The sequence below is a fragment of the Anser cygnoides genome, chromosome 1 (genome assembly GCF_040182565.1).
Source record: "Anser cygnoides isolate HZ-2024a breed goose chromosome 1, Taihu_goose_T2T_genome, whole genome shotgun sequence".
NCBI classification, from domain to species: domain Eukaryota; kingdom Metazoa; phylum Chordata; class Aves; order Anseriformes; family Anatidae; genus Anser; species Anser cygnoides.
Genome location: NC_089873.1, coordinates 35,614,302 through 35,686,390, shown reverse-complemented (window position 1 = coordinate 35,686,390; position 72,089 = coordinate 35,614,302).

The following is a 72,089-nucleotide window of genomic DNA, read 5'->3' as shown; positions in this document are numbered from 1 at the left end:
GTGCAGAGATGCTAGAAGAGGCAAATCTCTTCAAGCTACTGTGATCTTTAGATAAAAGGCACTTCCATAAATTAAAAAGTATTATTATGATGATGGTGATAATTTAAGTGTACATTTTATTTGAAATTTACCAATTTACTCGTAGTTTTGTGTTCTCCATGAGTTTTTTATTCTACAAATGTCAACTTCTTCCAAATCACAGTCCCTTCCATGACTACAAACTATTAAAAACAGAGAGGGGTACAGTTTCAAAGTAGCGCGTAGGAGGTATTAGCAAAAATCCTGTTATACATGAACAGATTCTAGCACATACCTCCCTTGCAGTGCTTTGAAAATGTATCCCTTCATATAAAAATACCTGCATGGATGGTAATATCGAGAACAGACTTTCTTTTGCTTTGCTTTCTATTTGCTTTGTTAGAAGAGCTTTGCATTCTTTGAAGTCCCTAAATTTATTCAAATTAACCCTTTTTGTAGCAAACAGGGGAGAAGTCTGTGATTATACAGAAGTTCTCCAGAGATTTATTCAAAAGCCCACACAGTTTAGGGTGATTTTTTTCCAGCTTGTTCCACTAATCCGACAAGCATTAGAAAAGCAACATTAAAACTGACAAAGAAAATACAGCAAATCAACCAAAACTCAATCAAAACATAGCAAAACGTAAAGTGAAAGATCAACAGAGATGTGAAATAGACACTTTAAGCTTATTTCACCAGGGATTTTTAGAATTTATTTATTTATTTTTTTTTTACTTAAAGCAGATGTACAAAAGCATGACTTGCAGCTTTTGATGATATCTTTCCAGAATGTGATAAGAATATATAGATGCACAGGCACAATAATTGGCATTTTTTTTTCAAACTGGCAGAACACTGTATACTAAATACCAACTTAAGGTACTGTAGAAACAAAGATTTTTCTGTTTCTTACGGTTAAAGAATGTACAATAGCCATCTCTCCAAGGCATGAAACTTCTAGAAATTATCTTGTTGCATTAAGGAGTAAAAACTCTCAACTTATTCCCTCAGCTGCTGCATAATTCCATCATCTGTAGTGAGTTCTTATATTTTTTTTAAAAATTATTTATTTATTTTTATTTTTTTCCAAAATAATACTTGGCACCAATAAATTATACAGACTTTTTATATCCATTAGCTATAAAATTATTTTTTTATTTCATCCATTTTACATAGCTGATCTTTCATTTGTATTAAATCTTGAATCTTGCATTCTAAGAACAGGAAAGTCAGAAAAGCAAATTTACTTCTTTATTATTTTCTATAATTTTATAATACTTTTTCTTTCTCAAATGGACCTACAGCCAAAACAAGACTTTAGACAGGCCACTCTTATTTGCAGTTTCAATGGAAAGAAGTAGAATTCAGACTCTCAGATAAAAAAGAAATAAATTGTTTTAACACTCTAGTGTTACCTCTCATAGTACTCCCATTAAATAAACAAACAAGCACACATTTTTTTGTTAAAAACAAACAAATAAACAACAACAAAAACAATCAAAACCACCAAAATCCCCCCAAAAAACATCCATATAGAGTGGACACATCTTTTCCTGAATAGCAAGACACCTGTTTCCTGCATCAGCTCTGCCACAATTCAGAGATGCTCCAACTCTATTTCTAAGAACCAGATATCCGTCTTTCATGTAATAGAGTTGGTTATCAAACTCATCATGCAGCATGAGGAAAACAAAACAAAACAAAACAAAACAAAATCCTGTCTTTTATATGTCTGGGTCTTAAGTTAGAATTTAGCTAGAAACATTGCAATTCCAGACTGGTATACGTTTAAGAACAAGGTAGAACATACATGGTTTTATTTGTTTGTTTGTTTTTTCTTCTTGGGGGGTGGGGAGAACACATTTTTAACATCTGTACACTGTTGTTTTTCTTCCTGCTTTAAGAAACTTTGGTACAACATCAGATCATGAGTATGGAGCAAAATGGAGGAAAATTGCCACCAGCACAAGCTCAGCTACTGTCCAAATCTGACATTACTTTTTCTGCGAGGGCTAGAAAAATGTCTTTCCAAGTGGCTAGGGACATATTGATGCTTCTAATTGGGCATGCCTGAGGGAAAAAGAGCACTTGAGGACTGAACAGTAAATGTTCAGAGGCACTCTATACATATTTAACTGCATCTTAACAATCTCATGTGCATCGTTTGTGATGAAATAAAACAAGAATATTTTCTGCTTCTTAAACAATAATGTGACACATGTCAAAGAAAAATCAACATTAGTAACAGTACATTTGGTATCCAAGCATTTTTTAATTTACTATGTCTTTGAGAAGCTTTATTCATACAATGAAGTAATGCACAATTATATTGTAGGGTGGGTCTATCTAAAAGTTGAACAGCTAGTTTAAGCTAGTTTTTGTACTAATTTAGGAACTTGTCTGAAGATGTCTGAAAGAAAGATCCTATGTAATTTACCTTTTTTTTTTTTTTTTCATCATTTTTAAAAAGCTATAGTCAGATGAAGTGAATCTAACCTGAAAAGGCTCATAACATGCTCAACTGTAAGTATGTGAGGAAGAAGACTCCTGTTCATTAGAGCACTTAGGGCCCTTGAGCAGGAGCTTAAGTACATACCTAACTACCATGCTTAATAGAAAGGCGATTTATGCTTGTACTTGCAATCTTTATAGGGATTATTCTGAACTCTTTTGTAGCAATATAATCAGGTTGCATAGAAATTAACCAGGAAATACATGAAGATTTAATAGATTGCCTTTTTAACTAAGCAATGGAATACTAGAGAATGGATATACTTTTCTATTAATATATTTCAGCTGATGCAACACTAAGTGAGACTAATATTTCACATTCTTTTCTTTCACAGTTCTATTGAAAAGCAAGACACAGGGGTTTATTCCATTTCTCTCCTCCCTCCCTCCTCCCTCTAAGAAGCTTGCAGTCTCATCAAATTCAGATATGCAAACAGACAAAAGCGATCCTCCCGGCTACCTAATTCTAATTCAAGCTGCTTTGCACAGCTACACTATTAGGAGGCCACATTCTGCCAGAATGATTGCCTTTTCTGCATACTTATTAGCTAACTCGGTGCCTAGAAATGTTTTGTCTTGTACTGTGCAATCATTTTTGGATGCCCTTCTTGAAAAGAAACTGCAGCTCAGCTGCATTACAGGCGTTGCTCTTGTACAATCTAGCAGATCACCTAGGTCAGGCACACCTGATTACTGTGTGGTGAATTATGCAGATTCTCCTGGCCCTTTATGGGATAAATCTCATAATTTAAGTGAACACTACCTTCCTACAGAAATTATAAATTAACTTTCAAGTGTTTCTGTAGCTGGATAACAATTAGATGTCATAAACTGCTCAAAATAAAATGGAAGAGGGAAGGAAGGAAGGAAGGAAGGAAGGAAGGAAGGAAGGAAGGAAGGAAGGAAGGAAGGAAGGAAGGAAGGAAGGAAGGAAGGAAGGAAGGAAGGAAGGAAGGAAGGAAGGAAGGAAGGAAGGAAGGAACCTCTATTAAAACCTACAACTTACTTAAGCTATTTCTATAAGAATATTCCTGACTTCTATTTCTGTGTAATTTTATCAGATTTCCGTTAGGATCACATAATGCTAGTCCATATAGAAAACTACAGAAGTGCCCATATATAAGTATTGTTTAAACATAAAAATAATTCAATTGTATACTGAACAAATTTAGTCTCCTTGGCTTGTGAAATGTCAGTGGAATGATGTAGACCCAGTAGACTTTTTTTTTTTGGGGGGGGGGGGGGAGCGGTGAGGGGTGGTGGCAGTGGTGGTTATATTTAATGTATTATGTTTATTTCCTGGACTGAAATAATGGAAGGGGGAAAACTACTGTTTGTTCATATGACATAACTCAAAGACAAACATTGCTTTACCTGGTGTACACATCCCCCACGGGCATGTGTTAGGACTGAACCAGCAGAAGCTCTGGAGTGTGATTAGAAAGATAACACCTAACACCAAGTTAGATACTTATTGAAAGTTATTCATATAAGTTCTTTTTATGCTTTAGGAAAACAATAACTTCCAGAGGCTGCTTCATACTATATGTCTTAAAGGTTTATTTCCTGTTCCTTCAGAGTGTATTAGTTACTAGCTTACCATAGGCCGCTGAAGTTAGGTGAAATTATTTTCTTTCACTGCCTATTATTTTCCATATCACCTTCTACGTTATTCTTTGTCTCTTTCAGCTGCAGCATGTTTCTGCTAGAAAATGGATGATAAACCTAGGTGGATCCAGATCCACTCAATACAATGTTGTTATCACAACCATACTTAATGGGAAATTTTTGTATGAGTTTAGCAAGAACATAGTTAAAATATCCCTAGTCAACCTGAGAAGATTTCTTATGAATGGAAACCATATAAAAGCTTACATTATGAAATTTAAGACATTTTTGTTGTTGTTGTTGTTCCATTGTTTCTTGAAGTCCTCACAGTGCTGGGTGGAATTCTGAATGTATGCAAGACTGAGCCTCTTATGAGCTAAACAGAAAACATTTTCAATACAAAAGAGAGATTTCTACCGTATCTCTCTTACATGGAGTTATCTATAGATTGTCATCAGGTAATGGAAAAATGGGAATTCATCACAGTGATGGATTTGTGAGATCTATGGGAATCTGAATTTACAGACAGCAGTGAGGTTTTCTGTTTTAAAATCTGAAAAATAATACCACAGAACAGATAGTACATTGGAATAGCAATGATACAGTTTCTCTACATGACATTTCATTTCTATATGGCAGCAAAGATCAATATACTTTCCTATACATCTTGAATTAATATCCCTTGCTACTAAAGAATAAAATATTGTAACAAAACTGCCCGCTCTATGTTGCAAACCTCTCACCATAATAAAGTAATAATGCATACATTTCAAAGTAGGAGATTCTTTCAGGTTAACGTCAACATAAAAAATAATTTGATATTATGATATACTGAGTTGGTCTGCATTACTATTTCAAGAAGGAATTTTACTTTTAAAAAGCTCATATGTCAATAAATACCACAAGCATTGCTGCAGTGGATTTTTCCTTTAGTGGGTGCTGTGTACAAATTAAGGGCTATGCATAGCTCTTTTATTAACTCATTTGAAATCTCTTACAATAAAGGTCAGACTTTTTTTTTTTGACAAAAGTTTTCTTGAAGGAAGGTAAAGATACTACAAAACAGCTCCGCTTTTCCATAGCATTCACTTAAGAAATTGAAAAACCTCTTTTGAAAATGTTCCATATTATGAACTTTTTACTCTTTTTCATTATAATTTTTTTCTTTCACATTCTGATTTTTAATTCAGATATTAATAACTAAAATATGCTTTTCTAAATATTTTAAATGAAAATATATATATTTAAAAATATTTTTCTCAAGTAAGACTTTTTTAAAAAGGCTTTTGGCTTCCTGAGTATAAAAAGACTATATCATTGGATCTTCATTATTCTATATGTTTTTTTTGTGTGTAAAGACTTTCAGAACTCTTGATGTACTGTGTTACACTAAGCTGTATGAGCATACAGATCTATATGAGACATAACATTAAGAGATTTGATTGTTAGTGTATTTTATTTTATTTTTTAATGGAAATTTGGATGTGCTAAACACCTCCTCCAAAGTGGGCAAGCAAAAGAGTGTGTTGCAGACTATAACGGTAAACTATTCTGGTTCTCTATTAATTAATTATTTAATTATTTTATTGTTGTGATGATCAAGGGAATGCTAGTGTATTTAAATACAGTAGGAGGAAAAGTTACAGAACAAATCCTGTGGTTATAATTGAGCATCTTGTTGCACACCCACATCATATGAACTCCTCCTTCTCAAGCTGCAATTAAGCAGCCTGAATCGCCAGGGAGAAATAGGTACTCAGAATCAGCTCCCCCACCTCCTTTAACAAAAGATTAGACTGTTTTTTGTTTGTGTATTCATCTTTAATGCTTGTGTTAGACAGCTAGTCAGGCAGCATGGACCAGGGCTGTTCATTTGCCTTTTCTAAAAGCTGTGATACAATCAAGGGCGGAGCCTCTGGAGAGATGAGTTTGCCCAGAGGAGCAGGATGGGCCAAAGAGAGACTGGGACCGGGAAAAGGTGCCTGAGGTATGAATAGCATCTGGGAACTCAAAGGGGAGCAGACAAGTTTCTGAAATAAAAGATAGAAGGAAATTTCCCTACAGTCTTTAGGAATGGCTATGAGATAGTGTGTTGCAACCCAAGAAGCCACTGAAAATTATTAGAGTAAAACTGCAGCAAAGGGAGTGGTCTTCCTAAGACAAGGTGGATGGGGAAGAAATTTGTTTTGAACCCTTTAATCTTTCTTAAACAGAAAAATTGTGTTTCCTCTTTAAAGAATTAGCTTATTCTAGTACAGTATTTTATGACCCAAGGAACCCTTCCTTTAGAGACAGTAAGCAGATCATACAAAAGAAATGTCCAGGCAGTCCAACATACTCAGCTTTTGCAAATAGAAGGTCTTTTCACGTCTCTTTGATTCAGTGCTGGAGCTCAAGGACTGAGAAGTCCATGTTTCTTATTTCCATTTCCTCCTTGTGCTTCTCAGATTGGAAAGGGAGCCTGTCCCAGCTGAAGACCTTAGACCCATCTGAGTCTCCTTCCTCCCCTTCTCTCTGATTTCTTTGAGCTGTTTTCAATGTTACCATTTATTCCTAAAAACCAAACAAACAAAACAAAAACGAAGCAACAACAACAACAAAAACAAGTCAGCTTTATCTGGGGTATCGTTGTATAGTTTTGCTGTTCTCATTGGATAACTATCATGTTATAATTTTTCCTTCATAATCCATTGAAGTCTGGAGATTCCATCCACAGACTTCAATGATGGTTACATCCAAGCTTCTGGTGATAGCAAATTCTCTGTGTTTTAACATGTGCAAATTATGGCACGGTTTATCTGGTTAATGATTTTCCAGTGTTGAGGAGCACATAGCTAAACTGCTGAACTTTCATCTGTTAATAGTGCTTATATAATATGAATCAATGTAATCTAATAGGATCTGACCTGAAACCACAGCTTCCTAATATTACATCACAAATTTAAAGCAGCAGCAAGTATTTAGAAGACAGTGAAAGGTTTGTGCTCTGTAAAAACTCACTGTGTCCTTAGCCAGTGAAGTTAATAACTTAGGTGTATTAAATTACCCTGAGCATGATATATATTTTTTTCAAATTCACTTTTCTGTGAAATGATTTAAAATGGCATCAAAGACCTCTACTATAAAGGGATCAATTTAGATGACTTCAAAAACAGTAAAGCCTGATTTAGACTTTAATTGAAAGTTTAGTTCTTTCCCTTCCTCTCACTGATATTATTTCTTGTTAAAAAGGCTTTTTGTAAAGACATCTAAAATCTGAAGTAAGACCTAAAGTATATATATACCCAGGGTTTCTTCTTAAGAACTTTTTCTGAAATACAAGGGAGGAAACAACAAGAAGTCACAGACAAAATATCCCTGCGGCTATCTGTTAGGTTGGTCACACAAAACATCCTGCTCATCCACAGCCCAAAGCTCCAAGGACTAGATGCTAAGAGCAAACAGGTGGAGCATGGAAGTTATCTTATTCACCATTATCTTGGAGAGCTACTGCCTCATGGCAACCCTTTGGGAAACATTAGTCTATGAGGGCAGTTCATGCCATTTTTGCACTCTTCAGAGTGACTTGACTCATGTCGCTTCCACATTGAAAACTCTCTAGCTCCTGGCTAGTTTGCCTTCCAGAATTGGTTTTCTCTTGAGCCTGGGTGAGAGCCAGCATGTCTCCAAATTGCCTTTGGTAAATTTGGTGCAACTGAAGACAAATGTTGCAAAAACTGTACCTTTATAACCTACCATCATTGCTGATGGTGTTTTAAAGGTCTGCAGAACTAGTAGACATCTAGAACTCATCTGTGGTGCACTTTTCTTTCCTCACTTAACTACGCAAAATTGATTCTATTGGAGGACCTTTAAAAGACATTTTTTTCAAGGAAGAAAAATTTAATAGTTGCATTAATAGGTCACCCTGGCAGAGTAACTTGATGTTAGTATAAAGCAAGAGGTAAGCACATCCAAGATAGAATCAGTATAAAGGGAAAAGTGTCAACCATGGATAGGAACAGGAAGATGTTTGATGTGAAACAATAAAAAGAACAAAGGGATTGTTGTAAGATGAACAGCAACATACCAAGCTATATAATATGAAAAACAAACTAGATGGCTTGCTTAGACTAGATATCTTGTTAGTTGCAATGAATCAGGAGACAATTAACTATAGAAGTGGCAATTTTTAGGAGGTAAGCATTCATGAAAGCTTTTTCTTATTTTCCAGTGAAGTTAAAAAAAATGACTGACCGGCCTTGCTCTAGTGTTGCACAGGTTAACCATTATTTCATGTAAGTTCTAGAAAAATAATTTGCTCTGCAGATGGGATTAATATATGCTAAGGCATATGTGGAAGTACTAAGGCCAAAAACAAATGAGTTCAAGGACTTTCTGTCATGTCCGTGCACAAATAGCACTTCTATAATTTTTTTGTTATGCTTTTTTTTTTGTTTGTTTTGTCTTGGTATAAAGACTGTGATCTATTTTCCTCTCCTAATTGTAATCTCTAGTTGTAATCTCCAGTTGTAATCTCCAGTTGTAATCACTTCTGAGGTAGGATTCTGAGCTATATAGAACTACAATCTCATCTCTGCAGACACTTTGCTTTGGCTTATATTATGATTGCTTTTATTGCATAACAGTTTGCACTGAAGGTCTCTGAGAGCAGTGCCCTGCAACATTTTACTGTTAAGCGATGTAAAGGGCATGACCACCTCCTCCAGCTGCTCCAGCCCAGGACATCTCCTGTCCGGCTGCTGGGCCCAGCCCAGTGCCTGGGACCCAGGACCTCTACCCAGGATCTCTGCCCAGGCTGGGGGACACAGCTGCTGCTTTCCTCTTTGCAGGTTCAGCTGATGAGCTGAAACTGAGCCTGTACCCTAGGCACACACAATCACACAAAGGCACACCCAGATGCACACACACAGGACAGTGACAGGGTCGGTCACAAAGAATGCCACATACAAAGCACTGCTTTTAAGAGCGCCTACACACTGGATTCACATAAAACAAGCACAGCCAGCCAAGTCCCCTACTCGCCTTGGCTGACGGAGAGAGCAGAGCCTTGGTGCAGTCACACACGACATCCCCAGGCTCACCACTACACACACACATTCACAGATCCCTTGAGTACCAGCAAAGCCCCTCTGACAGCCCTGTGCCCCTGCCACACCCTGTGCCCCCTAACCTGCCCCACGGGTGCCTGGCTCGCTGGCTGCTCCTGTCTACTGCTGGCTGTACGCATGCAGCTCTCACACACTCACACTCCCTCAGCACCCACACTTGCAGGTCCCCCTGGGTGCACCACCACGGAACCCATGCCCACCTGATTCCCTGGCCCACACCCAGGGCCACTTCTCGCCAGCTGGTTCAGCTAAAAGTTTGATGGCGAATGTACACTTTCTGTCAACCCCCCTCTTTGTTCCTTCTCCTTCCCCTCCTCTCTGCACATCCCCCATGGGTTTGCAGTTTTCCAGCACCCTTCACAGTCCAGGGCCCCTGTTTTACAAACCTACCAGTTGCAAAGTGCAGGCTGAGTTTCCTGGGAGTGGCACCATTAGTTTCTTGATAGACCATGAATTAATGTGACTGGGACACTGTGTCTGTGTTTGTTTTGTCATGTCTGTGTCTTGGCATATTTTGATTTCTATTTTCCCACTTTCCCCTAAATTTACTATTTGACAAGGTCCCTGATCAGAAAACCTTGATGGAATTAACTTTCTCACACTTCCACATGTCCTCATGAATTAGTGTGGCTGACTGGGTTTGTTTCCATCGCTTCCTCCTTTATCTTTTGCTGGTCAGGTTTGTTTATGGCTTCCTACTTTTCTTATTATCCCTTGTTGCATTGAAAAAGGTCCTTGATCAGCTACCCTTTTAGGAGCAGACACTCTCTTTCAGTATACACTTATATTTATGTGTGAAACTCATGTCACAGCAGTCTTACAGTATCTTAAGGATTGTACTAAGTTTAGATGGGGCATCTACACCAACAATAGGCCCCAACAGACTCCAGAGTCAGAAGGAGCCTGCTGAGTGCACTCAAAGGCTGGTGGCTGTGTAAGCAGAGTATCTGCAGATTGCCTGTAAGGAAGCTTGTAAAAGTTCAGTGAGTGCTTTCACTTTGTAAGAATACCACTGGGCTCTGGTCTTGACTTCAGCAATGCAAAAATTCAAACGACACAGTTATGTCCAATAATACAGAAAAGAACTTAAAATCTTGAACTTTGCATCCAGGGAAGAAGCCAGGAATTTTTCTTCTGGAAAACAAAACAAACCAAAACATTTAATTAAAATAAAAACAAAAAAACTACAACAAAAAGGAAACTTTCTCATCAGTTATTTCCTCCCACTGTCACTTTGTACTTAGTTTCTGTCTGGAGGCTTATTCTTAACTTGGATGGAAAATTCTAAACAAAAATTGAAAGCTTTGCCCTCAGAGGGTTGTTTGCAGCTCATTCAGCCATGGCAATCTGTAAAATTCCAGCAGCAAGAGAAAAGGACCAATTAAAACAAAATACATGTGTTGTGATTTAGCACAGACATGTACAGGATCTATTGTTTTCCTGGTATAATTCCAGTTTGCTGCAGTCACATCTGTTTTAAATTCAGCCCTCTATAGCTGTGTATTTATTGTCATGCAGGCTCTCTAGAACAATGCAATAAAATATAACTAGAAGAGGATCTTCATCTATGCCAGAGTAGGCTAAAGGAATACTCTGTTGAATATCTCTGATACTTGGTTTGGTGGGACACTGCTACTTTGTTCATTAGGAGAGTAAAGAGCTTACAGACAGACTGATATAAAAATTCCAAGGGTTGTTTTTATTATTATTATTTTAATTATTATTTTTTATTTTGTTCTGTTAGATAGTTATAGAGGCCTTTTTATGACACCTGTCTACTTTTTTGTGTTCTCCCAGAACAACTAAAATTCTTGAGTACAAATAAAGTACTTCAGATGATCCTGGCACTGTATATATTGAAGCATATCATACTCATTTATAGACAGCTGTTGACTTAATTCAGGCATTACTTATGCTCCCAACTTTAGGTTGCATTGCAATCTGATACTCTATAGTATTTCTAGTATCTCCTTGTAGTTTTCTAGTGGGTGAGATTCACCTTACCTGCCTTTAGACAGAAAAAAAAAAAAAAAAAAAGGTCGCTTGGTTTAAGCTAGTCAGCTATACTCCCTTTACAGTGAAAAGACAGCATTGCCAGAGGGTAATTTATTCTTGAGTGGCTATAGAGACTATCTAGATTCTGGATGTCTACATTTGACTTTGTAAAGGTTGGAATTTAACTGTGTTTTCCTAACCACCTCAAAACAATTGCTGATTCCTTTTTACTTTCCTAGCTTTTTAATAGCAGAAAGCAATTCTGCTTTTTAATAGCAGGATCAACCTAGTTCAAGTTTTCAAGTTCATTTTTTTTTTTCTGCATTGCAATATTTTCAGTATTTGCAGAGAATAAGTCATTTCTACTGATCTGATACAATAAGATCAAACCCACAAATTCTGAGTAGGAATATGTCTGGGCTCAGACAACAAGCAAGCTGACTTTTCTTATCATCAGTGCTGTGCTGATTTGAAGATACATGTTCCTAATACCTTCTTTATGCCTAATGAACTGTAAAGACAGTAAGGATGTCAGATGCCTCTCAGCGACCTACATGAAGATGGAGGAGGTGGTTTGTACTCTTTATTCAGAGCTAAGACTGGTACAAAAAGCTAAAGCTACAAGCTATCTAATCTCTGAATGGGACACTGCACAGTGATATTCCTTACAGCCACTTTTCGTTAAAGAAAACAATGCTTTTCCAGTTACAATGACAATTTTTTAAAGGAACAAGTGTCTCTCTGCCTGCATTCTTCATCTCTCCTTGTTCATTTTCAAGCAGGGATCTTCAGGAATTAAAAGTTTTATAAGAACAAGTGCCTGTGAAAAGGAGTGAGTTTTTTAGGGATCATCTGTTTAGCAGTAATCTCTGCAGTGCCTACAAAAAGCAGCACAAGTTGGTAGCTTCTGCTTAATGGAGCTGCCATTATCTTCCAGCGCAAAGCGGCAAATGTACTTCCCATTGTGTGTCCACATTGTCATTTTAGCTTACTACCTCCTTTTATTCTGGGATATTCAGCACACATAATGTATGCATGTACATTTTTGTCTGGGCTTCCTTCTGGAGTAACTCACTAGCTCCCTATGAGATTAAATTGTTAAATTCTTGCCAATGTGAGAATCAAAGTTCTGCACAGATGCAAGATCCCAAACCACATCTCTTATTTATTTACCTCACTGAAAGCTCAGCCTTCAGCAATCTTTTACCTATTCTCTCAGATTTATTTCTTTTTAAAAAAAATATAATTAGTGAAAAATAGTTCTCTAAAGAAGACTACCCTTACAGGGTTTTTCTGCCTAGTTTAATAAAACATTATTTCTAACTTAATTCAATGAGAATAAGATCAGGTGTAAAGTTGTTCCTAGGACTGGATCATGTAGGATTTTACTTAGGAGCAAATATATCTTAATAGAAATTGTCCAAAAGAAAAAGAGAAACTCATTCAAGGAGGTACATGTAATTTGTTTCTGTACCATTCGGTCTTAATTACTATATCCAAATATAACCTTATTTATGAAGTTTAAAAAATGCAATGTGATGATTTTCAGACTGAAGGCCTTGAAATTACACATCAGTTTTGAGTCTCATATACATGGACAACAGCACAACATTGTTTAGCTCCACTTGCAATATCTGCAATTACAAGTGTAAAAACTCAGCTGTCAAACAAATTAAACTAAGCCTTGCTGCATAAAGCATGTTATTTAATCTCCACAATCTGTTTGCCACCCATTGAGATACAGCTACATTAATGCATTAAATTAAGTGATTTTATTTTACAACTTGCATACAAATCAATACAGCAAGAGAGTGAATATTAACTAACCTAAGCCCTAATTAAAGAGCAATGAGACACTGATGGCTCCTTTGTCTTGATATTTGAAAGTTAGTTTTAAATTATTATTGGAGATTTGACACTTTCATACTCAGCCTGAATATACAGGTATTTTCATTATTAAAATGCCACACCTCAAATTAACAGTCTGGGCTAAGTATATCCACAATAGGGACAGAAAATTGTGCAGTCTTTTAGTAAGCCTGTCAAAGAATATCTAATAAATATTATTTCATTCTATATTATGATTTTATGTTTTCTCAAACAGTATAGCACAAACCTTATTTGAATTTGAATGGAATTAGAATAATATATTACTGGTGCAACACCTGGATACACATTAGTGCTTGTAAATTTTGCATGAATGCATAGATAAAATTATGTGTTTTAAAAATCTCACCATACAATTATAAGTTATATATTTCTTGTTTCAATTAGAAGGTTAAATGAGCTTGTCACCTTTTAAACAACATTTTACTATCCCGTAGTTCCAAATATATTAGTTAAGGAAGCTGAATATCTCAGGGGTTTACTCCTCTTATCTCCAAAGTAGAAGCTTTATTTCCACCCTGATTAAGCAAAGTGCTTAAGTGTGTGCTAAATTTTTGTTTATAGCTTTTTGATTTGAGTGAAAGTGTTTTGTTGATATTAAATGCATATCTCTTTTGCTGAATTGTTAATATACTGTTCCCCTCCTAGAGATTTCCACCTCTTGAATTAAAGTTGAAAAATTGACAGATGAAAATATGCTTTAGCTCTGTGCAAAACTAGTAAAGCCAAATTAAGACAGCTTGACATATGGGATCTCTTTTGCCTTATCCACATTCTTTACAGGGTTGCACAAACTTTAGGAGTTATGATGAATGGGACAGTTTGACGGCCTTTGGGGGTTTCAGACTCTGAAGAAAAAATGACATTAATTTGTTATACAGTTCACATTTATGAGTATTTCTTTGCTTCCTTCAGAGGTAGAAATGTGGGGTGTTCAGTGTAAATAAAACTGGGAATCTTTTTTTTTGTGACCCTGAGTACTAGCACAGCCTTGAAATATCAATGCTTTGCTAAATCTTTTAGTTTATGCCACAGATCCTAAGCTTGATACTGAAGTCAAAGTTATGTAGCAAAAAAGATCATTTCTATCCCTTTCTGGTTAGAAGTGCACCTGTCTCAAGCTTTTACTATACTTTTCTTATGTTTTCAGAAGTGTAGTAACTCCTTCTAAGTACAAGAATGCCAAAGTTAACTTTCTGAGGGAATCTTTATAAAGTCAGTGAAAATTGTGCTATGAGTCTTGTCTACTCTCCTACGTCTTCATGCACTTGAGGTCCATTTGCTCTTCCACATGCCAAGTTCCTTCCTTACCTTTTAAGGCAACTTGAGCTGAAGAAACACAGCCATTCAGTTGGATGAGCAAAATGGGAGATTCAGGATAGATATCTACCTGTAAAGGTGAATGGGAGGAGTGCAGTCCTTCCTTTTCCATGATTTTTAAAACATAGTTTTATATTTTCTTCAGGGAAAAGAATCATCTTCTCAGTAGTGTGAAGGCTACAGAACATAAATCAATAGTTTTACTGGTACCCCTATTCTTTTTCAAGTTACAATAGCAAATAGTTTTTTTTACACAAAAACACCCTCTAGTCTCTCTTGATTTATAGTGATAAAGTGGCATACTATACATCTTTCAGAGTAAACTGTAGTCTTTCCTCAGGTTATCATTTTCTTGTCTCCCGTGAGAACTGAAGTTTCATTTAATCTATTTTTTTTTTCACAGTTGAATCACATTTCACTTACATGTTAGTCCTAGTTCTGCCTGCATATGTATACAAGGGTTGAGTTGAATACAAAGAAAATTTGTTTTATAATATGCCTTTAATTAATAAAATCCAGAGAATAAGAGCTCTGAAGCCAGTTTCTATGTGCATTTCATACATATTTTTGCTAAAGAATGACTAAAAATATTGTACACTCTTGATGAAATCATGCTGTCAGTCTAAAACGTCTGAAACGGGATCAGAATTTCTCCCATGCTGAACATGCAAACAGAGTATTATGCTGATTTATTTCATCTATCACAAACTAGATAATATAAATGTTGACGTTTGTATTGAATATGCTCTTGCTATCCCTTTTATCAAATCATATGTAAGGCCACTATATATTATTTGATCTTGTGATAGAAAACAAAATTATATCAGTAAAAGGGAGAAAGATAGTTTTTCATAATTTATCATATATATATATATTTAATTGTACCGCGGTGTTAGGTTCCTGAATTTTTGGATGTCACTTCCACTGTATTTGACAGTGGAGAAAATGGGATAGAGAAGGGGGAGAGAAAGAGAAAGAGGGAGAGAAAGAGAGAGAGTTCATTTTGAGTAACGTTTGCAGTGTTGCACACAGAAATTGCTTCAAGATTGATGGTTTTGTAACAGTTTACCTCTACAACTTTGATTGCACTTAGTTTATGAACTCTAAGATTACAGTAGTGTGCTGTATTTACTTGCTACCAGTTCAAGAAACCTATCTGGAATGAATGAATATCAGTTCTAGATCTGGCCACTAGGGGAAGGTTGGGTGACTCCAGGTTTCACTTTCTCCCTGGCTGCCCATGGAGAACAGGGGACCCAGCTGGCAGCTGCATTGGCACAGAACAGGGCATGTGTTTGTTCCCCATCAGCTCCTCTGACTGCCTTGACGAAGGGGTGAATTTTCCTTCAGAGGGTGCAGGTGAGGAGCCAGCACAGTGGCCTGCCTGCTGAATGGTCTCAGCAGGGAGGAGTATAAGGTGCAAAAATCTTTCCTCATGGAGTCTTTCAACCATGCATCAGAAACAGAGAGGGTATCACATTAAAGGGGACTTATCAGAGTCAAACCTTTGCCTGTTTCAGAGCCGTGCCAAGGACTTTCAGAGACAGTTCCGCAAAGTTGAATATGTTTAGTAAGGTGACAGATAAAAGATTCAGAATTGCCATTGATAAATACACTTACTGCAATGGTGCTAATATATGATAATAGTGCTAGCAAAATGCTATCCCGGGTATGCCTCACCAAAGGGTGAAGGCGCAGAGCTTACCAAGAAGGCATCCCTGTTTGGTGGAGGAAAAGGAGCACGGCCCATTGACTGCCTCTTCTAGGTTTCTATTTTCTTCTTTCTCTCCCTCAGTTCTTCTTTTTTTCTTCACTTTAACATCTTTTAAACTTCTTTTTTTTTTCTTTTCTTACTAACTCGTAACACTCCTTTATATCCTAACTTTTTCTGTTCCCTCCTTGAGGTGATATTTAGCATGATTTGGGTGGAGAGGCGAGTACTGTAGTCGTATATATTTAGCATGTACTTCATCATATTCAGAGATGTTAACTTTAATATTAATTTTGCACATAATGAAGCAAAATGTTTCACTCAGGCACTGTGGCCCTCAAGAATCTTTTCTGCTGCCAAAACAGGGCCATCCCTCCAACACAAGAGTCCCTCCTTCAGCAACCTCTCACAACAAGCTTGTGGACCTCCATCCACAAAGTTTGTATAAGAGATAAACAAGAACAAGCTGCTCAACTCCCCTTTGCCCCAGGCCAGTGCTTATCCACGGTGCTAAGACGTCTGACTGTTCTCCACACAGGGATGCAGAAGAGGGATGGTCTTTTTGACTTTGCTTTTGCTTTGGAACTGTGATTTTAAAACAAATCCAGATCTATGGATAAAGGGCCACTTAGTCAACAAGGCTCCATTTCTGGCTTTTACACAGGTTTTCTTCAGCGTTTCCGTGTTTTATAGGAAGGAGAAAGAGTCTGTCATCTAAACATAAATTAGTTTTTGAAACAAAAGTGAAAAGAAAATAATCCTGTAAGCAATGAGTGTGTGGCAGTGTACACAGAATGATGATAAATTTTAATTGGCTGTCTATTACAGAATCTCCGATTTTTCACCTCATTTTCTATAATGCTAGATATTCCTGGAAGCTTTTATCCCCTCTTTCACCCTGCAATATAAAATTGTCTGGCTAGGAATGATAACCACTATAAAATATCCTAAGCCTTTGCTTAACATTTTTAATAGCAAATAATTTCATTTGAAATAAAAGGAGTTGTCAAAGTATAATGAGGATTTCCCACACCCTGATTGCATTTCACGAGGAAGCCAGTGCTCTTTCTTGTATTAACTGAAGAGCATTTCCTTATACCACGCCACCAAGTTTTAGTAAAACCTATTAGAAGACTTTTTTTTTTTTGTCTGTGAATCGTCACCTCAGAATGCAAAGAATCTATGACATTTCCGTGATGATATCTAATTGTTCCAGATTAATATGAAATATGATAAATTTATTTCATGAGATGGGAATTAAACAGTAGCTAATGCTATTATTAATTCAGCTGCTTTCCAGAATAGCCATTTCCTTATACCCTGTATAGATTATCTGATCCATTCTGGAGTCTAAGCAATATTTTTTTATCTGTCAAATGACTGAAAAGAAAATAGGGCATAGCATAGGCAAGTAAAAGTGAGATGTCATGCCATATACCTTGTTATTTTCTTTCAAAAGTAATTTCAGTATGAAATGAGAAGAGAATGCCAACAGACATAGAGTCCAGCCATTGTGCCCTCCCTGTCTCTGAAGGATTGCTTTAGTTCACTTATGAAAGGGAGAGCACTGTGCAGTGGCAGCACTGCCATTGTCTTTAGGACCATCACATTGCCTCTGTATCACCCAAGTGACTGTTAGTCCTGGTGTGCTGCAGTCTGCCTGGTTACTAGCACAGCACAGCCATCATTGACAGATGATGTGACCTCACTGAGCTCATCAGAAGTCATAAGGTCAGAAAAGCAAAATAAATAATATATTTATTAATTCAAGCAGAACCAAATTTTTACTATCTAAATGGTTGAAACACCCTTTCTTAGCAGACTTTTTCATCAATACTGAAGATAAAAACAAATATAATTATTATTGGGTAATTCTTTAGTTACATGTGAGGAAAAATATTGAGCTGTATAGGACAAGAATGAAACAGAGAAATTGGCAGGGACAGTAAGTATTTAACCACAATTAAGAGATTTATATGTGGTGATTTTGTCACTCTCTGTTTCCCTTATTATTGCCATTTATCCCCATGTCATATGACTATCTCTAATGTTGAATAGATGACATGCAGAGAACAGCAATATTAAAATAAATGAAGATAAACAAGTGCAAAAAGTTACTAAAATATATTGTAAACTAGTATTGTATTAAACATAACAGTTCACAATATTACAAAAAGAATTATATACAAAATTTTGGAGATTTGTAGAATAGTAATAAGTATTTTCTGAGGCAGTGTTAAGAGGCACTGTTTCCTTAGAAAAAAATAACTGGAAGGTTAATAAATGTATGCAATAAACTGTTGTATAGTAAGGCTCTGTATTCATCTGCTGATTTTTACTACTTATTTATATTCAAGCTATCAAGATCTGCAAAGCAGAATATGTTAAATAACTAAAACCAACAACCACACAAAAATAAATAGATATTGTCTTACTTTTTCTTTCCACTGAAATGAAAGACCATCATGCCATTTCAAAGAGTTGGGAGGTTTGTCTAATGTAACAAACTTTTGAATATCTGTACAATAAAGAAAAAAGAGCCTGACAATTTGTTGTTCTACTGAAAGTCAGGATATGGTCCTGGATTTGATCCCTGTGGTCATTCACTAAGGAACCAAGCTCCTTCTGGGCACTCTGTACATAGTCAGGTTACACACTGACCAGTTGCCAGGCATGGCATACTGGCATACACAGTTATACACACATTGTGTAGATAAAAACACCCAGAAATAGTCTGTTAGAAGCTAGCTACATAGTTACGCAAAACAGAAATTGTAGAAAACTGAGAGGGGAATCTTTTGAATTATTTGAAGACTGTAGGGGTACCAATGATGGTTAGCATTGCTGGTAAAAGGCAATCCAGCCTTCCTCTCCTGATTGAGGGTGCGAGTCCCACTCCAGACAGCTAAGGGACCTAGAATCTAATCCTAGCTAGGTATCAGAGCTCACAACAAAAATCAGAAAAAATAATTGAGGGCCACTAAAAGGTGAATTATTCACCAGACTTTAGGCATCTGAAAGTTATGAACTTGAACTTCTTACCTATCTTTTTATTATTGTTAAAAAGAAATGGATGCCACTTAAAGTAAATGTTTCAGACTCACCAAAGGATGTCTTGATAACAAATGCATTGTAATTTGGTCTCATATTATGGAGCTGAGAACAGATCAGAGAAGAGTAATTCTAGAGAACAATGAAATTATATGAAATTGTATTCAGGAGTTTCAGTTGAATTGACAGTGGTCTCATGCCTTTAAAATACATGAACCAGTTAATTTTAATAGTTTTTCATATAGTGTGTAACTGTAGGACAGCATAAGCTAGTCTTGTTCTTTGGATCTTACCTTGCATGTGTAAGGTATTTTCATAGCCCTGACAGCTTCATATTTTGAAGATGTGTTCAATTATAAATTGCACAACTCCTCTTTACTTTCTCAGCATCATGATCTCTAGTCAATTTGGTCAAAAGCCTGAGGATCACTGACTCAGAAGAAAGTTAAAGTGATAACTTGTAAAGTACATTCTGGTAGAATGGTTATTGTTGGTGGTGTTTTGGTTTTTTAGGTTGTTTTGTTGGTTTTGGTTTTGGTTTCTATTCTTCCCATTAACTCGGGTCCTTTTTTTGTTGCTATTATGTTTATTGAGGATTTTATAAAACTGTTAGGTCTTGGGTGAAACATATATCCTGGTCACAGAGAATGTCCAAGCCCATGGCATGGTACAAATAGATCATTTTAAGAATGCTTACTTCGTTGGAAAGGTGTTTCCGAATTCCTATGTTGCCTTTTCCTGTGGTAACAGAGTTTCTATACATCCTCTCAGTGGCAAGATCCAACTGAGAGAAATTTTGGGTTTCCATAGCAATGTACCCTTGTCTATTCAAATCTCTCTTTTTCAGTTGTTACTGCTTTGACCTTCAATGTGGGGAGGCCCCTGCACTATTCTTAAGTTGTGTGATTGTTGAACCCTATGGATTGTCTATGAGTGGCAGCTCCTCTGTGTGAAAGGACATTATTAGGCCTAACTCATAGTAGCATAGATCAATTGGAACCCTTTTATAACACTTTGTGTTAAAAACCCTATCTTAAAACTGCAAATGATAAAAGCTGCCCCTTTATCAATCATACAAAGTATTTAACACAACTTGACAGGCAAAAAGTGTTCTGTTTTAAACTGTGCCTTTCTCCTGCAGTCACCCTTGTCCCTTTAATGAGCCTTTAACTGCTACAAAACTACTGGACAAGTTATATTTAGTATTTAAAGTCAGGCAATGGATATGTGATGTAGTATATAATTTAATAGTGTGCTTGCTCTGCTTGTTCCATATACAGCTCAGGCTTTCTTTCAAAGAAAGCAACTGATTAATAAAGTGCCTCACTTTTGTGGTGCTCCATATGAAATGCTTGGGTAGAATCAGTGTGGACCATGGCAAGTGGACCACTGATGTCATAGTGTCCTGGTTTCAGTTAGGACAGAGTTAATTTTCCTCCTAGTAGCTGGTAGGGTGCTATGTTTTGGATTAGGATGAGAAGAGCGCTGATAACATGCTGATGTTTTAATTGTTGCAGAGCAGAGCTTACACCAAGCCAAGGACTTTTCAGCTTCTCGCTCTGTCCTGCCAGTGGGCAGGCTGGGGGTGCAGCAGGAGCTGGGAGGGGACAGACCCAGGACAGCAGACCCAAACTGGCCAAAGGGGTATTCCATACCATCTGACGTCATGCTAAACCATATATAGGGGTGGCTGGCCGGGGTGGGGGGGCCGGCTGCTCGTGGATAGGCTGGGCATCGGTCAGCGGGTGGTGAGCAATTGCATTGTGCATCACTTGTTTCGTACACATCATCATCATCATCATCATTATTATTATTATTATTATTATTATCCTGTCTTAATAAACTGTCTTTATCTCAACTCACAGGCTTCACTTTCCTGTTTCTCTCCCCCATCCCAGAGAGGGAGGGGGGAGGGTGAGTGAACGGCTGTGTGGTGTTTAGCTGCCAGCCAGGTTAAACCACAACACATAGGAATTATTTTGTTTGACATCGGGAAAATAAATATAGTATCATCAAATGACTTTACGCATGTAAAAAAAAAAAAAAAAAAAAAAAAAAACAGATATATTGAATGAATCAGTTTCAGACTTATGACTACCTTTAAAAATTGAGGAATAGTGGTACACGGAACACCTGCTTGACAGTAAATGTCCATTTAAAAGGACCGTCAATTTAGGCTTAGCCAACATAGGCTTTTTCTTTTGAAAATTAAACAAACAAACAAACAAACAAAAAATATGTTACTCACAAGTTTAATAAGAAAGAAATAAGAAAAGATTTATTTTTCATTCAAATCCAAGAGTTATATTAGGTTATGGAGTAATGTGTCACTCCATATACTGTTAGTGACGATCTGACATAACTCATCTAGGCATAAAGCAATTCGAAAAGAACCCTTCGGGATTTATCCTTGCTGGAATTGGATATATTTGCAGATGTAACCCTAGACCAAGAAGTTAGGAACTTGCCCTAGTAGGTCTGCAGAGCTGGTGGGTAGCAATAAAACCTTAATTAGCAAAAAAAAGTGGACATTTCCTGGAGCACAGAAAACACTCAAAAAGACAGGTGATGGTAATTAAAATAGACTGGACATCAGAATTTATACCATAATTCTTAGTTCAACATTTATGCGACAAATGCCGTAGTTCCAGTTACTATGTTAGCAACATCGGGTAGACATGAATTCACTGGGATAAATTAAGTGGGGTAAGAATAGGAGATGTATACATTCTGTAAACCCAACATTTTCCAAAAATGATATTGAAAATATGGAAATTGAACCAGAGAAGTAAATTTAAATGTTTAGAGGAGAAACGATATGAAAATGGAAGCATTGTTTGGTTATTTTACAATATCAAAAGCAGTGATGATAAATAATCAGTCATAACTTTGTGAAGAAAAATCTTTGTGCCGTTTTGATTTTTAGTCTATGAGTCGTCATGAAAATTTGTAGTCTGTCACACATGCAGAGTAACTGTATATGTTTATATATGAGATAGGTATCAGAAATGAGAAAGCAGTGTATAAGTTGGAGCTAGATTTTTGACTGTATAGACAGAAAATGAAGGTCAATTATTATTTTAGGTTATTATGGAACAGAAGCACATTGTTTACATATAGTAAATTCAAAGAGATGAAAGCAGTTGAAGATTTTCACAAGTTATAGGTCTGTTTGATAAAGAAATCAATGTTGTCAATGGTGAAAATAGGAAGCCTTTGGTTGCACTTAGAAAACCTTGACTTTGTCAAAGCCGGCTAACTCATATTTTATTTTTCTCTGCCTCTTTAGACCATAACTGAGTATAAGAACTAAAATGGTTTTCTTTGGATCTGCCTATTTTAATGTTCTCCTTCTTTACATTCTTTCCTTTATCTGGAGGAGATAAGTTCTTTACAATGTTTTACAGCTTTTTATCAATGCTTTCTTCATTCCTGTCTTGCCTCTAATCTCACCAGTTTTGTATGCATACTGAAAACATGTTATATGCAATCTTGATGCACTGATCACGATGCTCGGAACAGTTGCTGACATTTAGATAGCTCCATTGCCAGTTAAATTTGAATTTCTTGCTAGCTCAATGACACTAATTTTAACTATATTTTTAGAAAGATTATCTGGATATTGTTAGCCTAATGTGTACCTTCCAGTTTATGACTAAAATGGAGTCAGATATGTGGCATCTTGTCTGAAGTGCTAAGAGCTATCTGCCTTTGACAGAATAGGTGATGTTATGGATGGATGAAATCCTCCACTGCAGTTGATTTGAATTCTTTCATCCCTGTTAAAATTGGTTATATATATTTATGTATAAATATAATTAAAACTCTAATTATTAACAAGGGCAGAAGTGAAAGAGGAAATCCAGAATACTTGATCTTTCCCTGTGTACTTTAGGAAAAAATATATATATATCAAACCATGTGATGTGCACAGCAGTATGGCTTGGATTCTCTGTCTACCTAGTTACTTTAATTGACCTTGATTCCTTTCTTTTTTTTTTTTCCTTTTTTTTTTTTCCATCTTCATCGATCCTTCCATTTATTTTATTTTATTTTATTTTATTTTATTTTATTTTATTTTATTTTATTTTATTTTATTTTATTTTATTTTATTTTATTTTATTTTATTTTATTTATTTTTTTTTATTTTTATTTTATTTTATTTTATTTTATTTTATTTTATTTTATTTTATTTTATTTTTTTTATTTTATTTTATTTTATTTTATTTTATTTTATTTTTTGGCCTTACTGCTAATGAATGAATGCCTTGTAAGAGGTGTGGAAAACAAAAAGCCTTTCTTACAACAAGCTTAACCTGTGCACATTTTCACTTTGTAGTAGTAAAAAATCTCTACATGCTACTTGAACCTTTAGCTAGTTGAAAATATTCTCAAGATAACTACTTGCCTAGTGGCAAAATCTAAATGTACAGTAGAAAGTTTTTGACATTTGTGACTTCAAAATACCCCTCCTAGACTTAACTTACATTTTTTACTTTCCATTCTTGTTTTACAAAAAGTTAAACAATATAACGATATGCCATTTTCTTCCTGTTGAACTTTTCCTGCTTCTCCTGTCCGTCCATCATCAACATTCATTTAAAATTAAAAAGGTCTGCTTGTAAAAAATAATGGTATATAACCAAAATAAAAGGAAAAATAGAAATAAATTGTAATTCTCTGACTGGTTCTGTGGTGATTTACACAAGCTGAGACTCTGACTTATATGTTTAAAAGGAAAATCCACTGTGGATTAGAAAGAGAAAGTAAACTTCTCAACTGCAAAGATTTTTATAATAGCTTTTGTCTCACAATGATGTTTCACTTGAAAGACTTTGATAACCAGCACTTTCTTCCAAATCTATTCTAACCCATTCTTCAGGCTTATGTGGTATTTTAGAAGTTTTGCATGGATTCTGCCTCTGAAAAGGGCAAGAGGGGAAATAGACTATGCAATTGGAGGCCCACCTGCCATTACTGACCTTTTCAGGGAAGAAAAGAAGGAAACTCTCTATAATGACAGAACTGTTTCTTTCCTTAAAATATCACATGCCTGGAATCTAGCATCCATATTGGCTACAACTGTGGTCTGTGTGTTCCGTTCAGATGGGTCAGATAATGTTGCTCATCCATACTTCTGCTATGAACACACTTGGAAATTCTAACTAAAAAGCTAGATACTAATCAATGCATTAAATACAGAACGAATGTCTCAGATTTTATTTTTTCTCATTTCTTCTCATTTCTTATAATGATGTAATCATGCAGCATAGGATTAACTTCTTAAGAATGCTGACTGTTACAGTGCATGTTGGTATTTTAACCTTTTTTTCCATTGACACCAGAATGGCAGCTGAAATGGATAAATAAATAAATAATTAGGCTTGAGAAACAGACAAAAAACCACAACCAATTGTCTGAGCACTTTTAAGTGATTGGTACTATAACAGTGTAAAATACACTGCTTGAGCAGGGAGGTTGGACCAGATGACCTCCAGAGGTCCCTTCCAACCTCAACCACTCTGTCATTCTCTGATTCTGTGATTTATTAATATAAGACAAAATGAGGTGGCAGTTTCTGTTCTGGAATTTGTATTTGGGGAGTTACCACTAAGGTCAGGTTAGATTCTTAGATTTGCTCATGGATAAAATATAGAATGTCTGCCAATATTTCTATGATTGATTTAAGGCATCTAAATTAGAACAAAATGCACTAATTAAAAATATATGCAGTTACTTGATGTCAAGTATACACTAAAGTGAACCACAGTGCCACAGCTCTACAAAAATCTGCTTCTGTGCCTGTCTATACCAGTGCAAATTTTGCAGTTTCTACACACAGTCACTTACAAACTTCCAGAACCACTTCATGCTGTATTCCTCACTATATGTTACTTAAAGTAACATGCTAAACAAAACAGTAATGATGTCTGCCAGGCATGCATGGGCAATGCTTTGTGCTCTGTCTGCTCACAGTAAGTCATAATTATCTGACGACAATTATCCTGTAGAAGTACTGATCTTGTTGTGCTTGATAAACACTCAAATATTGTCTTGGCATGAGGCGCCCTATAAATTGGAATTGGTGGTGAACAAAAAGTTTCATTTTAACTTCCATTTCTTTTCGAATTCTGGAAAAACAAAACTAAAGGGGAAAAAAAAAACACAACATTTATTCACACTGATTTAATCTATAAGAGGTCATTACAAGACCTGTAAGGAAAGCAAAAATACTGAACAGGAATACACCTCACATTTCTTGTAAAATTACATCAAGTAAGTAAGCATAAGCCTTGGAAATTAAATTAAAAGTGATGGTTCTGTGAAGGAGACAATGTGAAATTATATACTTTTTGTAAAAATAAATACACTTACTAAGATAATTCAGAATAAGCTGGTTGAGAAAGCTATTATAGAGCACCTTCCATGCCTGTTGCAGCAGGGGTAGCTGAAGGCAGAAGCTGTGCAGAACAAGGTCTACTGCTGAAGACTGGTGTGTGCCAGATCACTTAAAAAGATATACATGCTGGGACATGCTGTGATCACATTCACATCTGCCTAACACCTGTCCTGTGTGACATCCATAGCAGTATCCAGGCAAAGACAGCCGCTCTACTGACATGTCTGAGCTAGCTTTAATACAGAGGGTAGGCACTCCTGGTGATTCAACAGGTGCTACTAAAGTTGTCCTGGGATTCTCACAGCTCAATAATTCTTCTCCGACTTTTTAAAGTGTACTCAAGCTAAGTATGTTGAAGCTAGATAAGGTAAAGACTACATGGATGGTAGCCAAACATTTCACTGCAGACATGCTCTGAAAGAGGCAGGCATGCTGGCTTGCTTTTTATCACCAGTCTAGGCACCCAGGCAGGGTAACATTTGGTCCTATCCCTTTGGTTGCAGAAATAAATGAGGTCAACCAACTGTCCATTCCTATCACAGCCCTGTAGGGAACCTGAGAACTGTTGTTCTGGGTCTGGTGAAAAGACACGTCCTATAGTTCATATTTGTCTTCAGCTGCTGTGTAGACTGTCCAGTGCAGGGCAACTCTCAGTCACAGAGATACTCTTCAGGTGCTGGAGATGTTTTTTCAGTTTTTACACTCAGTATAAAAGCTTTATACTACTAATGCATAATAATAGCAACAGACACAAACATGGCTTTTAAAAATTTCATCCTCTGTTTTTTGGCTACCTAAATCTCACAAAGTCAGGCCAGCCTCTGAGGTGACATCACCTAGCATCACATGGCTGAGGAGCAGAGGACAGAAATAGTGGCAAGACAACTCTTTGGCAAAAACAAACAAAAACAAAAACTAAAAACAAAAACAAAAAGCCTAGGGCACCTGAAATAAAAGCCCAAGTAATATATACTCAGCATATACACAGCTGAGTAATCTGATATCCATACAGAAGTTTTCTCATCTGAGATAAGTTTCTGAAGCTTGAATCAAATATTAGGTGTTTTCCTTTTAATGTTCTAGATCAGATATAAATCTGAACAATGTGAGATTAGCCTATCACTATCACAATTTTAATGAATCTTTCTTGATAGTTTGTCTTCGAAGTACAATGGTGGTAGATTTGAAAGTCTTAGTACTTTTGAGAGTTTTATTTCTTGAACTTGAATCCTTACTGTGTGCTGTTAAAATACCATATGATATTACTAATTAAAAAAAAAAAAAAAAAGATTGAATCTGCTGATCATTTCACACAGTAAGATGGGAGGATCTTCAGATTCAAAGTAGTCAAATAGGTGCTGCATTACTATTCCAATTTGCCTTGAAGTGAAATGAAAGGCTCTCTCTTCAGACGATTGTTGGTATTTGTAGGATCAGTAGGAATTGTGTCAGCTTATAAAGGTTATATACATACTAAGACCCATGTCTTAATAATTTCTTTCAAGTGCTTCTGGGAGAAAGGCTGCTGGATAAAACTCTGCTTCACAACTTCTCTTGGTTGATGTTATGATCTTCCATAAAATAATTCCCAAATGTTTTCCAGACCACATGATAATCAGCAATCTATGTACCTGACAGCAAAGAAGCAACAGCTGTGTGAAAGGGAGGTCACCAGACTTTCCTAAGATAAACACATTTTTGTTAGAGGGTAGACAGAAAAAAGCTGCTAGTACATAAATTACATCAATAAGCATTAAGAAAATATTCAAATACTTTTTGAATAGTCACTGATAGTAATTGTTTTCACAGTATACTGAATAGCCTTTAACAGGAGGCATCACAGAACCTCTGTAGCAAAATGAATATATGAAGGGTACACACTCTAAGGTATTTCACAGATAAACAAAAAATAAATTAAACAATGTATACATCCAGTCCCAAATATTTAGGGTAAGAGCCGTTAAGGAATTAGCAAACACTGATTCTGTCATTCACAATTTTACAAGATAATCTTGTATTTTTGTTGAGTTTGCCTTAAGATGAAGAAATAAGGAAGATATGTTATATCCAGCAATCTGCTAGTAGGCCTGTTCCAAATATTAAGGGATCTGGGAGTTAATGGTTGTTCCTCAGTGAAATAATAAATGTTATAAAGGTATATCTTTTTGCCAAATCAGTTTCTTCTGTGCTATCTTTTCTGTGAAACTTACAGGATTTCTTTTGACACATGCTGGACTACTATGAATGTTTAATAGGCAAATTTTCTTTCTTACTTCACCTTCCGTCATTGTACTTAGTAAAGTAAACTGGTTGATTACAATCTTGTAACCCATTTCTTCTTTGCTCTACAACTACCTTAAAGGAGGCTATAGTGAGATGGGTATCGGGCTCTTCTCCCCATCACCAAGTGATGATGGAGGGAAATAGCCTCAAGTTGCTCCAAGGGAGGTTTAAGTTGGATATTAGGAGAAATTTCCTTACTGAAAGGGTTGTGCAGCATTGGAATATGTTGCCCAGGGAAGTGTTGAGTGGTTGAGTCACCATCCCTGGAGGTCTTCAAGTAGTAAAACGTGTAGATATGGTGCTTAGTAGCATGGTTTACTGGTGGATTTTAGTACTAGGTTAAAGGTTGGACTTGATGATCTCAGAGGTTTCTTCCAACCTGAATGATTCTATGATTCTATAACCTACTTTATATGAGATAATGAACTATTCTTGATCATACTGGGGAGAAAAAAAAAAAAAGGGATCAGGAAAACAGTGTAGAAATCTGGCAACTTGTTATATATTTATGTTTGTGTATAAATCTAGGATACCCATCCTTGCAACTAAACCAGAATTTAGTTCTCTTCGTGCACTGTTTAATTTTCCTTTTAGTATTGTCAATTCTTAATATTTACTGTAAGAATACTTAGAAACCTTAAATAAAAATGAATTTGGAGAAAATATTCCTTCCATCAAATTACTGAAAACAATATATGAATAAGCCCTAAAAATGCAAAAATCATTAAGTAAATCAAATGCAAAAGATATAAAGTGCTATGACTTTTTAAGGAAGTTTTGAGATTTTTAAGCTTTGCTCATAACTTCTGAATGCCTAGAACTTTCAATATTGTATTGAAACACTAGATGAAATGTTGCTTTGAACCAATTCTCTGATGAAAACCCAAGTCAAGATTTATCTGTCTGATTGAGGGGCCATCCAGAGTTCCATAGTTTAGATACGATTGACTCCAGCAGGCACTAGTGTAATCAATATGGCAGTTGGTTTCTTTGCCTTTATGAAAAGCTTTGATTACATACTTTTATCACTTGGATTTATTTTGCAGACAGTATTTTATTCTTCAGTCTTGTCAAACGCAGATATGCTATACCAAAAAGTCTGTTTACTACATGAAATCCCCTGTGCCAGTCACTGTGCAGCTTCTTTGATGTGGCTTAAACGTTATTTTGATATTTGAAAAACAAACTCAGTTACCATACATTGTTCTCCTGAAAAGAGACATGATGCACTTACGACTTCATAAATTGAAAGGGACACTGTCTAACTGAGGCACAACAATAAATGTCAGATGTTGCTATTAAACAAAGGTTGCCCTTTATGGATCTCATAAGTTGATGGAAAAAAAAAAAAAAGAAAAAAAAAAAAAGGAAGGAATCATATGGCTACAGGCAATCTGTGGGATAGTTATTGTAAAGAAATTTTAGACTAAGTTTTCCATTAAATTAATATTCTAAGCAGCCTTCTTCACATTCCCATGACTTCCATTATTGGCATCTTAAATTAAAAAGTTCTATGATGTCTTAAACTGACTTTACCCATACAGAATTTATGTGACTGCAAAAATTAGCACAACTCATTGATGGTAAATTTCCTTTTATCTTACAGAATTTCTTATAACTATGAAAAACATTTTTAAAATTGACATTCTAACTCATAGAATTACAGAATCATCATAGAATCATAGAGTGTCTTAGGTTGGAAGGGACCTTTAAAGATTATCTGTTTCCAACTCCCTTCTCATGGGCAGGGACACCTTCCACTAGACCAGGTTGCCCAAATCCCTCATCCAACCTAACCTTGAACACTTCTAGGGAGGAACAGATACAATTTCTTTGAGCAACCTGTTCCAGTGCTTCACCATGTCCATTGTGAAAGATTTCTTCCTGATATCTAATCTAAATCTACCGTTTTTCAGTTTAAAACCAGTCCTATCACTACAGGCCCTAGTAAAACCTGTTTTAAAACCATTGTCCTATCACTACAGGCCCTAGGTCTCTCCATCTATTTTATAAGCCTCCTTTACGTGTTGAAAGGCTGCTATAAGGTCTCCTCAGAGCCTTGTCTTCTCTAGGCTAAACATTCCCAGATCTCTCAGCCTTTCTTCATAGGAGAGGTGTTCCAGCCCTCTGATCATTGTTGTGACTCTCCTCTGGACAGTCTCAAACATCCTCATCATTCTTGTACTGGGATTCCAGAGCTGAATGCAGTACTCCAGGTGGGATCTCAACAGAGAGGAATAATGGGGAAGAATCACCTCCCTCAACCTGCTGGCCACTTTTTATGCAGCCCAAGATACAATTTGCTTTCTGGGTTGCAGGTACACGCTGCCAGATCACGTCCAATATTTTCATCCACCAATATCACTTCCTGAGAGCATGGCTGCTTTCAATCCATTCACTTTCAGTCTATACTGATTCCATGGGTAACCCAGACCCAGGTTTAGCAAACTTGGCCTTGTTGACCTTCATGAGATTCTTGTGGGCCCACTTCTCAAGCCTGTCCTTCTGGATGTCATCCCTTCCTTTTATCATATCAACTGCACTACTCAGCTTGGTGTCATCAGCAGACTTGCTGAGGGTGCACTCAATCTCACTGTCTATGTCTTTAACAAAGATATTAAACAATACCATTCCCAATACAGACCATGGGGGGACACCTGTCTTCATTGATTTTCATCTGGACATTGCACTGTTGAGAACTCCTTGGATGTGACCATCCACGTGGATACTGACCCTGCTACTGATAGATAGGAGTTTGTCTCAGAATTCAAAACAAAACAAAACAGAAGTAGCGGTAACCTTTGTAATCATTTACATTGGACATGAAAGGAAAGAAATCTAGTGCTTATTTCACAAAGACATCTGGATAGCAGGGCACTTGAATGGCAATTTATTCTTTCTGCTGCATTTCTCCTGCATCCTTTCTTTTCACCCTTTATCTGTGTTTTGCCATTCTAGGTTGTAAATTATGTGCAGAAAACTTTATTTATGATTTTATACAGTACTTGCTGTGTAAGTAAGTACTTACAGGAAGATGTTTGTATGAAGAAAAATAATAAATAATAGCATCTGTTGCCAACTTCAAGTAGATGAACATTTTAAGGTAGAAACTAGTCAAAAGAACAGAATCACTGTTGAAGGCAGCATCTCCTTTAGTCATCTAGAAAAAAAGAAAAACTAGCATGACATACACTTTGCTCTTTTAGTTTTTCTCTCTGACAGCATTAATTTATGTCATGTACATAATCAGAATGTCTGATATCTGTAATAAGGTTTTATAATGCCAATTCAGATTCACTTAAGTAAAAATTCTCTAAAACTAGAGTTACACTGGCATTTTACTAGAAATTGCTGAGATGTATGAATGACAGTGACATGAGCAAATTTCCTTATCTTTTTTCCTTTATGATTGTAATGTGTGCATGTGGGGGGGAATAATAATAATAAAAAAAAAAGCAAAAAAAAAAAACTTTTAGTGACATGAGTGGAATTGCATTTTGATTCAAATTGTCTAAAGCACAAAATAAAAAAAGTGAAATGCGTAACTTTCCTTACTGTTTCCATGGATGAATATTTATAAAGCATTGGATTGATAAAAATGACTAATATTTAACTCTATGATTAATTATCTGGTATGAAGACAAGGATGTTGTTGACAAGACCTTCTAGTAATATGTTAATTCTGATCAATTCATGTCAGTAACACAAATGTAACATCTATCTGTTCTTTATTACTACTTTATAACCTTCCTATAGATTCTGCTATTACAGTGACACACCTTACAGTTGCATGTCTACAAGCATTTGTTTAACTGGCAGTACATGGAATTTATTTGTATGGATATTTTCAGGTTTTGATTCAAGCCTAAAAGGCATGAAAGGCATTGTCTTTTGGGCAAAGAGTAATTTTTTTATGTTTAACAGGCTTAACTGTAAATTCTTCATCAACTCATTAACTACATAGTAAAAGCTAGGTTTTTGTTCTTCTACAGAAAAGCTTTTAGATGCATTTTATTATTATTATTATTATTTTTAATCCCATGTTTCACCTTGGGAAAGAGTGAGCATCCCTATACCAGATCTGTCACTAAGCTTAATTTGCAAATAAATAGGGCACAAATGCCTACTTTAATTATTCTGTGTGACAAGTGCAACAGCACCCTCCCTGACCTTCTCCAATTTTTGCTATTAACCATTTATTTCAGAAACATATATATATACATATATATTTAATGCCAAATTCGTTTTTGCTTTTCAGACTATCAAATCCCCTTGCATATCTTTTAAGGCTGGGAATGCAGCCAGATTTCTGGCAGATCATTCCAATATAGTTCAATACAAAATTGCTATAGCAAATAATATTGCCTCAAGTCTTTAGTTCTCTTAATTGGGCCATATGAGATGGTAATGCCTTTTTTGTCACGGCTTGTTATTTTAAAATGTGAATATAAGGGGAAAGTCATCAGGATTCATTCTGATATTATTTAATTTGTCTTGAGTGTTGTCAGAGAACACTGAATAATTCAGTTTTAGGTCCTCAGGGAACAGACCTTATCATCTACATAAGCAAAAAGTAATTTTACAGATACTTATGATATTAAGCATTAAAAACTATGGAAGAGAAATGAGAATTTTAAGGTGTACAGAATTTATAAATGACCTTTGATTTATATAACTAACATAATGAATATTACGTTATATATTTCTATGTAGTCACCACTAAACTTTGAGTTCTTATATAATAAAAGAACAGTTCTTAACAATTTACCATCTAATTTAGCTATAGAATATTTGGATGACATTTCTTGTAAATTATTAATAATCTAAATTCCACCAATGAATACTATTTGAATCTGCAGCAATTCTCCTCTTAACTCTTTAAATTACCAGTACAAACAACCTCACTGTATTGGGTTTATCTGGCAAGATTTTGGTAGCAGGGGGCTGCAGGGGTGGCCTCTGTGAGAAGAATTCAGAAGCTGCCCCATGTTAGAAAAGGGCCAGTTTCAGCTGGCTCCAAAGGGACCTGCTGCTGCCTAGAGCTGAGCCAATAAGTGATGTTGTTTGCACCTCTGTGCGTGCAGATTTAAGAAAGGGGGAAAGAATAAATGCTGAAAAACAGCAGCTAGGAGAGTGAGGAGTGAAAGACTTGCAGAACAAGTTCCCCTGTGGCCTGTGGAGAGGCCCCTGGTGGAGCAGGCTGTCCCCCTGCAGCCCATGGGTCCCACACGGAGCAGATCTCCACGCTGCAGCCCGTGGAGGAGCCCCCGGTGGAGCAGGTGGATGTGGCCTGGAGGAGGCTGCGGCCCATGGAGAGCCCCCGCAGGAGCAGGCCCCGGGCCGGAGCTGCAGCCCGTGGAGAGGAGCCCACGCAGGAGCAGGGGGTCTGGGGGGAGCTGCCGCCCGTGGGGGACCCGTGCTGGAGCAGTTTGCTCCTGGGGGATGGACCCCGTGGTACGGAGCCATGTGGGAGCAGTTCTTGAAGAGCTGCTGCCTGTGGGCAGCCCCCGCAGGCTCAGTTGGGGAAGGACGGCATCCCGTGGGAGGGACCCCACGGGGAGCAGGGGCAGAGAGAGACCATGAAGGAGCGGTGGAGACATTACAGCTCTAGTTTGTTAGTAATAGGTAATAAATTACATTAACTTCCCTATGATGAGTCTGTTTTGCACGTGATGATAATTGTTGATTGATCTGGCTGTCATTATCTCAACCCTTGAGCCCTTTTCATTGTATTTTTCTTCTCCTCCTATCCTGACGAGGGTGAGTGAAAGATTGGTTGTGGTGACATTCAGCTTCTCAGCAAGGTAAAACTACCACAGCTGGGAAGAGGTTTTGCGCCGCAAGAGAAATGGCTAGAGGAAAATGGGACCAAACATTAAAAAATTACTATTAGACACCATCTGGTCTTATGACACAATTTCAGGCCAAAATCTTGGATTTTTATATCTCTAAGTCTACAAAGAAAATAAATATAAATTGACTTGCCTAAATACAGATCTGTGTAACAATGAATAAACTGGGGGCGGAGGCTGGAAACATTAATTTTCTTCAGAGGAGGCAGAAGTATGCAAAAATGGATGTGTTTTGCAAATGTGCAATAAGGCCACATGAAGTCCTTTAAACATTAATCTGAGATCCTGTGACAGTGACAAAATTATATCAAGCCTCAATATTAAATTTAATTCAAATAATTAAATCTCTCCTTCACTAAAATGACAGGAAAAAAAAAAAAAGCATACCCCAAATGAGAACAGAGATGATCAAGCCACATACTATTTCCAGACCTTTTGTAATGGCAATTTATTTATTAGGGGATTTAAGGAACTGTTATCAGGGAAGGAGGTAAAAGGAGAATTCAAAGATTAAAGGCTTTCCTTTAATTTTAAAAATAATTCTTGGGTGTTAAGGAAACTCAAGACTGAGAAGAGTGGCTATTGTATTATTTATAAATTAAAATAAATTACATTTACATTTGAAAATATAAGTATTAAATGCAAACTGCAGTTGCATCGTAAGAGTTTGACAGTCTATGTGGAGGGAAGTACAACATTGCAGCAGTGAGCATTGCACCAAGCCTAGTTCTTCAGGCAAGTACTCATCAAGAATCTCTTTCAGACTGCTGCTGTTATAATCCAAGCTCCCCCACTTTGTCACTTAGACAGGTGCAAAAACATTAAGACTCAGGCACAAATGGCTGTAATTTTTAGTATGTCAATATCCATGCTGTACCTCTGTGTGTGTGGTTGGGCGCACTTTCATGAGATGGTGCATTCCCCTGGAGATATCATTGTTTCTGCCTTATGCTTTGCTAATGGCTGCACTTGTCAATATTTGGTCATTACAATGGCTAAGCTTCTATTTATATTTAGTATCAGAAAGATTAGAAGCCACGATTTGCTCAAACAAACAAACAAAAAAAACACCAGAAAACAAAAACAGCCATCCCTATTAATAGTAAAACCATTTTTTAGGGCTTTAAATTTATGTAGCACTTTACAAATTTGGTTTTCTGCTCAAGTTAAAGAATCATGAAAAGAAAAATAACTGGGAAAAACAGTTTACCTACCAAGTAAGAATGTTGAAAAGACAAAAATTAGTTAAGACAAAACAGAAATGCTACAGGTTTATATTTTACATGGCTTATTTTCATCATGGTTATTAGTGGGCATCTACCTATGTAAAGTGACAAAGGAGGACCAGGAGGTCTTATTTCAAATTGTATTAAATAGTAAAGGTAATGGTGTAGTGCGTTTGAAATGGGCTTGGAGGCAAGAGAGATTTGTCCAACCCGTTGTATTACAGTCTTGTGCATACAGGCCTGTGAGCCCCCTGTCCCCAGTACTCTTTGTGTGTGGTAGCTGCACCATGGATTGACGGACATTCAGAGATATTATAAGCAACATCAGTAACATTGATGGTAGCTATTTTTGGAGCATGAGGGTGTATCTTTTATGGAGTTAAATACAGCTGGCAACAAGTCATGAGTGGTGTTCCCCAGGGGTCGGTATTGGTGCCCACCTTCTTTAATATCTTTATTGATGATTCGGGTGAGGGACTTAAGTGCACTGTCAGTAAGTTTGCAGATGACACCAAGTAGGGGGGAAGTGTCAATCTGCTTGAAGGTAGAAAGGCCCTGCAGGGGGACCTGGACAGGTTGGATCGATGGGCAGAGGCCAATGGGATGGCTAAGTACTAGGTCCTGCACTTTGGTCACAACAACTCCAGTTTCTTTTCTGTCACTCAGAAATACATCCCCTTCCCCTGCTGAATCCAGTTGAAAGTGCAGCCCGGAACACTCTTGCCCTACCTGGTCAGGTGCGCCCCATCCAATGTCAGCATGCCTGGTCTCTCAAAGGTGCGTCCGAGATCACATAACCCAAAACCCTGAGCAAGGCACCAGCCACGCAGACAATCTTTCACTTGATCCACTAGTCTTCTTCTTCTTGGGCCCCAGTTTCCAAATGGGAGGATAGAGGACACTACTTGCATTCCTGTTGCCTTCCTCAGCAGGCTTGGTAGCCTCTTCGTGAGATCGTTAATATGGACCCCAGGCAGGCAGCAACTGTTTCTAAAGTTTATCCAGACGGCAAGTCAGTGCTTCAGTGCCTCTCAGTAAGGAGTCTCTAATTACTAATACCTTTCACACTTTTTTGAAGGCACTGTTTCTAATACAGGTCGTTGGTTGGTTTACTTCTGTACAGTTGCCCTTTCCTGGGTCTTGACTATTACTCACACACTCTCTGTTTTCCAGCCCCAGATCATCATGTCTGTTGCGTAGGGACACCCTGGGGGCAAGAGGGAGGCTCATCCTTCTGCTCTGAGCAGAAATGAGACATTGTCTTACTTCTCATATAATTTTGGAATGGACCTGGCAGTTATCTAAATTCTGAAATATAGTAGTGATTTGTTGAAAACAATGCAACTATCACATTCCTCTTCTCCATCATGTAGCCTGAACCGAAACCTCTTGAGGAAAAAAAATCTGTGATGGATATAGGGGGGATGAATGTGAAGGAGGAAAATATACCTAATTGCTTTGTTGAAAAATTGCCTTCTAACGAAGGCTCTTGAACTCTTCAGACATTGAATCCTTCCGGATCCCCTTTTTTCAGTAGTTATCTATGAAATTTGACTTCAAATATCAATTTGACAAAAGAGACAATCTCTTCTGCGTCTCTTAAACTTTACACATATTGGGACGTGATGAAACCTAAATAGAAAAAATATCATTATTTTAATGGATATTTATTTGCCACTGTTAGAGGCTTCCCAGTGAAAGAACTGACTTGAGATTCAATGACTGAAATATTCCATATTCCTCCCTACATGTCTGTAACAAACCAGAAATGGCATAGCAAATCAACAATACTGACTAACTTAATTTGAAAATATCTTTCATCACAGGCTATGAATGGAAATTTGCCTAGATAAATTCATGCTCACATAACTCTCACATGCATCACAATGGGGTCATTTTTGAGCATAATATGGAAAGCATCAGATCTTTTTTCTTTTGTTTTATTTAGTACATATGTACATATTCCAGCAGGCACCAATCACCATTTTTATACTTAGAGAGAATGATTCTAGATGATCCTGTCATCATTTTGTAAACCCATGGAGAAAAGTGAATATGGATCTCTAACTGCTAGTTGCTTAGGCTATGGAGCTGCAACAGGAGGAAACAGTACTTTAGAGCACAACTTTTTATATTGCTTGGAACAGTAGTGTGTGCAGCTATTACAGTGATTTAACACCCATGTAAACCTTTCTTGCAGTCATTGTGTAACACACTTTCTGGCTTTCCAACTCTGAATTATGGACATTAAAAGTCAATTCTCTCCTAGGCTAGCTATTGTTTGTGTGAATGTTTGAGCTTGTTCTTATTCTTGTTCTATTTCCCTGAAATAGGTATCCCTTGACTTGAAAACCTTCCAGAGTTGTAGCAGAAATTAAGCAGAGTGTGAAGAAGCCTTTGATTAAAGACATTAATCAGTATTTGGAAAAAACTTACATGATTTGTGAAGATTATGCAAGAAGGGAATGTCAGAATTCAGCTCCAAAGCAACTAATATTAGGGATGATTTTTTTAGAAAAGATCATACTTAAGTACAAACACAGGACGTAATTTTAAACTACATAATGACTAGTTTGAATGATTAAATATGCTTCTTTTGGGAAACATATGGAAATTTAACAGAAGGCCACATTCTCTCTGTAGCCATGCTTGTATTTTCTGAATGTGCTTGAGGGAATAATTTGTCACTTACATATTTAAAATTCTCAGTATAGGAAAAAAATGTGTTCTTATGACTTAATAAAGAAAATTCCCCATTATGTAAAGTTTGTTTAATATGTCCATATCCTGTGTTTAGCGAAATGTGAAATGACCTGCTTGTTTGATCTCAAACTAACACTATGGGAATTTTTATATGTGCATGTGTCTTAGCCCACCTGAGTGCATATACATATATGTCAGTGTTAGTGAGACCTGGTATGAAAAACATTTGCTTCCAAGCTTGCCCTTGCTTGATCTACTGAGGTATCCTCCAACCCATTTCAGTTTCTACATATGACATGATATCAGTTTTTCCTTGTGGATATGGGCTCCTAGTCTCTTTGGGCTACCCTTTCTGGAACTGGATATTTATATTTTTCACTATGAACCTTTAGTCTTTCTGAAAGTATGTGCCAATTGAGGCTGAAGTTGTAAAAAGTGTAGAAAAATATCCAAAATTGGAATCTCAGACATGATTTAATTCTCATCTTCCTAAGGATTTTTGGATCATCACCTCTTAGAGCTTTGGTAAGTGTTGTAATTATTGAGATATCAGATATCTTGAAAGTAAACACTTGTATTTTATACAAAATATTGAAACAGACTGGTTATCCAGCCTGATGTTCAGATTATTCTTACAGGAAATGACACACTTGCTGATTATTCCAATAGTTGCTGAAGTAAAAAGTGCAAGCTTTTGAAAGCAAGTGAAAGCTTTTTTTAAAAGACCTCAGACTTTCTCAGAAAAATAATAAAATAAATTTGGAGTTTCTAGAGCCTAGATATATGAGAGAGATTTTCTTAATCCCTGATCTCTTGGAAAGTGTAGAGAGCAGAGTACATGCCTCTTGTTATTTGTGAAATCATTTTTCTAATAAAATTGGCTATATAGAATTTAAAAATTTATGCTTGGTCAGACAGAAATTTCAATATTGCATAAAGTCAAGTGCACCACTCTGGGCTGTTTCAATTTCATTAAGAAAACAAACAAACAAAAGAACAATGTAAGTTTTCTCAGTTTTGAATTCCATTTTTTCCAAATATTCTAGGCCTACCCGTCATTCACAGGTTTGAAAATATATGGAAATGTCATACACTATAGGGAGGAACTCCAAACTTCTTCCATGTAAATTATGACTTGGAGTATATTAGTAAACTATTGCAACACCTTTTAGCTCGAGGAAATATTTTAGTATTGCTCTTCTGTCATCTATCCATTGAAGTTTCTCAATGAGTTTCTCAACTCTCTGAAGTTGTCTTGAAATACCTGATTATACATAGTCTACCACAGAACATTTAATCTAGGGTGTTGTTTTTGTTATTGCTGTTATTATTATTGTTTTCAAAGTATTCCTCATTTTTGAGGCCAGTATCAGAGTTAACAAAGATATATATTATTCAACGGTGAACTAATGGGAGTGTGAAATAGCATTATCAAAGATGGGGACCTGACGCAGAGCTAGAGTGGAGAAGCTAAACACTGAAAAACAACCAGAATTGGTTTTGTAAAGTGAAAAGTGGTTTTGTAAAGGGTTTTATAGGAAAGACGTAATGACTTAACGAAGGTCATTGTAGCTATCCATCTTCATCACTATCAGCACAGAACTCCATTGCCTTATTCTGAGGCTCAAAAATCAATCCAGAGTCTCTCTTTCAATCCAACATCCCCCAGTTTTTGACTTAATAGAGCAAATCCTAAGGTGGTAGTGAACTGGCTAAAACTACAGCCTGCTACTGCATATAGTAACCCATGAAGTCTATTGCAGTACCATTGTCTCCTGACCATCCCTACCAGGCTTAATAGAATAGCGTTTGAATCCCTTATTGTCACTCTCTTTTCTGAATAAGCTTTTCTAAGGGAAGTTGTGTGTCTGTAGCCATCCCTTCTCAGTGGTGGGCTCATTCTCTCTTTGTCCCTAAACAAAAAATGAGAACAAACAAGTCCTTTCTATTCAACTTCGGTGGTTTCTTTTTTATTATTATTGCAGAGAGAATGGAAAGGAAACAGTGAAACACAAAAAAGGGAAACAAGACAGGCTGGGATGCACTTGGCAAAGCATCACTTGTCCACAGCAGCTGTGTATGTAATTGTACTAAAGATGTCATCAGCTTCGTCAAAAGAGAATAGGCATTTTTCTTTGTTGCCAGCTGAAATTCAGTTATGGGGATAGATACCAACAATAGCAGCCATTTAACACAGGGAGCAAATTTGTAGGGGACAGTGTTTTGGCACGCAAGAAATCTCATCATCAGTTATCTGGAAAATTGTTGCCAGCTGATACTAGGCTTTATCCCAGTTGTTTCATTTTCTTTCATTGCTTTAGTTCTGCATAACTCTTGTTCTTTGTAGTGTTTAACATTTAACTTTTTTACCTGTAGGGAAACTTGTGTGTATACCAAACCTTGTTTGAATTTGCATATGTAAATGTGCCTTTATAAGTAAAGGCAAAAATAAGCTGTTTCTCATGCACTGACTATAAGAAGATATAGAAGATAGAAAAATTTCTTTTGACTCTTATGGGCTTGGAAAAGCTGGATGAATCCAGATGAGGGCATTAAAAATTGGCTGATTTGGTTATGGGGCCACCATCAATTATCTGTGAAAAAACACAATGACCTGGAGAGGGTCCTGTAAAAAAAAAAAAAAAAGGCTAATTCATCTACATTCATATTCAAAAAGGCTGAGAAAAGGACATGGGGAGCTTAGTCAGCCTCATTGTTCTCCCCTAGAAAGCTCTTGGAATGTGTGTACACTCTTGTAATGCATTTCTAGGCATGTAAGGGTCAAAGGAAGCTCAACTAGATGCCTTCCACAGGTACCAACATTTCTTCCAACCAATGTTTCTATGGCTGCAATAAGCAAGACGTTTGCCATGACATATATTAAAACTTTTGCACATACCTCCTTGGAAAGTGACTCTTTATGGTATGGAAAATTGCAAGTACAAGAAAGTAGTGGACTTCACTCATCTGTCCTCTTACTAGATCCTTCTAATTAAGAAGTGCATTTGGGAGTAAGACTTTAAGATGAGAAGGAAGGAAAACTCATTTCGTTTGAGCAAAATGAGCAAGCTCATTCTATTAGGCTTTACTGTTGAATCTGTCATTTGTGACATTACATAGTGAATTCAGTGGAAATACAGGTGCTTAATAAGTAACATTTTTAAACACATCTGTTGATTTGGATTCTCTGTAACCTCCTTTCTCTTTGAAGACAGAACCTTAAACTCAAAGAAACACAGTCTTAAAGAAAGAAATCTGTTTATATCAGTGTGGTGCTTTTACCCTTCTGGACAGCTGAATTCCACCAAAGCTGTTCTCTCACTCCCCCTCCTCAAAGGAAAAGGGCTTGAGGACTGAAATAAGGGCAAATAATTTGCACACCAATTACTATCATGGGCAAAGCAGACTCAATGTAGGGAGCTTAATGTAGTTTATTGCCTATCACTAGCAGACTAGAACAGAACTAAAGCAAACTAAAAACACCTTCCCCCCCATCCACCCTCTTCTACATCCTCCCCCTGAGAGGCTCAGGGGAACAGGGAATGGGGGCTGCTTTCAGTCCACAATGCTTCATCTCTGCCGCTCCTTCATGGTCACTCTCTGCCCCTGCTCCACATGGGGTCCCTCCCACAGGATGCCGTCCTTCCCCAACTGAGCCTGTGGGGACTGCCCACAGGCAGCAGCTCTTCAAGAACTGCTCCCACACGGCTCCGTACCACGGGGTCCATCCCCCAGGACCAAACTGCTCCAGCACGGGTCCCCCATGGGCGGCAGCTCCCCCCAGACCCCCTGCTCCTGCGTGGGCTCCTCTCCATGGGCTGCAGCTCCGGCCCAGGGCCTGCTCCTGCGGGGGCTCTCCATGGGCCGCAGCCTCCTCCAGGCCACATCCACCTGCTCCACCAGGGGCTCCTCCACGGGCTGCAGCATGGAGATCTGCTCCACTGTGGGACCCATGGGCTCTAGGGGAACAGCCTGCTCCACCAGGGGCTTCTCCACGGGCCACAGGGGAACTTGTGCTGCGTGCCTGGAGCACCTCCTGCCCTCCTTCTGCACTGACCTTGGTGTCTCCAGGTCTGGGGCTTGCAGCACAAGGATGTTTATCTGTTAGAATGGGTCCAAAGGAGGGCCATGAAATGATCAAGGGGCTGGAGAACCTCTTCTACAAAGAAAGGCTGAGAGAGCTGGGGCTGTTCAGCCTAAAGAGAAGGCTCCTGGGTGACCTCACTGCAGCTTTTCAGTACTTAAAGGGGGCTTATATAAAAAAGATGGAGAGTGATTTTTTGCTTGGGCAGATAATGACAGGACAAAGGGGAATGGTTTTAAACTAAAAGAGGGGAGATTTAAATTAGAGGTTAGGAGGAAATTTTTCACTCAGAGGGTGATGAGGCACTTGATCAGGTTGCCCAGAGAAGCTGTGGATGCCCCATCCCTGAAGGTGTTCAAGGCCAGGTTGGATGGGGCCATGGGCAACCTGATTTAGTGGGTGGCATCCCTACCCATGGCAGGGGGGCGGTGAAACTAGATGATATTTTAGGTCCCTTCCAATCCTAACCATTTTATGATTCTATGATTCTGTTTTTTACTCCTCACTCTCCCAGCTGCTGTTGTGCAGCAGTTTTGTTTGTTTGTTTTCTCCTTTCTTAAATATGCTGTCACATATGTGCAAACAACATGGCTTATTGTCTCAGCTCTGGCCAGTGGCGGGTCCCTTTTGGATCCTGATGGAGGTGGCTCTGATGGGACATGGGGCAGCTACTGGGGTGGGCTGACAGAGGCCGCCCCTGCGGGCCCCTGCTACCAACATCTTGCCAAGTAAACCCAACACAATCAGCTTAGTTTTAGAATATAATTTCATGGCATGAATTTCCTAATATACTGGATACTATGTAGTTTTGAGAGTTTTTTAGAACTTGATTACAAAAACACTGTTGGGTGGCAATTGTTCTCTTTATTACATTTTGACTGAATCATGAGCCTACACAGTATATTATCTACATTAAAAGCTGATTTTCACTCCAAAAATGTGACCTTTGCTGCCTTGACTGGGACAGCCTGCTATAAATGCTCTCTTTCAGTTCAGATTTTGAAAGATATTTGTTTCGCTGTGTCCCTAAGTGTTTATTTGTTTGTTCGTTTTACCATGATCCTATCAGGAATGTGGATTTTATGTTGATTCCAGCATACATTACTTATGTCTACTCATTCTACCTGTTCCTCATCTCTGGTCCAGTATTTTTTATTTATTTAATTAATTATTAATTAATTAATTTTTTTATTTATTTTTGTTAACATAAGCAATTAGTAATAACAAGTAGAATAACCTTAATTATGGACAAGCAGATACAGTGGCAGTGTGTAGGCAGTTAGACATTTTATGCTCAGGGGCATAAAATGTCTAAATCTTACAAATGCTTTTTTAGAATAATAAAGATTCCTTGAGACTGACTGTAGAATAACTGCACTGAAGTATATGCTTTATCCTTAAACCTGAAGACTTTGGACCAAAAAGTAGCAAGAGTCTGAAAAAGTTAGAAGGAATATCGTGCATAACACTAGGTTTTGTCATAATGTATGCTTGTTTTCATTTTAAGAAGTATATTTACTTACAGTTTATTCACTATCACTATCCCCAGTTTAGAATTAAGAACGAAAAATGTAGAGCAAGTAATAAATAGCATTATATTTCAGAACAGCCTGCATTTTCTAGATCACTAGCTTCTTCAGAAGCAAAATTATCAAAATAAAATTATTAAAACCTACTTTGGAATACAACAAACCATTAGATGATTTCATAAAGAATAATTATGACATCATTGGGGGTGTTTACATTAACTTCTGTTGATGTTTTAATATCTGTGTAAATAAAATAGTCTGTGAGAAAAATTGCTTTATATTTGCTAATTACATAACAATTATATAGGAAATATGTTAACCATTTAATGATAAGTAATTTTGTTCATATAAATACCGCTATATTAAACTTAGTCTTTGAATGAAGTGTTATGATTTCTGAATAGTACGTAAAATCAGCATAGTGAAAATGATTCAAATACTATTTTCATAAATTAAAGGTATATACCCAATAGAATTTCTCCTGTACTCTGTTCTGTCTTGTCAGATTGGTCATTCCTTCTCCTATATCTATTTTTTAATCTAGATTCCTTTTTGCACCTCCAGTTACGTGTGCTCTTGGGCATTTGTTTTTGGACTAAGCCCTATTCCTATTCTGTTAAATGTGATGTTTCTATTTACCTCTTATAGAGCAGGACCAGAACTAATCCTTTATTTTGGGGGAAGATGTAAAGAAAACAAAACAAAACAAGCCAACCAACCAACCAACCAACCAACCAACCAACAAACAAACAAAAAAACCCACAAAATTAGTAGACATATTGTCCATTAATTAAATTACAATTATGAAAGAAAGCTCATGTTTCCTTCTGGATACTTTAGTGAACAGAAGGGATTCTTACAACCTGAATAAACCTTGAAATGAATGCACTCCGTGCTGGCCTCAGAATAACAATGAGGTTCACTGTGTTCTGAAGACACTTTAGTTATTGCCCAGACAGCTCCTCTGTTGTTCTTACCGTAGGGGAATATCTGCTCAGCTAGAGCAATACAGATTCTTAAACATTTTTGCACTCAGCTAAATCTGGAGAGAGATATATGAATAACTGCAGAGCCACTGGGTCCTGACCCTGACCTGAACATAAATGTTTTGCTGGTGTATATCACGGCCACTTCCTCATTTTACAACTAGGATTAATTAAATGGGTCATTCATATTCCTTAAGAGGGGCCAATCACCTTCTTATGCAGAGGCAGACTGTAAACCTTTACTCACTCTGATGTACTTTCTAACATTATTGACTCTGTGAATAATTGCAGAGGTAAAGGTTTCATGGTTCAGTGTTTAAGGTATGTTAACTGCCCATAGTCCCACTTCTGAGTACTGGAACTGTGAGATACCAAATTTCATAGAAAGGATGTTTTATGATTGACCTTTATTCTCTTGCAGTTCCTAACAAATAATCCTTTTAAGGATAAGCGCATATCCTTTATTTTATTATGAAATATCCCTGTCAGGCAATTAAAACAGATATGTAAAAAAAAAAAAAAAAAAAAAAAAAAAATGTTTAGGAAGGAGTATCATTTGTATATCTGGAGTAACACTAACAATCTGTTATTATAAATGCTTGCTGAACCTTAACTCTGGTCAGATTTACAAACTAACAGATAAATTCACACGTCTTTGACAGCTCTCACATGAAAAATTTTCTCCATGGTTTATCAGCAATCTGCTGTGGAAATCATAACTTTAGCTTTCTTTGAGCTTTGTGGACACCTGTCTTTTTTTTTTTTTTTTTTTTTTTTTATGTCCATTTTCATGAGCTATACTCAGAAACTGTTTATGAAAACAGCTTTTAAATTTTTTACTTTAGATACTTTTTTAAAGGTTTAATTTAACTACTACTTTTTGTTTGTTTGTTTTTGTAGAAAGTAGGATATTTCTACAGGAGGATTTCAATAAGATATTTCTAGGGATATATTCCATAATATAAGAGCAATACCTGTTTCTTACAGTTACACATTTCCATGGTATTATGTATTGTGGTACAGAGACATATTTCTGAATGAACTTACTGAATAGTAGCTAGCTGAGAGGAACGGTGGGTATGAAGTATATTCACTTCTAGAGGCCTTTTGGAGGGAGCTTATTGAAGATTCTTTCTGAAACTGAAGTGACTACGGCACAAAATTGACAAAATAAAAATTAAAGATTTCAAGGATTTGGTGCGTTTTACGCAAAAGTCCTAAGAGAAAGCAAGGATGAAATAGCTGGTTTACTAACAAAGGCAAACTTCCTTACCTTTTGGTGACTGGCTGCTGTCAAATGTGTACTCAGATACTAAGAAACCTTCAGAGAATCCTTTGGAAAAGACCTGTAAACCTGATGTCTATACAAGATAAATAAGCAGAAACTGGAAGAATAAAATTAGTGGACACCTGGATACTCTATGAATTACTGTGAAAGGGTCAGCATGGCCCTGTGAAGAAAATTCCTACTTTACAAACCTCTTGTTGTTGTAGGGTTTTGTTTGTTTGTTTGTTTAATAGATCAGGAATGTGATTTTTTTCGTATGCTTAGATTTCAACCAGGCTTTTCACAAATTCCATTATCAAAGGCTTTTTGGACACTTAAGCAGCACTAACAGAGAAAAAAGAAAATGTACCTGCTTGTGTAAATGATTAAGTAAAAGATAATAAACAAATGGTAGGAGTAAATTGTGCGATCTTTCAAAGGAAGCATGTGACACATGGAATTCAGGGATTATCACCTGTGTAGGTTCACATACAGTATCATGGATCATGTTTCCTATGGATGAATAACATGAGGTGTTTATTTACTCTGCACCATCACAGACCTCAAGCGTAGTCATTCTGTTAACATGTGCTGACTCTTCTAGTGACAGGAATGTCCTCTTTGAATTCCACCTGGATTTGGATTTCGGAAATATTTATACCTGTCATTTTGGCTCTAACAAACAGAGATAATTAGACAGATGTATGCAATCCTCTCCCTCACTTTGAATTTTTAGTTTTGTTTCAGATTTACAGAGATGCTTACAATAAGTTGAAAATATACCATTGTGCTGTTATACATTTCTCATGAGGACAAGGTAGTCCACAATTTCAGCATGTATAAATCTAAGTTAGGACTAGGTAATGGTTGTGTTCTTGTGGTTTAATTCACATCATCCCTACAGAGATCTGTAATCAGCACAGAAAAAAACTTGTTAAGTTGGTAATAAGACCTATATGCACCTAGATTTATAGGAAACGTATAGCAGACAGGAGTCAGTATTTGGTTATCATTTGCTGGGTGTCTCTAAACATGACAAATCATTTTGTTTTGTATCTTTGAATGCTATAAAGAAAATACGGGTCTTGGCAATTGAGAAGGTGAAATTATCTGGTGCTATCTCAAAACAAAGTGGGGGTGAGTGGGCATTGCTCTTCTCATTTAAATGGCAATAAGAAACTGATATTAAATAACCAGATTGCAATAGGTTCCTTAGAAAGTCTGAGATTCTAAAAAGTGTTGATGCCCTAATAAGAGTAGTTGTAAGTATAAAGACGAGCATCAATATTTTCCTCTTAGCTTAACTACTGTGAACACAGAAGAGTATGTGAGAGAGATTTTCTTATGTTAATATTTTCATTTTCTTATCACTTACTCCTGCAGTAATAACATTGAAATATTAATGGCCAAAAAAAAAAAAACAACTGTGGTGCTGTGATCTCTAAACTAGTGCTGATCAAAGCCAGTAAGTCCACTGAGCAAAGCAGAGTCATGCAGAGCTACACTTATGCATCTGGAGGGAAGACAACCACCTTCAACACAGCTTACTAGCTTGGTTTCAGCTCTATGTCAGTGTGACCATATTACTGTCATCACTGAAGCTTCATCTTCTGAAAGTTCTGGTCTCCAGGTTAGTGTGCAACATGCCAGTAGCTGCTTGTGATGCAGTCTATTGTTGAGAAATATGCCAAATAAACATCATTTTCCATTGGAAGTTGTTTTTATGGAATGTTAAAATGACTGGAGGTTATGACTATAAGATAAGTGTGTAGAGGAGAAAAAATGCTTCAAATGTGTTTATTAGAATACTTTATGAGTAAACTAGATACACATCATAAAGCTCAGCAATTAAAGCTCAAAAAAAGCTCAAAATTAAAGCCCAAATAAAGCTCAACAATTAAAGTACAGTTAAGTGTTTGCTCTATTATTTGCACTTTTACAGACTGGTACAACATTTATCCGATTTCCACAAAACTCATTTAGGCTCTTTATATAGAAATAGTCTTTAACTTTAAACATTTTCAGTGTAAACACTTACATTTGTGCTAATTATGCTAGCAGCCCTTTAGAATTAATTATGCAAGGGAGATGAATTGTAAGTCAGATGGGACGATTTCTTCTCACTATTAGAAAAAGGAATATCAACAGCTAATTCAAATACAGACCTCTATGTGATAGATTTTTAAAGTCAGCCAAAATTAGTCTTCTGTATGTTTTCAATGAACAAGTTGGACAAGTTCTTAAATCTCTGATGAGGTATGAACACACCTATGTAAATAACCCCCATCTGGATAAAATCATTACTTTTATGGCAACTTACCACAGCAGAAGATTTAACTTACAGTTATGGCAGAGCTTCCTTCCAATGTATTTTTGTTCATGCATATAAATGTTGTTCTTGTTGCAACCTTTAATTTCAGGTAAATTCAAAAATTCAAAGTTGAATTGTATCAAAACTTCTGTACCTGACTTTTTTGATACAGTTGTTTGTTTGGATCCATTTTATGAAATCACCAAAGTGTTAGGCACTGTACTCTGGTAACAAACTTACAATGACTTTCCTTCAATTAAAGGCAATAAAACAATGAAGCATCTCAGTCAGTGCAATAATTACTATTATTTTAAAAGTTTTTTTTTTTTTAATCCTACAAAAACCCTGCAAATCAAATTTAATCAAAGTCAAAAGATGAAGAAAATGCACAAGGTAATAAATCGTAAATATTACATCATTTGAGAAATGATTTAAAGTACAAAAAAATAAAATCAATTTATAACACAAACATAGGTTAACAACATACATTAATTAAATGAATACTTCATTGGAACATAATAGCAGAACTTTGGAGTGAAGAATATTGCTAAACAATATATTTTAGTAGGTCAAAGAATAACCCAATGTCATGGTCAGGCCTCCTATGCAGATACTGAGAGGGGACTTTGGTACCTTTGGTACCAGTCAGGACACCATTGATTAATGAGGGTTGCCACGTCCTGATGGCCTGGTGGCAGCATGCTGTCAGGAGGTCCCAAGGCCAAGGGCAGACAGAGCTTTCAGGGCTCTGGCCCATGGCATCCATCCTGGTGCACAGAGCTGGGCCTGATGCTGCTGGGGTCCCCAGAGCTCTGACTGCTCCACGAGGCTGTGGGTCTGAGGAGGGAACCTGTCCAAGCTCAGACCTGGTTTTTGGGGTGAGAGGGACAAGATATGTGTCTGGGCCCACAGCAGTGTCATGGCAACTGGAGTAGGGTCTCCTACCATTAACTTCAAAAATCCAATAATTTATACTTGTGACAAGTTGTAAAAATAATGATTTTGCCAATTTTAAGTGCATGTAGCTGTCTGCATGCTTATACTGCACTGGACATTGAAAACCTGAAGTCTCTGTGCTAGTGTTTCATAAATAAAATTATACATTCTATTTCCTACATGGTACTAAGTAGGACTTAATACTACACTAAAATTCTTAGTTTCATAGAGAAAGTTGGAATCCTGGCTGTGTATTCTGAGAGTTTTGATGGATAAAGCAATCTATAATGATTGAGTCAGTTCTTTAATGAAGAAAGAGTGAGCACAAAGAGGTTACTTGTTCCTTGTCCTCAGAAAGACAGATATTGACCATGATTTTCTGCCATTAAATTTTATCAGGATGGTAGAAGAAACTTAAATGTATTATAACTGCACATTTAGAGAATGATTAAACCACCAAAATATGATGCTGTCCTCTGAAATCACTTCAGTGTACACTTTAGATCCACTTATCCAGAAGCTGGAGACAAGTCTTCAGTGCTTGCTTTTCAATATAATAGTTTCATTGTAAATGACAGACTATCCTTGCAACAATTCTAGGTAAAAAGTCAATCTTTACTGACATTTCACTTCACAGTATTTGTGATATTATGTTTATTTTCAACTGAACATAAAAAGAACCATAGCTATATAGTCACCGTTTCGCAGAATCATAGAATGGTTTGGGTTGGAAGAGACCTTAAAGAACATCTAATTTCAACCCCCCTGCCATGGGCAGGGACACCTCCCACTAGATCAGCTTGCTCAATGCCCCATCCAGCCTGGCCTTCAACACTTCCAGGGAGGGGCCATCCACAACCTCTCTGGACAACCTGATCCAGTGCCTCATCACCCTCTGAGTGAAGAATTTCCTCCTAACCTCTAATCTAAATCTCCCCTTCTTTTAGTTTAAAACAATTTCCCCTTGTCCTGTCATCCACCCAAGCAAAAAGTCACTCTCCATCTTTTTTTATAAGCCCCCTTTAAGTACTGAAATGCTGCAATGAGGTCACCCCGGAGCCTTCTCTTCCTTAGGCTGAACAGCCCCAGCTCTCTCAGCCTTTCTTTGTAGGAGAGGTTCCCCAGCCCCTTCATCATCTTTGTGGCTCTCCTCTGGATTCACTCCAGTACTTCCACATCTTTTTTTTTTTTTTTTTTTTTTTTTTTTTTTTGTGCTGGGGGCCCAAGAGTTGAATGCAGTACACCAGATGGGCTCTCATGAGAACAGAGTAGAGGGGAGAGGGGGAAAAAGAAGCTCCCTTGACCTGCTGGCCATGCTTCTTTTGATGCAGTCCAGAATATGGTTGGCTTTCTGGGCTGCAAGCGCACATTGCTGGCTCATGTTGAGCTTCTCATCAACCAGCTCTCTCAGGTCCTTCTCATCATGGCTGCTTTCAATACATTCTCCATCCAGCCTGTATTTGTACTTGGTATTGCCCTGACCCAGATGCAGGACCTTGACCTTGGCTTTGTTTAACTTCATGAGGTTCACACAAGCCCACCTCTCAAGCAAGTCAAGGTCCCTCTGGATGGCATCCCTTCCCTCTGGAGTGTCAATGGCAAACTTGCTGAGAGCGCACTCAGTCCCACACTGTCCCAATACAGACTGCTGAGGAACACCACGCGTTACTGATCTCCACCTGGACACTGAACCACTGGCCACAACTTTTTGAGAATGACCATCTAACCAGTTCTTTACCCACCAAGTTTTCCATCCATCAAATCCATGTCTCTCCAGTTTAGAGACAAAGATATCATGGGAGACAGTGTCAAATGCTTTGCATAAGTCCAGGTAGATGATATCAGTTGCTCTTCCCCTATCCGCCAATGCTGTAACCCCATTGTAGAAAGCCACCAGAATTGTCATATTCTGATTTTTGTACCTTCAGGTTCCTCAGATGGTCTTGAACCTGATCTTCTACACCTGATGGTTCACCATTCTCCCAGTCCCTGCCTTTGACTTCTGAGGCCCAGGCCATGTGGCTGAAGCTCGTCAGTTTGTAAAGGTTGACTTTCTAGAACTGGCCACTGCCCTTACTTATGAGAAATGAATCATTGCTAAGTCATGGCACAGATCTCAGATCAAAATTATTTCACCTTATTTTACACACTTCATTAGTGTTTTATTTTGTACTTTGCCTTTTTCTCTTGAGCTTTAGTCTCAGACCTAAGGCAGTTTTTTTTTTTATTTATATAATATTTGTAATACAACTGAATAAAAATTATATTAATAACTGTATATTACTGATTCATAGATACACAACATGCTCCAATAATTATGATCATTTGTTCCTCCATATTTTCTATTTTCCAAAAGTGCAATATATTGTGTTCTTTGTTAATGAAGGAAATTGATTGAAATAACCATATTGCAAGATAAAATAGGTTCATAGAATGGTGACTGTATTGTTGTGATGCCATCGTAAAGCTTATTCCTTAGATGTATTGCGTTGTTTTATGAAAGAAGGGTCACTTTTAAAGGCTACCTGAAGGAATGTAAATAAATATTACTGGAGAAGTGTTAGTTAATCCTTATGAAGAGTGAACCACACTATCATGAAATATACATGCTCAGCCAATATTAAAAAATATATTTATTTTAATTACAAAAACAAAAAAAAAAGTTGCAGCCATTTTGAATTCCCTTATCACTAAGTTTTTCAGTCTTCCTCTTCATTTCTCTTGTTTATCCAAAATTCCCTTAGGTAGAGAGAAATGTGATATAGGTTATTTTCTAAAGAGAAACAGAATTTGATATTATTTATCTTAAGAGCTCACACTACTATCCTTCCGTGTTATGCAGATGCAGTGTATTCATGTAGTACAGATAATAAGACAATATATTATAATAAGGGATCTTTGACATGCTTGTTCAGAATATTCCCTACAAGAAGAAAAAATTTAGCCATTCTCTTCCAAAGAGTTTGTGTCTGGGCAGAAATTATATCATAGTCCATTTTCCAGTATAACTAAAAGGGAATTGTTGGGTAGATGCACAAAAGGGTTGAGATGCTTAATTTCAATTTGCATTTCTCAAAAAAAAAAAAAAAAAAGGGAGCTGGATGGAGTATGGAAGGTATGGAAGGAGTTATGTGTTTAAAAGGAGAATTCACAAAATACTGCAACCTGAATACAAATCCATAAATGTTGGTCAATGGGAAGTGAAAGGATGAATTTACCGAGGACAGTATATTCCAGTAGGTGGGATGGTATTAAATTCATGTTTTCCTACATACTTCTAGGACTAAGCTACATAATGGTATACTTGGGGATTAGAGAATTCAAGCTCTTGCAGAGATATGTGGTGGGATTTGAATATCTTCCTGGCAACCTACAACTGTTCCATCAAGAGATGCATCTACAGTGGCAGGAGTCCCCTTCAAGTTTTGTTACATGAATAATATCTACATGATCTAACAGTGAATTGTAGATTAAAACTACAGGAGTTCTTGGCTTACCAAACTGTTTTTGTAACAGCTTTCTAACATGCAGAAAAACACTGCAACTGTTAAGTTTTCTGTTGAAAAATGTGAGACAGTTTCCCATGAAATGTATGTATATTTCTATTTATGGATACAGACTGTGAAGAACACACTGGAATTAATGCAAAGTGCTTTTTGGTTTGTTAGCAAAAGATATTGCAACTTGAATGGCAGATGATATCACTAAAGACAAAGGAATCCTGATGGAATTGTACAGGTATTGCAAGGAATCTTTTGTCCAAAGGGGAAGTTTCACATTATAGACACAACAAATTTCTATGTGAAATGACACAAACATGGAAAATGAAGTAAGCCAATAAAATGTTATCATTTGGAAACAGGAAAAAAGAAGGGTAAAGAAAATAGTAACTTAACATTGATGTTCACAAAAACATTCTGTTCTGGAAAAGAAATGCTTAAATAAAAAAGAATGCAGTGAGGTCAGGAGAACAACTGACCTCAAACTGAACATTTGAATAGATGATATGAAGGAAAGAGAGAAACAAATAACTTTTGTGACTTCATCACAGTTATATGTCTGATCTTAGATTAAGGAAATACAATGATATTCTGTCCTCTGCATATAAGCAAAACGATGTCACAATAACATTGCTGGACATTACTTGTAATATGAATGAATGATCCAAGCAAAAATACCTGATATGATACCTATTCTGGGATCAAAAAAGCAGTTTGTGCTAGGGGCAACACAAGTGACCTTCGCACAGATGCTTGTGATATTTACGAAGAACACAGAAGGAGAGTGATATGAAAGTTTTTTTTGGTACTTATACTGATGTTGTAGAAAGAAGAATTTTGTCTTCTTGAAAAGGAACGGCAAACATTTCTTAGATGGTAACTTCTCTTTACAGGCAGGCTTTTGAAAGCAAAGTTGTACAACTTGTTACAGGACTTATGAAAACAGTAGCATCAGCATGGTGGTTTCAAGATGCTGAAGGAAAAGAGCAACTCTGGATGTGGACACCATTTCTAATGCATAATGTAAAAAAGGATGCAGAGAATTTAGTAAATAAACGATTGAGTTAGAGAGGCAAGACACTGAGGCATTTGTACATAAAAACAGAAATATAATGAAGAAAAATAAATATGGTATTAATACTAATTATGGTCCCAATGTAGAAGAAATAGCTGTAATACAATAACCAAGCTCCTGTACATGGATTCTATTTATTTATTTAGTTATTTAGTTATTTATTATTTATTTATGGTGACAGCAATATCCATATGGGAAACAGAAATTTGAGAAAAGGCAGAAAATTAGATTTACATGCCAGAAATTAAAATGTCAGTGAGACACAGAACAAAAAGGGAGAGTGTTGGTGAAACTCCAAGCGTGAGGATAAAAAATATTTCTCTTCTATCATTTAGACCTGGATATTTGCTAGGGCCCATCAGGACTAATCAGCAATCTAAGAAGAACTAACGAACAGTAGAAAGTATAAAGAAATTGAAGAGGAGACTAAGTCAGAGAGAACTTGTTTACTAAAGATGAAATGCTCTGTTTCTTACATATAAATTGGGTTAACGTTTTCACCATAAAAAGATGTTTGGTACTAATGTTAAGAACATAAGCTCCCCAGTTGTTCAGTAGGTGTTGACACTTACTGAAGAAAGACCTCAGGCCAAAGGGGGGCTTTTCTTTTGCACTGTAAAAGTACATTCAGAGTTGCTGAATTGAAAAACATAATTTGTTCCTCCTTTGCATGCATTTTACAAGAAAAAATCAGTACTTTTGACAAAGTAATAGTAACATGACAAGCACCGGGGTGTCTCATTACAACCAAAGCAACAGTTCTTCAAAGAATAAAGCAGATATCTCTGGTTTGTATTCACAATTATGACCTCTATTCTTGAGCTAGGTTTATAACACAGCTTGCTTTTCTGCTTTAAAAATTAGGTAACAATTGCTGAGTCCTTTAAAAATCACAGAGCCAGGGACAATGCTGTTTAGTATAGTCATCTGTGAGGCTGGCTCCATACCTCCTTCAATTAAAATTTAACCAGAATATATTAACAGGAAGGGAATAGAAAATTCCTTCAGGAATATTTTAGACATCCCAGTGTCTGTCTGATTCTCCAGGAAGGCAGGAGATACAGTTTCAGGCTCCTGCTCGAAACAGGATCAATCCAAAGTAGTTGTAATGGCCTTATGTCTCTCATGCCTGAAGTCCTCATGCAAGTACACAGCTGTTGAAGAGCTTTCTGTGTTGGAGCTCAGGTAAATAGAGAGGACAGTTATGAGGTCATACAGGCAAGATAGTTGATGACTGGGTTTAATTTCAGAGTCTGAATTCCCTAGATGACCAATTCTCTCTTTACAGCTGTTTTCCTCTCTCTCTCATCTGCCCTGGGGTCTACTGACCAATGCTATAATACATAACCTTTCAACAGACATTCAGGGGGCCATTGGTAAATGCTTATCTAGACCAAGCCATATGTCTTCTGATGAACTAAAGCAGACACTTCAATGAATAGATTCTACCTGTTTTTGTTACCCTTTGCAGTTCAATGTCTGCTACTTCAGAGTCAATTCTCCCCATGAACTTTATGATCCTGGTTACTAATATTGGTGAATGAACATCCAATATTTCTCTTCTCCATTCAACCTTAAGAGAAGATGACAGCCTTCCTTAACATTAGCCAAAAGTCTGGCGGATGATTCCTTTCAAAATGTCATGGAAAAACAGGAAGATAAGATATGACTTAGAGCTTATGATGCAGAAACCTTAACAGGAAATGGTAGAAGACAGCAAATAAAACAGTGAGAGAAGTAGATTACTGTGCACATAATGTAATGGTTTACCCTCTGTTCATGTACTAATGGGAAAAAAGATGAGTTTTAAGAGTTTGCCAACACAAAATTAGTTCAGTTTACAACATAAAAATATATACTCACAAATTTGTTCTTGGAATTGCTATGAAAATGCAACTTACCATTTTTAAATTTTGATGGTTTTTTTTATTATTGGTGTACTTGAATTTTTCATTAAATATCATCATTAAAGATCATAACTGATGATCTTAAGGGTCTTTTTCAACCTAAATGATTCTATGATTCCATAAATGAGAAAATTACTACAATTCTTAGGTGGAATAGTGATGGAATAGAGAGATACTATCTCTCTATCTTTCCAGTATAGAACTGTTTCTGTAATCTTGTTTCTGCTGTCTGGTGCAGCATAAATAATACTTGTAATGGGGACTTTAACTATCCCTTTGAAACAATGCCCTCATTTTAATAGTCTGGATATTTGGCATTTTTAATGATATTTAGCCCAGATTTTCTACATTCACTTTCATTTTGAAAGTCTAGGGTAACACAGTTGCAGTAATCACTGTCCCAGTCTTAGAAATCAAATAGTCATAGAAATCCAACAAATTAACATCCCACAAAGGCAGAAGAGGAGAAAGGAAAAGATTCTTATTGAATCTTTGTGTTGTCTCCAGTCTCAGAGAATTAACAGTGACAGATTTATGCTTCAAGAGGTGCTTCCCACTGCCCCAGTCCTTCATGGGAACATACAAAAGATTCCCAAAATCTTTGATGATGCGCATGGATGTAATTCCATTCTTAGTCCAGATTTAGAAATCACTTTAATCTTTTTATAAGATACCCTTATCAAGGGACAAAAATAGCATACAAAATGTCATACTTTGATTGTAAAAGGGCCCTCAAGAAAACATCAGCAAATGTGTCAGTTTTTCTTTTGTATTTATATTAAGCATATAGCATTTGATTCTCAGGTATATCCTCTGCTACAAGTGAAGACTGTTATCCCATCACTGCTTAGCTCAGGGTTTATATTCTTTAGATTTTCATATTTGGCTCATTTATTATCTGTAGCCTTAATATTACTACAGTGTTTAAATCAATTCCTGCTTCTTTCAATTCTCTCTAGGATTTTTTTATTATTATTATTTTTTTCCTAGTACTGAGCTCAGTAGAATGTTGTTCTGTGCCTTAATGATATCTTACAGAAATGAGAAGTTGTTTTATCCTTGGTTCCATGTTTCTTCATGAGCTGATGAAAATGAATTCAACTCTTTAACTGGGATACAGTTTCACAGAGGACCTATTTTCTCCTGAAGATGAAACTTTCCCAAATTTTGTCCTATTTTTCACAAGCTAAGAAGATGCAGCTGTGCAATTACTCTGCACCAGTTGATATTTGGAGACTTATTATTTCATGGCAACTTGTTTATGCTGTTTAGTCACAGTTTGTCCAGGTATTCTAAAGACATTCTCCTTTTGCACCTTACTGAGCATGTTCATCTCTCTCAAAAAAACAGGTGAATCCCCCCTTTCCTCAGCATGCTGATGACAGCAGGATCTGGACAAGACAACCAGATTCTTCTGAAAGGACTCTGCTGAGTTGAAGCAGTAGATGCTGTATCTTGGCTGAAGTCCTCTGAATAAAGAACTATCATGTGATGATGCAAATTCTACTTGATGGCTTTGCAGAAAAGCATATGGCATAAGCCAGGAAATAAAATTTAATACTATAGGGAGTATAAGATCTAAGGATGAGAATGCATTTACTTCCAGGAGAGTATTAACATTCTGGAACATGATAAGAGATCTATGCACTTAGAATACAATCTCAATCTAAGGAAAGGCAAAAGCATACTTTAAAGGAGGTTAATAAAGCCTATTTGTCCTTAAGATAGCTATTTTTATCTCTTTTCATTTTGTTCAAAGGTATCGGGATTTTCAGACATGAAGTCAAGAGGTGGTAAATGTCTGTCACTCTGAATGTCAGACCTCAATAAAGAAGTGTCAAAATATGAGTGCAACACCTTAATTTTAGTTATCTTGGTAACAGAAGTAGTTAAAAAAAATGGCTAAGATAAGGAGAGAACTTATCAACCACATATCTATAATATCACTTTTTCATTTTGATTTTCTTTTTAGAATAGAACAGTTCCATTGGCAGGGACCTACAAAGATCATCTAGTCCAACTGCCTGACTTCTTCAGGGCTAACTTTAACCAAAAGTTAAAGTATGTTATGAAGGGCATAATTGAAATGCCTCTTGAACATTGTCCTAGGAAGTTCCAGTGTTTGACCACATTCACAATAAATAGTTTTTTCCTGATATCCAGCCTGAACTTACCCTGGTGTAGCTTTGTGTTGTTCTCATGTGTTCAATCACTGATTACACGGGAGAAGAGACCAGCACCTCCTTTTCCATTTCCCCTCCTCTGGAAGGTGTAGAGAGCAGTGAGGTCACCTCTTAACTTTCATTCCTCCAGACAAGACCATGTGTCCTCAGCCTGTTCTTATTGGAAATGTCTTCCAGCCCTCTTACCAGCTTTGTTTCCCTCCTCTGGACACTTTTAGTTACCTTAACATCCTTTTATATTGTGGAGACCAGAACTGTACATGACATTCAAAGTGAGGCCACAACAATGCTAAGTGTAGTGGTATAATCGCCTCTTTTGACTGGCTGGCCATGCTGTGTTTAATGCATCCCCAAATGCAGTTTGTCCTCTTGTTTGCCAGGGCACGCTACTGACTCTTGTTAAGCCTGCTGTTGACCAGCACGTCCCCAGATCCCTTCCTGCTGAACTGCTCTCCAGCCCCGCACCTCTCAGTCTGTACCTGTGTCCAGCATTATTCTGTCCAAGGTGCAGAACCCAGCATTTTCCTCTGTTAAACTTCATGACATTAATGATTGCCCAACGCTCCACTCTAGATTACTCTGCAAAGCCTTTCATCCCTCCAGAGAGTCAACAGGACCTCCCAGTTAAGTTATTACCAGTGAATGATGCATTCAACTCCCGCATCCAGATCATTGGTAAAGATGTTGAACAGAACCAGCCCTAGAAATGAGTCCTGGGGAATGCTACTAGTTACTGTCTGCCAACCAGATGTAGCCTCATTCATTATGACCCTTTGAGCTCCACCATTCAGCCATATCATCACCAGCATAGTGTCACCAGCTCACTACCAGCTCATCTCACAGCTGGACAATTTGTCCAGAAGGATGCTGTGAGGGATAATATCAAAAGTCTTTATAAAGCGCAAAAAGATTACATCCACTGCCTTCCCTTTATCCAATGAGTGGGTGAATTATTGGGTAATCAGTCATGTTCAGGTTCAGTCAGTTATGTTACATTTATGTTTGTGAATGTATATATGCATGAGAAACATACTTTGAACTGGTAGACAGTCCCTCTCTGAACTGAATTTTTAAATTATAGATAAATTATTATTTATTTATTTATTCATTTATTTTCCATACTGGTGTTTCACACTAATATTGCATTTTTCATTCCATGCCAGGTTCTCATGACAGAAGGAAGCAGTGAGTTCAGATCTGCTTGGGGACTTTTCCAAGAGAATTGAACCATGACTTTTATCTTCAACTGTGCTGCAATTTATATTCCAGAGAAATTAAAATTCCCCTGCCCACTTCTACTTGCTCTCAGCAGTATTCGGAACCTTTGTACCAGAAGAATTTTATAGGGAAATGGAGAAAAATGAACATAGGTATTTAAGCACACAATTCTAGACATATTTGCAGTTTAGGGTGCAATTGGATGCTGCTAGAGTCATCACTTCTGTAACAGAAAAGCACTGTTCAAAGACATGATATGCAATTTTCCTCACGTAGCTGTCACAATGCAAAGTCAGTCCAAATTGCCTGCATTCTTGATAGCCAAAGACTTGGGACCAACTTTAAGCAAAGACTGGCAATCTTGTTTAGGTGTTTGGTGGTTCAGACAGGTGGAAAATGCCCAAATACTATTTCTAAATTTCCCAGTTGAAGTGCCATGTATTCCGATGCATCATGTCATGTCATTTTGTATCACAGTGTCTAACATAATGTGACTGATGCTATGCCTCAGAAATAGAAGTAACTGACAGTGCCTAATATAATTCATGAAAACATGACCTTCAGAAGATGCACTTTGAGATTTGTGTCATGCGATATTTTCATATACCCTTTCCTTTAATTTTTGCTGACCTGACTTTTCCCACTGGTTTTCCCTTTTGACAATGTATTTAGTGTCATCCTTTTTTCAGAAACCTCTTTTGGTTCGCACAGCATCTGAACTAGGCTTTAAGTGTTTTCCATCTTTCAATCACATGAACAGCTAATCTATGCCTGAGTATTTCAGAAATATTGAAGAGGAAATCTTAGTTTTATCGGAATTATAAGATTTCAGATGTGACAAAGCTATGCTCATACAATCATCAAAATACAAATATGCACTCTGCACACACTTTTTCTTTCATACATAGCTATAAAGTGTTATGTCTTTAAAGAGATCAGGGAGCGTAGTAAATCAGTTCATAAACTGTAAAATCTTCTAGTGATTTGGCTTCCAAGGAAAACTAAACGAAGAGGGACTTTTGAATAGTCTATTACTCTTATCTATTATCTTCTCATGTCCTCAAAACAAACAAACAAACAAAAACAAAAACATAAAAATGGAAAGAAAAAACACCTTAAAGTGTGTGCTTATAGTTTATAAAAAGTGATCAATAGATACAAGATATCCATAAAATGAGCTAATAAGTGCACTAATAATTCTTTCATACTGTGTTTTTAAGTTTAGTCTTTGATGGAAGGTGATCGGTGTAGCTGATTGGTTATATATTACTTATTCAACTATTTATGATAATTATAAATAATAAAATTTGAAATCAGAGGAAAAGCTTACACTAAATAATGGCCTAAAATATTCACAAATTTTGTATTTTAGTGTAAGCTGTTTAAACTGAACATCAGATACTGCCAAGAAACTGTTAGCTTTCTATGGTAGAATCATGTTATTTTGACAGCTGCACCAAAATACTACATTTGAGCACAAAAAATGAAATCTGTGGTTACTATGTTGATCTTCCTACTAGAGGATTATTTTACTATGTTGCTATAATCTGATATTGTACATTGGTCAGAACTAAGTCTTACAGAATATCACCCTGAAGGTCAAAAATAACTCAGTTATGAATTTAAACCAAGTGTTTTAAGGGAGGAAAAGAGGTTTGCAATCACACAGCTCTGTCTCCTGCAACTCTCTTGGGGATTCTCAGCTGCTGAGTTCTTATCTTAACATGTAACATAATAACCAATTACTGTCAAAGTTACCAGACCCATCAGACTCCTATTGCATTAACCTTATGCACTGATTCAAGAGAAATGCAATCAATCCACTGGTAAATTAATCACTAATTTTAAAGTTATCATTAAATAATATGATAGCAAAATTGGCATAAATCATGTGGTTAAGTATCAAATTAGTTACCAAGAAAGGCAAAGGAGTGGCAAGTCCTATTCAAAGGATTTCATTACATTCATTTGCTCAGAGCACTGAGAGGTCATATTTTAACCTTGTATGGGTCCAAACCATATAAAAATTATTCATGTCACCGAAGGCCAGCAATAATTCTTTCAATTCCATGGCATATTAATGACCAACAACGAATGAGCCCCTTAAGTGTCTCATTTATTGTCTTAAATATGAAAATGTTTTAGAGATTAGAGAGGAAATTATTTGAATTAATTAACTGAACTGACACTCAAGGGAACTGGTACAAGATTTTCAGACAAAGGCTGAGAATTTACAATAATGACATTTCTTTCATGGTTAGAAAATATAGTACCAGAGGGACTTTGAGGCACTCTTAACATTTTAGCTGATGTCTGTTGAGGGCTTGAGATTCCTCTGAAAGCATTTATTTTATTCATTGGAGACTCCTCTCAATTACAGCATGAAAGGCATCACATTAAATTAGCCATGAGGCCCACAAATTTCACCATTTAAATGGGGTTGGCTAACTGACACAGTGAAAATTCAGAATGTAAATGGATACTATTAAAGTAATAGGATCATTTATAAAAAAGTGGTTTTTTTTTGTTTTTTTTTTTTTTGTTTTTTTTCTTCAAGAAAGGCACCGTGTAAAAGATAAAAAACAGAACTGTGTTCTACAAGGCTAACTTGATCACTTTTTTTTTTTTTTTTTCCCCTCCCACTCTCCCATCCTCTACTTTTTGTGGTATCTATTAAGGAAAAATCCTTGACTCAAAATGTAACTTTGCCTTCTTATTCTTTACAGTGACACAAGTGCTGGGTAGGACCACAATGGACTCTTTAAATTACTTTAAGATTCTAGCTGATGTTGTTACATTTGAACATGACAAGCTTTCATATGGTGTGTTTTTCCTTACTTGGTTTCAATGACTGAATGACCATGCATATATATCATAGGTTTTACCCACAAATGGGTCATGAAAAAAAGATACAAAGATAAGGAAGATACCTGCTTATGGTAATTTCAATTTCTGTTTTGATCAAGTATTAATTAAAATGTCACACAGGTCATCTGTGGAGATTTCTTGTTTTTATTATTATTCAGCTAAAGGGACCATCAATACTATATAATAAAAAAATATTTTTTTCTCATGAGTTTGTTTGTTTGTTTGTTTGTAATTACTCAACAGTTCATTTGATCAATGACAAGAAGGTAAAATTTAAAGGCTATACTGAAGGTCCGTGAAGACTTTCCTGTTCTTATGGTTTCTATCTGGTTTTCAACACGTAAGCTTTTCAGTTAAAAATCTCATCCTCTCAGTATGAGAGTCCAACTCTCAGAAAACTGTTTACTAGAAAATATTTAACAAGATTCATAACTAAAAATGTACAGCTACTGTTGGGCTGTTATTTATTTATTTTAATTGACTTGGAACAAACTTAACAATGTGAACACATATTTACTTCTATTTTATTGTTATAAGCTATATTTTCCTGACATACAAACTTATCAGTAAAACAAGATTTTCAAAGCCGTAGGAACAAACAGAGAGAACTAAACAACCTTTATAAATATATGTTTTTGAGCATATCTTGAGAGTGCTTTTTATTTCTAAAGGATGGGTAGAAATGAACTAGTGGAGGGGATGATATCAGTCCTCATTCCACAGAGTACAGGTACTAATAACTACAGAAGGTTTAGGCCATTAGATAATCATCAGAACGGAGAGCATAAAGATGCCTTTTCAGGACTGAAACTATATTAAATGGCATCCATCTTGCTCAGCATCATGTAAGAAGCAAAGCATACCTTTGTTAACATTGAAAACATATTTTCCTTAGATAATTTAAACACACAATACTGAGAAGATGTATCCTTCTTCCTCCTCTAACAGCCCTGTTCAATCAAGGTGGACAGCTGGTTTTTCTTTCACCTGTCTGGCAAACATAATAAAAGCTAGTACTCTGAATTAGATGTCTATCCTTTACATAGAGATAACAGGCACAACAGTGCATTAAAATTGTATTTCATACTTGCCTCTCCAAGTGTCTGGGTCTATTGAAAATGCACAAAAGTGTGTGAGGCATCACAAATCTCTCAAAAACATAGGAACCAACTTAGAGGGCTCTGCAATCTGCACCTGCATACTTGAGGGTCCAGAGCTTAGAAATATAACCTTTTTTTTTTTTTTTTTTTTTTCCCCAGAAGAGCTGACCACAATGCTGTCTTCAGCTTAAAAAGGCTCCTCAGCCTTCACACGTTGGGCAGAATGGTATATTGGGTTGCAGGGGAAGTCTGCAAGGTCATAGGAACCTATCTTAAAACTTGAACACTAAGTTAGGGGAAGTCTGGGATGATATTTTTATTTTTATTTTTATTTTTTTGGAACTTGTACTGATTTATATTCATTATCCTCCATAGTGGTTGCTGTCCTTAAGAAGGTTGAAAAAAAAATAAAAATAAAAATAAAAAAGGCACATAAAATATTCCAGAAAGGCCAAGTATTTTCCTGTTAGAGAGAGTTAGATTGCATAAATATTTTCACAATTTAGAAGAACATTCTGTATTGCCTTACAGAGTTTCCACCTACTTCCACATGCTCTGATTTTCAAGCTATGTGACATTGCTCACTTTGCTAAAGTGTTAATATACTTAGTGTGTTTTCAGGAATATGTAAACATTTCTGTGAAGTGCATTAAGTGAATGTTTCTTTGACAAGTATGTCTGCTTCCCTTCTAGGTTTATTTATGAAGAAAATAGTCTCACTTTTCTGTTTGCAAGCAGATTTTTTTTTTGATAAAAGGAATAATATTTTATTGACATACCTCGTACTTTAATGACTATGCATGTTTGGCTTTGGCTACAATTCTTACTATGTTTTATTAATTTTGATGAACTTACTTTCAGGTTTTCAATGGGTATTTTTCCCAGATGCCACCTAAATTTTCTTCTGTCATGAAAAAGAAGACACTGTAACTCATTCTTCCTCTTCTGAGAAGAGCAAAACTTTCATGGTCTATCTGGATATATCTACCTAAGTTTACCTAGAAAACTTGAAAGTAGAAGTCTAAAAATGAGCATTAGGCACTAGAACAAACAAACAACAATAAAAACTTCACTAGTTTTCTAATTTATTTAGGTTTAAAACCTTTCTCATTGTCTGTTTACTTGATGAAGATGATAACTTCTGTAATTGCTTAAAAGGACAGTAAAGGTCTTATTTTTAGCCATTATATCCACAGATTCTCACCATGTTGCTAGGGCTAGGGCTCATGGATAGATCATAGCCTATGCTGCATATTACAAAGTATTACAGAGTAGTATGAGAGAACGTTTGAAGGACCACCCTAAAACAACTGAAAGACAGAGCATTCACCTAAAAGAACAGGGCACTGAAACAGAAAATACTGCTTGTCTGCTATTCCTACACCACTTATTTGAGGTCAGCCCACAGCTGCATTTGTCACTGTTGGATGTGAATGCAATCTCTAAATTTCTGATCTAGCATGGTCTATTAGGTACAAAAGTAAATATAACATTTTTTTTTTCAGCCTCTATATACATATCAGCAAGTGTACAAAATTCATAATGCTTATCTGTACAAATAAAGCAGATAGTCAAAAGACCCAAACCAGCATTGTTGAGGCCTCATCTTGAATATTGTGTACAGTTCTGTTCTCCACAATATAAAAGGATGTTAAGATACCTGAAACTGTCCAGAGGAGGCCACCAAAGCTGGTAAAAGTGCTGGAAGTCATTTCCTGTAAGGAGATGCTGAGGACACTTGGGTTGTCTCGTCTCGAGAAAAGAAGGTTAAGAGATGACTTCATGGCTCTCTACAATTTCCTGTGGAGGGAAGTGGAAGTGCCTATCTCTTCTCTCTAGTAACCAATAATAGGACACAAAGGGACACAAAACTTGCCAGGGGAACGTTCAGACTGGATATTAGGAAAAACGTCTTCTCCACGAGGTTGGTCAAACTCTAGAAGAGGCTTGCTAGTGAGATTATTGGTGCCCCATGTCTGTCAATTTTCAAGACGTATTTGCATAATGCCCTTAATATTTGGTTAGCCCTTCAGTGGTTGGGCAGTTTGATTTGATGATCTTTGTAGGTCCCTTCCATCTGAACTGTTCTGTTCTGTTCTGTTCTCCTCTACTCTATTCTATCCTGTATGAACATGTGAAAGTTGATGCATATATATCTGTATATAATATAATCTGCTGAAAAAAATATAATCTTTATATTATATTGACCTGCCTCCTTTTATTTCATTGAGCGATAGGTTTAGCTATCTTTTATAACTTTATGGGATACTACAGAGCTAGAAAATGTTGTAGAAAACTGATGGCTCTGTTGTTATTCATTCAGTGCTAATCCTTTTAACATTTTTTAAATCCATATTTCATATAAAATATGCATAACGAACACTAAGGTAAAAATGGGTGGTCTAGAAAATAAAAAAACTCTGTGTACCTTACATTGTAGTTGTTCTTCCATTGAATTTTCTGCAGTAAAAGAAAGAGAAAAAAAATATCAGCAGAAATGGAGTTAGAATTGTGGCAAATACTAAATGTATCAGTCTAAAAGACTGTTTGTGTGTGTATGTTTTGGGAGGCAAAGGTATAGATAAACCTTCTAAGGAAAAAAAAACCAACATAATGAATTTTCTGACATAAGGGAATTTGATTACCTTAATTTGATTTTATTTTTTATTACCTGAAATATCTATCTCTTTTAAAGACATAAAAGCCCTATTTATAAAAGGAAGAAAAAGTGTGAATATAATTTACATGTTTGACTCTTGTAAAATATTATCCAATTCACAGCCCTTGATTGCAGCCTGTTATCTTTTCACGGTCCTCCATGGAGCAGAAGTCACCAAAAGTCCTGAACTGTGTTGTGATTCTGTGATATGAAAAATAAAAATTTGAGTCCACTCCATGTCAGTATTAGCCAGCCTATGCCATCTTTGAACTGATGTCTCCAAAAGGATAAAGGCTTAAATATTCTCATAGTCGTGAATGTAATGACATGTTGCTTTTAAATAAAGGATTTTGCTGTGATAGTTCAGAAGAAAAAAAGAAAGTCAAACTGTGAAGACTGTAAAAGTATTCTATATTTGTGACTTTCTTACTTAGCATGTTTTTCTCTTATTCCCATCAGCACAGCTTCCTGTATTCCAGATAACGCTTGTCTTCTCTTTCACTTTGACCTGTTTCCATTTTAACAGGCATGTTACCCATTGTAAGACAGCACTGGCCACTGTTAGCTTTAGCTGTTGAGGATGGAGGAAGCTTTTTTTTTTTTTTTTTTTTTTTCCTTGAACCTGTTTTATCTTTCAATACTAACTAATATAAACTATTTCTTTTTTCCTGGCTAGGGTTCCTTTGATTACATTTCAGCCGTGAATGTCCAGGGGAGTATGTATACACTGTGCAAGGCTACATGTGGTTAGAAGCAAAATCTTGTTTTTCATGTTTTTGCCTTTTTTATGAGCAGTTTAAGGATCATCATGTGAAAGTATAAGAAACCAAAGAGTGTGATAATTTCCCTGCATTATATTGTTCTGAAACAAGAACATATGTCCTACTTGTGCTCCTTAAAAAGACAAATATTCCTCTTGGATTACACCAGCATGAATCTGGAAAGTCCCATCTAGACACAGCAGGGTTTGCTTCCATACACACAAGGTAGGGTTTAGTGTTTTTTCATAAAGTCAGAGAGCTCTCTAGGATTGGTGATAAAATATGAAAAAGCAGAATTCAAACTCCTCCTTTTTATCTGTCTTCAAGACTCTTGTAAGTGTGCCCTATCACAGTGAACACAATTTGAACTGAGAATATATTTTGACTTTCAGTAGGCTTGATTGTATCTATTTAAATTTCCAGGATACTTCTCTAATGTCCAGAAGCATGTTATTAATGCAGCGAGTTATGTTTTGTTCCAGTTAGGTTCATCCGGTTTCTACTTATGTTACAGTGATCACTTCTTCTATCTGCTCTACTCTGACACTGACAATAAATGGATAATATAAAGAAGTGTACAACTCTGGGGACCAACCACATAAAACATATGAAGTACACCTTGCAAAGGAAAACTAAGAAATAGAAATAAATGTAACATTGCCAACAATGAAGAACAAATGTTCTGTGGCTAGAAATTTCTTATTTGGCCACAGGAAGGTTTAAATTTCTTGTTATCTAAACCAAGCTTCACGAGGTAGTTCAGTCTTTGAAATATGTCTTCCAAACATCTGTCAAACAATTAGCTTGATCCCAACCTAATAAAATGTACACTATCACAAGTAATTCAACATGCCATGCTTCAAACAAGGCTTCTTTCTTAGTATTAGCTCTCTATAATTGCACATGTGTAAGTCAAGTCTTTAATGGGCATATATCAGACTCTGTCTGCTCTTTAAAGTTTTTCTTTTCTGTGTCTGGGAGTTATCCCATGCACATCAACAACAGAAATATTACATGTCTCCTGAGTTTTATAATTTGAGCGGTAGTTCTGCAAAACACAGATTTTACCATTTTAACAGCACCACTATGTTAACCTCCTTAATTTTCAGACTAAAAATGCTACTACTTTCAGCTTTTAAAAGAGTATTTAAATAGATCTTTCCACTGGCAATCATCTTCAGTTTTATGTCATAGTTCTGTAGTTTTCCTGTTATATAGTGTTTCTGTTTTATAGTTTTTCTATTTTTACTTTTTGCTTCAGCACTGTGCTTGCTTGAAATGTGATGGAAAGGTAAGTTGTGTATCCCAGGTTTCATTTTTCTTCAGCCTGCTTTTGAAATTAGACACTTAAATTGACCTTAAAAAACAAGAATAAAGGGTACCTAACCAAATTTTACAGTGCTATGTACACAACCACTTTAAAATTAGGTAGATATTTCCCATTTTTCTCGAAAACAAACAAAAGAAAATAATTACTTGCATAAATAAATTACATGCATACAGACGTAACCCATCTACTGAGATCCAGTTCTGTCATAAAAGTGTAAATATATGAAAGTTTGAACTGAATTTAAATGTTCTGCAATATGGTCTTCACACCCTACTTTTATATAATGAATTAATCCCTTTAAAAAAGCATCCATTGCTGAACAAAATATTTTGGACATAGAAGATTTTATTTTTATTTTTCAAAATTAAACAAAAACTAGACATGATGACCAGAATGACAGTACTGATTCTGTCATAAAGCTAGCATATATATACACATACATGTAACCAGTGAAGTTGCAATTTTATATACATTTCCAAGTCATCTGCAGTCCATTTACAGGATTTTTTTTTCTATAGCCCATGTTATTATTTTGTATATATGTAGCATAAGAAAAGTCTGTATAAAGCATACACTTCATAGACATGAGGCTTTTTTTCTAGAGCGATTCACTTGCATTGAAGTCCAAAGGCTCTGAGTTTTCTGAGTGAATTCAGTAAAGTTTTACATGGATATACAAGTATTCATGGGTTTCTAGATAAAGAATAATAGAAAAGAACAAAATTTTACATTTGAGAATTCACAGAAGTAATTGGTTTAGCAGCTATTATAAGAAAGTGTCTTAACTCCCTGGTAACAAGAGACCAGAATACCTGCTGTCAGTCTATGTTTAAACTTGCATTAAAACAGGAGTAACTTTAAAAAGCAGCAAAGGGCAGAACAAATTCCCAATCACTAAGTTACTGCTTTTTCCTCATACTTTCTTCAACTTCTATATTCTTCCTTAAATACAAACTCTGTCTCAGACTTCCCTAGCACTTTCCCATGGTTTTCAACCAGAGAAGGCTGAACTGGAAAAAAAAAGTTGAAAGCTTTGTGACGTTGGAGTTTCTTCCATGTGCTACCAGTACCCAGTTCAGGAACTCACAGTCTGAAGGCTCTGGAGTAATATCTGCATAAGATCTGTATTTTCACACATGCCTTAGGTACCATTTATTCCTGTGTTTGGGTTTCTAGAAACATGAAATTCCGGCTGCTGTGTAAGCTGTACACAAAGGTACCCAGCAAAGTTATCTTCCTGTTATTAGATGACTTTTCTGCGTTCATGGATTTCTAGATGTCACAGTAGGTCTCTGTGATATCCAGAGTTAGCGGTATTGATAGCAAGTGACCTTTTTTCCACCAACAGCTTGAGGATATCTGCTTGCTTACCAGGTAATATATTACTAGTTTTGTTGTTGTTTTAGTTTGGCTCCCTGCTCAGGCTACAGCTAAGTGAACTTGACTTCAGGATCCTAGATTTTTATCTGTATAATAATATCGTGAACACACTGGCATACCATTGAAATGTACTGAGTAATTCTGTTGATGGTGGACAAAAAGGGGGAAAAAAAGAGAGAGAGAGAATAAATTGCAGAAGTTCCTCTTTACAGTATTACCTGCAGACTTGAGAGGTAAAAAAGACGTCACACTGTTCTGTTTGCTATACTTGGTAGACAGAGGCCTGAAAACATGAGAGTTTGCCTGTCAGATTTTTGTATAGACAGTTTCAGTGTAGAACAACAGCTTTATCCAAATGGTGATCACCAGCGTATGCACATTCACGGATCCCTTGAGCACCAGCACAGCCCCCTCTGACAGCCCTGTGCCTCTGCCCACACCCTATGCCCCCTTGCCTGCCCCACAGGTGCCCCGCTTGCTGGCTGCTCCTGCCTACTGCTAGCTTCACCAACGAAGCTCTCACACACTCACACTTCCTCAGCACCCACACTCGCAGGTCCCCCTGGGTGCACCAGCACAGAACCCGTGCCCATCTGATTCTCTGGCCCATATCCAGGGCCCCTGCTTGCCAGCTGGTCCAGCTTAAAATTTGCCAGTGAATGTACACACACTCCCTACCCACACTATGTTGGGAAAGATGCATATCCTTGGCCCCCACAGCTGTGACCCACTCCAGCTACACTGGCTGAGCCCCACACTGGCTTCACTCATGCCATATCTGGTTTGGGGGACACACCGCTTCCATCTCAGTGGTGGGAGGCAGAGACCTCCACCTGCTCCATAAGCTGGGTCCACAGCCTGGGGCACCCACAGCCTGGCCCGACTCCAGAGGTTGGTGCCCTGACCCCCCATGCCTGTCCCCCATTAATTGGCACTGAGCCCTAGCTCACACAGCAAGAAAGAGTGAGATTACACACAGTATGGTCCAGAAATTATTTAACAGTAAAACAGGACAGGCTGCAGTGATCAGGCACAGGCCTCAGCCACACAAGCATGCTGACTGTCTGCATTTTATGAGCAACTGAATCCTTTCAGTCTTTTCTCGCTTGTTCTTCCCTGCTCCCCTTTCCCAACTCATTCCCCCATCGATTTGTATAATCCCACAAACCCTTCCTCCCCTCAAAGGACCCTCAAATTTGCACCTTTAGTAGATGCAAAGTCCCAGTTTGCCTGCAGGTTCTCTATAGCCCAGCGTGCATGAAAAGGCTTGTTCTTGTATTTCTCCCTTATGTTTACCTGCCAGTTAACCTGTCTTTTCATCACTGTTTATGGCTTCCCCCTTTTCCATAGCATTCTACTTGACAAGATCCTCAATCTGATAATCACTGAAATAAACATTCCCACATTCTCACAGACCCTTATCAGTTAGCGCGAGTGACTGTGTTTGGTTCTTGTTGCTGCCTCCCCTGTCCTTTGTTGGTCAGGTTTGTGTCTTTTTATGTTCCTGTTTATGGCTTCCTCCTTTTCTTATTCGTTTTTGCATTGAAAGGTACCTTCTCAAAATATTCTTAAAGGAGCTGATATTCTTCTTTCATGTACCCTAAATAACTTCGCAATTTTGTTCACATCTCCATGCCTTTATCGTTTACTGAATTACATCCTGTTTCTAAATTTCAGCCTACAGAAAGGCATCAGATAATCATTAGCAGCATCCATGCAGAGCTGAAATGTCAGGCAAGACAAGCCGGCTTTTTTTTTTTTTTAACTAACTAGCTTTTTTTTTTTTTTTTTTAGTTCAGGCTTGGCTTCATATTGTTCTCTGATTGTTGGAGAAGAATTAAGTCTCAGTATTTCTAGAAATCACTTTCCCCTTTTTATATGTTTTTAAATAAAATCAATTAAAGATCATATTAAAGATCATCAGCTTAGTGTGCTTTCCCTTTAGATTTTCAATGGTATTTTTTTTTCCTTAAATACCTATTTCTTATGGTTTACAGATTGCAGCAGAAACTGCACACATCTATTTTGGGAATGATTTTCTTTTTTCCCATCCTCTGTCTTTTCAATAGACAGGAATAATGCTCAGCTTTTTCTAGGCTAATCCGATTACTCCCTGGTAAATTGACTGAAGGTACAGGGTCAAGTTATTATTTAAAATGCTTTTCACTCTACTTTCAGGAAACTTGAATATCAGCTTTAGTCCCTGTTACAGCAACGCATCTAAAATGATCCTTGCTGGAATGCAGCTTTGAATGCCACCTAAAAGCTGAAAACTGCTTTTAGGATTTTACCTTCAGTTAATTTTTCATTTAAAGTACAGTAGCCTCCCAAGTCTACATTTCACAGCAGCTGCCATTTGTTGGAAGTAAAAATACAAAAATCGGACATCACTAATATTTGAAAATGGTATCTAATGGAAATCAAATCATCCCACAAAATCAATTTAGTTCTTATTTATAGAGTTGGCCATGAGTTTATTGACACTTAGGAATAAAGGATTTTCTTACTGCCCTTGAATGGAAAGTGAATGGGTATTTGTCAGTCCACCCACACATCTCTAGTTGCAACTGTATTTTGAACATGCTAGATAAGGGACTCATAATTTATAACAACACCTTCTCCTAACAAATCTGTTCAGTACTTGGTAAAAAAAAAAAAAAAAGTTTAGTGTTTTCTTTCTCAGTTGCCCAATTTCAGCTTGGCAAGTGAGTATGAAAATCTGCCAAGTGTGACTGACTTGCCAGGCTCTTGGGGCATTCAGTACTTTCCAAGCTGAAGCTGGCATTTGCTCTGTGAATCAGTAATAGCTGACCAGCTGGCTGGTAGTCAAAAAACAAACAAACAAACAAACAAACAAACATAAAACCAAAAAACAGTCTTACTACTTCACAAGAAATAACTCACATCCAATTAATTCTGAATTATTTTATTCTCTATTAATTTTGTGTTAGTCTCAAGCTTTTTGCATCTCTGAAAAACATGAAATTACTATATATGGAGAAAGAAATCCCGATTCCAGCCATGTGAAAAGGATCTCTGCCATTGACTTCAGTGGCTTCAGGATTTACCACATAATGTGCACAGGACTTTCTATTTCTTAGGAAAAGCTCTTCTGCCCTGATGACCAACTGGTTTGAAAAGTCTGTGAGAAATCTGAAGTCTTCCAAACCATATGAATGCTATTGGGAAAATAAATAAATAAATAAATAAAATAATCTAGATTTGAGCTGTAGTGTCAGGAGTGAATCTAAAAAATACATTTGAATGATGAAGGTGAAGCTTACAGTCCTCTGCTCTGAACTGTATGGCATCAAAAAAT